The sequence below is a fragment of the Bactrocera dorsalis genome, chromosome 3 (genome assembly GCF_023373825.1).
Source record: "Bactrocera dorsalis isolate Fly_Bdor chromosome 3, ASM2337382v1, whole genome shotgun sequence".
In the NCBI taxonomy this organism is placed as follows: Eukaryota; Metazoa; Arthropoda; class Insecta; order Diptera; family Tephritidae; genus Bactrocera; species Bactrocera dorsalis.
In genome coordinates this window covers 82,917,569-82,978,516 of record NC_064305.1, presented here as the reverse complement: position 1 = coordinate 82,978,516, position 60,948 = coordinate 82,917,569, and the positions used below count along the sequence as shown (strand labels likewise).

The 60,948-nt window shown below is 38.6% G+C and overlaps 9 protein-coding genes across 9 annotated transcripts; all 9 read left to right on the top strand.

The window, feature by feature from the left end:
* The first annotated feature begins 1,014 nt into the window (after positions 1 to 1,014).
* LOC105226232 (putative inorganic phosphate cotransporter) lies at positions 1,015 to 3,024 on the top strand. The gene is made up of 4 exons (XM_011205059.4): positions 1,015 to 1,295; positions 1,484 to 1,620; positions 1,677 to 2,756; positions 2,826 to 3,024. Exons 1-4 carry the CDS (start codon positions 1,259 to 1,261, stop codon positions 3,006 to 3,008), a joined length of 1,437 nt encoding a protein of 478 aa, XP_011203361.2. The 5' UTR covers positions 1,015 to 1,258; the 3' UTR covers positions 3,009 to 3,024.
* A 5,474-nt stretch (positions 3,025 to 8,498) lies between these two features.
* LOC105226231 (putative inorganic phosphate cotransporter) lies at positions 8,499 to 11,363 on the top strand. Its single transcript, XM_049452243.1, has 4 exons — positions 8,499 to 8,661; positions 8,743 to 8,879; positions 9,754 to 10,836; positions 10,907 to 11,363. Exons 1-4 carry the CDS (start codon positions 8,628 to 8,630, stop codon positions 11,108 to 11,110), a joined length of 1,458 nt encoding a protein of 485 aa, XP_049308200.1. The 5' UTR covers positions 8,499 to 8,627; the 3' UTR covers positions 11,111 to 11,363.
* A 3,106-nt stretch (positions 11,364 to 14,469) lies between these two features.
* LOC125775245 (sialin-like) lies at positions 14,470 to 16,282 on the top strand. The gene is made up of 3 exons (XM_011205058.4): positions 14,470 to 14,778; positions 14,853 to 15,935; positions 16,006 to 16,282. The coding sequence occupies exons 1-3, from the start codon at positions 14,593 to 14,595 to the stop codon at positions 16,234 to 16,236; spliced, it is 1,500 nt and encodes a 499-aa protein (XP_011203360.2). The 5' UTR covers positions 14,470 to 14,592; the 3' UTR covers positions 16,237 to 16,282.
* A 3,018-nt stretch (positions 16,283 to 19,300) lies between these two features.
* Positions 19,301 to 21,202, top strand: LOC105232936 (putative inorganic phosphate cotransporter). The gene is made up of 3 exons (XM_011214848.3): positions 19,301 to 19,605; positions 19,707 to 20,786; positions 20,858 to 21,202. The coding sequence occupies exons 1-3, from the start codon at positions 19,420 to 19,422 to the stop codon at positions 21,053 to 21,055; spliced, it is 1,464 nt and encodes a 487-aa protein (XP_011213150.1). The 5' UTR covers positions 19,301 to 19,419; the 3' UTR covers positions 21,056 to 21,202.
* An 826-nt stretch (positions 21,203 to 22,028) lies between these two features.
* Positions 22,029 to 24,146, top strand: LOC105226230 (putative inorganic phosphate cotransporter). Its single transcript, XM_049452169.1, has 3 exons — positions 22,029 to 22,374; positions 22,441 to 23,523; positions 23,597 to 24,146. The coding sequence occupies exons 1-3, from the start codon at positions 22,189 to 22,191 to the stop codon at positions 23,843 to 23,845; spliced, it is 1,518 nt and encodes a 505-aa protein (XP_049308126.1). The 5' UTR covers positions 22,029 to 22,188; the 3' UTR covers positions 23,846 to 24,146.
* A 2,776-nt stretch (positions 24,147 to 26,922) lies between these two features.
* On the top strand, positions 26,923 to 28,952 carry LOC105226229 (putative inorganic phosphate cotransporter). Its single transcript, XM_011205056.4, has 3 exons — positions 26,923 to 27,224; positions 27,289 to 28,371; positions 28,446 to 28,952. Exons 1-3 carry the CDS (start codon positions 27,039 to 27,041, stop codon positions 28,692 to 28,694), a joined length of 1,518 nt encoding a protein of 505 aa, XP_011203358.2. The 5' UTR covers positions 26,923 to 27,038; the 3' UTR covers positions 28,695 to 28,952.
* A 4,530-nt stretch (positions 28,953 to 33,482) lies between these two features.
* LOC105226228 (putative inorganic phosphate cotransporter) lies at positions 33,483 to 36,742 on the top strand. Its single transcript, XM_011205055.3, has 4 exons — positions 33,483 to 33,748; positions 34,864 to 35,006; positions 35,063 to 36,145; positions 36,215 to 36,742. The coding sequence occupies exons 1-4, from the start codon at positions 33,712 to 33,714 to the stop codon at positions 36,446 to 36,448; spliced, it is 1,497 nt and encodes a 498-aa protein (XP_011203357.2). The 5' UTR covers positions 33,483 to 33,711; the 3' UTR covers positions 36,449 to 36,742.
* Positions 36,743 to 40,025: 3,283 nt separating this feature from the next.
* Positions 40,026 to 42,501, top strand: LOC125775244 (putative inorganic phosphate cotransporter). Its single transcript, XM_011205093.4, has 4 exons — positions 40,026 to 40,319; positions 40,423 to 40,565; positions 40,622 to 41,704; positions 41,773 to 42,501. The coding sequence occupies exons 1-4, from the start codon at positions 40,283 to 40,285 to the stop codon at positions 42,004 to 42,006; spliced, it is 1,497 nt and encodes a 498-aa protein (XP_011203395.2). The 5' UTR covers positions 40,026 to 40,282; the 3' UTR covers positions 42,007 to 42,501.
* Positions 42,502 to 44,293: 1,792 nt separating this feature from the next.
* Positions 44,294 to 48,134, top strand: LOC105226227 (putative inorganic phosphate cotransporter). The gene is made up of 4 exons (XM_049452358.1): positions 44,294 to 44,458; positions 46,495 to 46,637; positions 46,701 to 47,780; positions 47,843 to 48,134. The coding sequence occupies exons 1-4, from the start codon at positions 44,422 to 44,424 to the stop codon at positions 48,038 to 48,040; spliced, it is 1,458 nt and encodes a 485-aa protein (XP_049308315.1). The 5' UTR covers positions 44,294 to 44,421; the 3' UTR covers positions 48,041 to 48,134.
* Positions 48,135 to 60,948: the final 12,814 nt, after the last annotated feature.

The window sequence follows — 60,948 nt, the reverse complement described above, 5'->3', positions numbered from 1 at the left end:
TGTTACTATAATGTAACTGTACAGTGGTCGGAAGGCCCTTTGGCCTTCAATATACTTAACTATGTATATGAGTATGTACTTACGTAGTTCATTCACAAGGAGCATTCATCATATTGAATAAATTAACTGTTTGTTCAGCTTGTTTTCCTAACAGTTTTTATTTTTTTAGTTCTAGACAATGCATCACATTGGCCGTTTGCATTATCAGCTCCTACTACTTCGTCATAAGCTGGCTGATTACTGTGGTTGTTCATATTATTGAAGTGGTTATTAGGGTTTACGGAAACCCTGACTATTTTTTGTCTGGTTATTATTTAAATTATTAGAAACCGATTGTGCTCTCTGAAACAAGGAGAGCAAGTTATAGCGCTAATCTAGAAATTATTTGTAATCATGAACAAGACTGTGTCATGGGCTAAAAGCACGGGTGGAAAGTATGCGAAATTGCTGTCATTTGGTGGCATAGAAATCGGAAAACGGTTGATTTTAAATTTCATATGTGAATTTAATTTATTCGTGGTCTTTCTTCTTTTGATGATTTTTCAAAATTACATAAATCTAAATCAAGTATTTATATTTAAAGAAGAATCACAAGCAACAACCAAATCAATGAAAGGAGTATAATTGTTTAGTTTCATACGAAGTCGAAAAAATGTAGCCTGAGATCTTGCGAGTAGCTCAAGATGCAAATAAAAAGATAACTTTGTAAAATAGACTTATATTTATTATCTTAGACCAATGGGATTATCTTAATTCCATGGCATAGGGGGCATACTTACTTAACTATCTATGATAAATAATAACCGACCACGCCTCTCCAGCTTATCTTTGGTGTAAATTCCACTCATAAAAGCGCATGTATGTAGTTATGATATAAATTATTTAGCATATAATGATAAGCATTTGTGAAAGCTAAGAGCTCTTCTCGAGGCTACCTAAACAACAGTGCTCGTAGTTGCATATGTGTAAGTCAAGTCGGTGGTTCGAAAGCAACAAATTTGTGAGAAATTTATATATATTTATGTTGCTAATTTGGAGTCACCACTAAATGTTAAATTGATTTAGGACGCCTTTTGAGTCACCCTAACGCTAATGCCGCTGCTCACTCTACACTAACTATGAACACAGCGAAAACTGTTAGATGCTTTTCATTGCTCGATCAATCAACTTGTTTGTTTGCAGGTCCATTAAAAATTTGTGTGTTTCTGAACCTTAAGTTCTACTTTTTTCGAACAGTGTGACAAAGACTGAATATTAAATGGAAAACAAGCCGATAGATGATAACAAAATTAAAGGTTTGTAAAAAAATTCGACAGGCGCTAACTGCTTCGAGTGAATTTTTTTTGTTTTTTAAATTACGCAAAGTTCATGGCATCGAAAATCTGCATAAGAAATATATTTAATGTTTAACAACTAATAAGTAAAACAAATTACGTAATGTGAACCTTTTAAAAAATATTATGGAATTTTCTCTGTATTTCAGCACCACTCTTCGGTGCGCGTCATATACAGTGTATTCTAATATTTCTGGGACTCTCTGCAGCGGTCACGCAACGCGTAAATCTTTCGGTGGCGATAGTGGCAATGATGGATAAGAATTCCACAAACCCCAATTTTGAGGTTGGAAAACTTAAAAAATAATATTTTTTTCATAATCATAATTTTTTTTACCCAAGGAGTACCAATGGTCCGAGAAGACCAAATCCTACTTGCTCAGCGGTTTCTTTTGGGGCTATTTTGTGACACAAATACCGGGCAGTCAGTTGGCGCACAGATTTGGTGGTAAAATAACGCTACTCCTTAGTATAGTACTAAGTGGCTTCTTGGCTTTACTTACACCCCTGAGTGTACGTTTGGGTGATTGGCAAATGCTTTTCGCGCTGCGTTTGTGTCAAGGTCTCATACAGGGTAGCATTTTTTCTTCGATACACACACTGCTCTCCAAATGGATACCAGCCGAGGAGCGCAGCTCACTTGGCACCTTTTGTTATACTGGAATGGCCTTTGGTAGCGTGCTAATGATGTTGGTCAGCGGTTGGATTGCCTCCTCCAGCTTCGGTTGGCCGGGCATATTCTATTTCACTGGCTTATTCAGTTTAATTTGGGGTTTCGTTTGGTACTTTGTTGGTGCTAGCTCACCAAGCGCATGCAAATCGATGACTGCGGATGAGCGTTTGTATATTGAAACCGCAATGGTGACAACGTCTAAACCGGAGCATGAACATGCAGCCATGAAGACACCATGGTTGAAGATACTCACATCTGTGCCTTTTTGGGTGCTATTGTTGACACAGAGCAGCTACGCTTTTGGCTTTATGACAATGCTGACACAAATCCCTTCATATATGAAGAGCATACTGGGACAGGATATCAAGAGCAGTGCGCTCATGTCCTCAGCACCATATCTGGCTAATATGCTTTTGACATTTGTATTTTGTATTTTAGCCGACTTTTTGATGAAACGTGGCTACACCAGCGTCAATGCCAGTCGTAAGTTGTTTAACACTATCGGTTTTTGGGTGCCCGTTGTACCGATCATACTGCTCGGCTATATGAGCGCCGATCAGAGTGAGTTGGCGCTGGTTTTGCTGGTGATTGCTGTTGGTGTGAATACAGCCGGCTCTTTGGGTTTTCTCACCAATCATATTGATTTATCACCCAATTTTGCTGGTGTCCTTATGGGCATAGCGAATTGTGCGGCAAATGTTATGAGCTTATCGGCCCCACTGACGGTGGGCTTCATTGTCACAGATGCGGTTCGTATATTTTCTATTAATTATCTCCTTAGACTTACTTTTTTTATATTAAACGATCCTCAATTACAGAAAAATGTGCAGCAGTGGCGCATTGTCTTTTACATTGCCGGTGGCTTGTACTTCGTTGGCAATTTACTATTCATCTTCTTTGGCCAGACGAAAATCCAGCCCTGGAACTATCCTAAAACTGAGCGCGATGAGCGCGATCACATCCGATTTGAAACTATCAAAATGGAGACCGAGAAGATTTGAGAGGTCTGCGCATTTACATATGAAGTTGTAGATTATGGTATTTAAAAAATATTATATAGGGTGATTTTTTAAGAGCTTGATAACTTTTTAAAAAAAAAAACGCATAAAATTTGCAAAATCTCATCGGTTCTTTATTTGAAACGTTAGATTGGTTCATGACATTTACTTTTTGAAGATAATTTCATTTAAATGTTGACCGCGGCTGCGTCTTAGGTGGTCCATTCGGAAAGTCCAATTTTGGGCAACTTTTTCGAGCATTTCGGCCGGAATAGCCCGAATTTCTTCGGAAATGTTGTCTTCCAAAGCTGGAATAGTTGCTGGCTTATTTCTGTAGACTTTAGACTTGACGTAGCCCCACAAAAAATAGTCTAAAGGCGTTAAATCGCATGATCTTGGTGGCCAACTTACGGGTCCATTTCTTGAGATGAATTGTTGTCCGAAGTTTTCCCTCAAAATGGCCATAGAATCGCGAGCTGTGTGGCATGTAGCGCCATCTTGTTGAAACCACATGTCAACCAAGTTCAGTTCTTCCATTTTTGGCAACAAAAAGTTTGTTAGCATCGAACGATAGCGATCGCCATTCACCGTAACGTTGCGTCCAACAGCATCTTTGAAAAAATACGGTCCAATGATTCCACCAGCGTACAAACCACACCAAACAGTGCATTTTTCGGGATGCATGGGCAGTTCTTGAACGGCTTCTGGTTGCTCTTCACCCCAAATGCGGCAATTTTGCTTATTTACGTAGCCATTCAACCAGAAATGAGCCTCATCGCTGAACAAAATTAAAGCGCGAAACACATTTCGAACCGAACACTGATTTTGGTAATAAAATTCAATGATTTGCAAGCGTTGCTCGTTAGTAAGTCTATTCATGATGAAATGTCAAAGCATACTGAGCATCTTTCTCTTTGACACCATGTCTGAAATCCCACGTGATCTGTCAAATACTAATGCATGAAAATCCTAACCTCAAAAAAATCACCCGTTATAATAATTAAGTTAAATTGCTCTGGTGGCGCTGTTTGCGGTATACAGAAATCCAGTTTTAAAAATTAATTTAATTTAACAAACTAGAATTAATCATGTTTACATTTAGTGAAAAGAAAACTTCTATTATAACTGTTAATGCCCATATTGGCACATGCTTATTGAAGAAAAAAATAAAAGGCGAATGACGGCACCTTTCTAATTGTCATAATGCAGTTTTTGCACAACTGAAGTGAGCGCATTATCTCGATATAGGGACTTAGGGCTCTAGTCACTTAACAATAAGCCTCTTTTAACTAGTCAAGGTTTAATCATTTAAGTTGGTTTAGAGGAAGTAATAGAGGAGTAGTTTTTGAAGGGAAAAAAGTTTTATAATTCCAAAATAAAGAATGATATCAATAACCATAAAGAGCGTAACGAATTAATGAAAGCCTAGTGCTTACGTAGATAATTACCATTCAAGCGTCAATTTGAATTTTCAATTGTGTTGTTTGTTTCCGCTCAGTCTACTGAGTGAGAACAAATACACATATCTAGTTACTTTGACAGAAAAAAACACGGAAAAGTATTAACTATGACTTCGTAGAAACTCTAATACCCTTTACAGGTTCATTTCTTGTAGCAACTGTAAGTATAACTAAATCGAAAAACATTTTCCAAGTCCCTTCAAGGCGATTTAAGCGAAGGTTAGATTAGATTAGGAAGTCGATCCCCAAAAGCATGCCACTTGAACCGCTAGAAACGCCGGTCCATTGTGTTACCCAAAACTTCTATATAATAGATTATTAGGCCCTTAAAAGTCGACAAAGCGTTCTGAGTCCATTACAAAAATATATTTAGATGGGTAATGTACCCCTGGTTCGCCAAAGGTAAGACTGCCGAGATGTTTTATTCTCAGCCATGCAAAGCCTGAACAATGAAGCTGAAAGGGTTTAGATGTTTTCATAACACCATACTGCAAACTATAGTACAAGAAAGCTCCTGCGATCTACTTACTCTAGGTTAAAACGATCTTTCAGTCGCACAAGCGCGGGTTGTTGACTAGCGCTTTCGAAGCGCAAGTGAACTTTATTGAAATATTGCTAGAACACAAGCTAGAACACAACTTGGTCCCATTCTGATGTGTGCGAAGCAGCTAGCTCATCGATTTTGCAGTTACCAGAGATTCAGCAATAACTTGACGAATCTAATATTACTTTAGCTAGTTGCTATTTTTAGTGAGGACAGACATTACTTTTTCCTCCCAGCCTCGACCTATCCGTGAAAAACCTTGCTGTGCCTCTTCTCCAGCGACTCCTCCTCATAGACATACCCTTCGTTGGTATTTGGGCAGATAAAAAGCCACCAACAGTAGCTACTGCGACGCAGTGTTTTAAGGGATGCATTTGAAGGAGCATAGTTTCAGCGGATCTTTGGTCATTCTAATGCAACGGATCTCTTATAAAGATTTTTGTCTTGATTTTGTTTAACAGCTATATGTTATAGTGGGCCGATCTATCCTATTGGGATCCCATTAAGGCGGATCCGACGAATAAGCTGTTTCTTGCGGAAAAATTACCTATGAAAAATTTCAGATCGATATCTCAAAACCTGCAGAACCGGGTTTTAAATTAGAATATTAGAAATATGATATGATTTGTCTAACGGATTTAAAGAATCTTAACTGACAAAATTACTCATTTTCTTAACTATAACAGCAGGTGTTGCCTAGTTTTTGGCGCAGAATCTCTTGAATTGTTACTTATTTTGAGAAATTCCGAAAACTAAAACTTGTTTCCATCAGTAGATGGGTTCTTTTTATAATTAAAGATACATATCTTTTTCTCAAAGATATGGAAACGTTTAACGACGAACAGGGTGAACGTTTCCGCTATGACATTGCCAAGTATAAACACTGACAACTGAAAGTAGGCAATAATTGTTAGTACTCTACTTGAGCTATTTGTAGAGCAAGTAGTCTACTAAGCCTAAGATTAGTAAAGTAGATGTAAAAAAATTTGTTCCTGGTACTAAGTTTACTGATTGCACTTCCAAGTAACTGTTTCTATAAATAAATACAATGTAGATAAAGAGTTAAGAGGAATTATGCATTTTTAGCTATCAGCTATTTAAATAACGATTACCTTGAAAATATCGTTACCAGATCGTGCTAATACCTATTTTCATATAAATTATTATTTTACTAGCAAATGCTAATCTTGAACAATTTTTTCCACAATAAGGTAGTTCTTAATGTTTTCTAGTTTTCTGAAATATTTAGCGGACATTTATGCAATTATATTCAAAGTTTTGTGAATGATTTTGAACGAGATCCTGTACAAAAATAAAAACTAACTCAAAATATATTTTTGTTTTCAATGACAACCTCTTCTGATAAACGATAACCCAATCAATTCAAAAATGTTTAAAACAAAATTTAAAAAAAGGAAATTGCAATTTTTTTTAAATTATGTGGCAACCCTGCCAGTTGTAATTATTTTCTATCTTTGTGAAATACTTAAAATGCGGGTAAACAGTTAGATAAACAATTGCAATCAATTACTGCAGAATGCGCAACAACAGTAGTTAATATGCTATTTGCATAAGCAGCAAGCAGCAGATTTAGAAAATCATAAATCATACACATATGTATGTACATGTAGAACTCAACATGCTGAAAATAATTCATATGCTGTCTGTATGTATTTTTATGTTACATTAAGGTAATACGAATTCCAAGGCGTTAACGGAGCTACGACTAAACATGAAAAACACGTTAACTTCGGTTAACTTCACTGGCACATTCACTTCACAGGGTTTTTCAATAGGGCACTATAAAAGCAGACCGATAGGAACAGCAAACGACGCCATATTTTCCCGCTCTTTTGACATTTTTCTTCAGTAAGGTTTGCCATTTCTTTATGGAAAGATATACGATCCAAAAACAAATCGAAATTGTTAAAATTTACTACCGAAATTCGGAGTCAGTGGGCTCAACTTTAAGGGCGCTACGTCCAACTTATGATCGTCATAATCATCCTATCAGATCAACAATTTAGAGTCTAGTGCAGCTACAGGCGCAGTAAAAAATGTTACTGTGCAAGTGAGACGAAGAAGTTCCCGTAGTGTCAGGAATATTCCTGCCGCTGGCGCATCAATTGAGGAGGAAGACCCAAATCAGTCTCTTACACGTCGTTCTCAAGCGTTGGTCATCTGTGCGACAACGTTGTGGCAAATTTTGCAAAAAGATCTAGACCTACATCCTTACAAGATCAAATTAAGCATGGACTGAAGCCTCTTGAACCAACAGAATCGTCGTATGTTCATGAATTGGACTGAGCAACAACATAAAAATTAACCGGATTTTCATCGAAAAATCATTTTCACCGATGAGGCTCACTTATTGCTGATGGACTTGAACAATATGTGGTTGCAACAGGACGGCGCCAAAAGTCACTTAGGGAATGTCACAATTTATTGAAAACCAAGTTTGATGAACGTACATATTTTCTCACGAAATGGCCCAGCCAATTGGCCGCCTCGGTTGAGCGGTTTGACGCCGTTAGTCCATTTTCTGTGAGGTTATGTCAAGTCTATAGTCTATACCGACGAGCCAGCGACGACTATGATTTTCGCACGAATATCGAACGTGAAATTGCTGCAGTATCGGCCGATTTAGGCTTGCCCGTTATATACAACGTAAGCCGAAAACGTAATCGGCTAACGGTTTTCATCCTATGGAAAACGTTTTGCTAGTTCTCTCGTTGTGTCTCGTGATGTCTTCAAGTTGTAATAAGGTTAAAAAATATAATCGGTAAATATCTATCTCCATTTTGATTAGCTATACGCTAGAGTGATCCAACCTGAACAATTTGTACGGAGATTATGGCATTGCCTAGTGTAATAATTTGTGCCAAGTCTTGTGAAATAAAACCTTTTCCATACAAGACTTGATATTGTTCAGCCAGTTTATATGGGAATTATATGCTATAGGGATCTTATCAGAACAAATTCTTCGTTAACTATGCAGTTCCTTTAGAGGATAATCTGTGTGAAATTTTGTGAAGATATCTTGTCATATAAAAAAGTTTTCCACAAATGGTCTTGATTTGGAATTATGAGTTTGTTAGCAAATTATATGCTATAGTGATCCGTAATCGAAATTTTCGACACACGAGTACCTTGTTGCGAGAAAAATGATGTGTGCAATATTTCTTATCAGTATCTCAAAACATATAACTTTTAAGTGCGCAATATATTAAAAACCGGCTTGAGCATTTTGGAAATAAGGTTTTTATTCAAGCCATAGCACATTTATCTGTCGGGTAAAATGACTATGCAGTCTAACTAATCCCACCAAGAAAATTGTGAGAAACGTGCAAGCTATTTACGAAATTAGAATGATATTTCACTTACATTCTATGTATGTATATATTTATATGTGATTTCAAAAGATAACGACTTTGGTTGAAATAACGATAAGTGATTATATATTGTAACAATATAATTACGTGTCCCGTGGAATTTGCACTCACAGACTCGTTAATCGTTGTCATTGCACTCATGCAGTTGCATTGGAAAGCATTTCAGATTCCGTTATAAAAAAAATTTAAATTTTACTTTATTGAATCAGTGAGTTAGTCGTGAACCATGGTTTTGAACCAGAGCATCAAGGAAACAAAGCGTGAGTTTTTCTCACCAATTAGCTTAGTTTATAAAATTTTATTTTTTAAGTGATATTTTTATTTTTATTGCATTTTCGTAGTGCCGATCTTCGGTCGACGCCATGTGCAGTGTCTACTGCTCTTCTTTGGCGTCTCGCTCATCTATGCCATGCGCGTCAATCTGTCCATTGCCATTGTGGCGATGATGGATAAGAATGCGTCGAATCCAGATTTTCCTGTAAGTATAGTGATATGGAAATATGTAATACATCAAAATGAAAATGTATAGCGTGAAGTCCTTGGTTCACAGAAATCTTTGGAAATCGTCATAAAAAATTTAAAAGTGCGGTCTAATTGTGTGAAAGAGAGCCTACAAATATGACAGGTACTCTCATCTAATAAGTCAACACTTAAAACGCAAAATCAGTATCAAAGTAAAGAGATTGTGCCTAGCGCCGAGTCGAAAGGTCGCCTTGACTTTTAATGTCATTCAACCTGTTGTCAGCTCTTTGGAAAATTCCAGCAATGATAATAAAATTAGAATGCAAATACCCTTCGAAATTCTAAAAACACACAGAAAGCTTAATACGAAAGTTTAATCAACCCCCAGAGAGAGAGAGAAAGGAGAGTTAAGTGCTATCTCGCTCAGTTTCCTCCCATTTGTCTCTGTAAAGTAGATACTGGCATACATGATGATACGGAGCACAAGGTTTGTGTGTGAGCTCCTGCGAACAAAAGCAAAGGAAACTTGTGATAGCATCATATAGTACTTGAAGTCTTTCCATAAGGGTATCTGTTGTGGGAATTTAAAAGGTTCTCGAATAAGACACGTGTCTTTAACTGAAAGTGGAATTAAATGTGCCTTAGATAAAATAAATCCTTAATAACAAACGAGTTTTATCGGATCTTTTCCAAGATATATTGTTACGACTGAACAACTGATAAACGAAAGTTGTAAATGGTCTAAAGCTTTACGGATGTTCTTTCACATTTTGAACCAAAAACTAGCTGCCTTACTTCCACGTTCTTATATTTAATCACAATCCAAATAATAATGATCTAACTTTACCTTCTCTAATCTATATCCATTATATTATTTCATCTATTCACAGGAATACAAATGGTCGGAGCAAACAAAATCTCGAGTGATCAGTAGTTTCTTCTGTGGCTACATTTTCACACAAGTCCCTGGTGGCAATTTGGCGCGACGTTTCGGTGGCAAAGTAATGGTACTCTTTACGGTGACCAGCAGCAGTATATTGGCTATATTGACACCGTTGGCCGTCAGCATAGGCGACTGGTGGTTATTATGTGTGCTACGTTTCCTACAAGGCTTAGGACAGGGTTCGACCATGCCAGCGTCGGTAACAATATTGGCCAAATGGGCGCCAGTTGAGGAACGCAGCTCTCTGGCAACCTACCTTTTTTCGGGTGCACAATTCGGCACTGTTGTAATGTTGGGTAGCAGCGGCGCACTGGCCTCTTCCAGCTTAGGTTGGCCAAGTATTTTTTATATACCCGGTATGTGCGGTTTGTGTTGGGCATTAATTTGGCTATGGCTTGGCGCGAGCTCACCTCGAGATTGTAAAGCTATTACCCTTGCTGAACGCAATCACATCGAAACCTCATTGAATGCGCACAAGAAAGATGACCATGAACATGAAATGCCCACCAAAGTGCCATGGCGTAAGATAATCACTTCACCACCATTTTTGGCATTACTAGTGGCACAATCCGGCTACACATGGGCCTTTTGGACTCTGCTCACGCAAATACCATCGTATATGAATAGCGTACTTCACAAAGATATAAAGAGTAATGCGTTACTCTCTTCCCTACCATATCTGACGATGGTGATTTTGGGTTTCATTTGTTGTCCCTTCGTGCGTGCTTTCGAGGAGTCAAAAGTGGTTAGCACCACAACTTCGCGTAAAATTTTCAATACCATCGGTCAATGGGTACCCGTACCCACATTCATATGGTTGGCTTACGTGAGCGCAGATGAGAGTGATTTGGCTGTGGTGCTCTTAACGGTAACTGTTGCGATCAGTTCGATAACACATTTTGGCTGGCAGGTGAATCACATTGATCTTTCACCACACTTTTCGGGCACGTTGGTGGGTTTGACAAACACAGCCGCAAATATAATGAGCATCATTGCACCGCTGGTCGTCGGATATATCGTGACCGATCCGGTATGTTTTTATGAAATGCAAAAAAAAAAAATATCTGAATGATCAAAATTATTTTTTCAATATTTTGCAGACAAGTTCGCAACAATGGCGTATAATATTTTTCATTGCTGGCGGCTACAATTTCATTGCGAATTCGCTCTTCCTTGCTTTCGGCTCAGCAGAAATGCAACCTTGGCATAATGACGAAGTCAAGGTGCAGGAGCTGCATCCATTAAATGAGGTTTCGCTGGTGGCGAAACCGGCTGACGTTGAGAAGCGGAAGGCGCCTGTTTAATTTTTATTATACATATATTATTTGTTTTAATTTTTTGTTTAACAAAATATTTCGGTGTTTTTTGTCGTATGTCATTGGAAATGTATGGTTTGAAATTAGTTTGAATTTAGTGTGTGAAAGATGCATAGGTCTGCTTTAATAGTTAGAATAATTTTATTAAAATTATGTTTCCGTATATATTGTACAAAAATAAATATAAAAGTTCAGTGGAGAAATGTAAGGGAAAATTATAATAAATCAAAATTAAAACATAGGCCTAAAAAAAGACCTCTTGGGGTTCGGTATTTTATAACCTTTGAAATCTGAGAAATTCTGATCATTGGAGATGTTCAAGCGTCATAAACCCGAGTTTTTTTCATCGACATTGATTGAAACATGGATCCACCATTTCACTTCGAAGTCCAATCGACAGTCATCCGAGTCGTCTGTAGACGATGTACCCGCTCCCACGCGTGGAAAAAAGCAACAGTCGGCAGGCAAGGTTTTGATGCATGGGGTGTGCATTAAATATTTTTTTATTGACTACTATAAAGGAACGACCATTAAGAATGACCTAGTGTTATCGGACGAAATCGCCGAAAAACAGCCGCATTTGAACAAAATACTGTTCAACTACAGTCTGTCAAGTAAGAGCGTGGTCATGTTAATTTATAAAAAAAATTATTTTATGAAACTTTCATATTTATATAAACATTGTACACATTACAAACAATGATGCAATTTGGTCAATAATATGTCCAGTCACCACCGGCGTCGAGAATTGCCTGGCATCTCCGATGCATGCCTTCTACTAATTTGACGGCGTATTCTAGTGGCAAGGATCTCCAGATCCGACGAATTTCGTAAGACAATTGCTTCAAAGTGAATGTGCGTCTTTCACAAAGCTTCTGTTTAATACAAGTATATGCCCACACATTTTCAATAGAGTTTGCATTAAGCGGCTGCGACGGCCAATCCAATGTAACGATGCCAGATTGGGTTTTCCACTGAGTACAGAGCTTGCTGCGGTGTTTAGGATCGTTGTCCTCCTGCAGAATCCAATATTTATTTTTTCTGATGAACCACCGTTTGGCAGATAGCAGTAAAGCCTTTTTGTAGATTTTTATAATTTTCTCGGCATTTAAGTTGTTAGTAAAGAGGTACAAATTGCCGAATCCCTGCTTTGAGAACCAGTCTCAAAGATGGACCTTTGTTCCATGCTTTACGGTCCGCTGAACAAGCCTATTGGTGGAAGTTGACCAGGCTTGCGTGAGGACAGAACGTGGCACAAGTTTTTCAGTCAACAGAGGCTTTTTTATTGTGTTGCGCCATTTTAGATCGTGAGTATGAAGAAGGGTTCGGATAGTTTCATGGGATATATATATCTAAACCTTTCGCCATTAATTTTGCTTGTCCTTGCCGCAGTGTTAAAGCAGGATTCCGCGAAAACAGATTGAGTATTATTTTTTCATCTTTTTTGTTCACTTTTCCTATCGAACCACGTTCTGGTAAATCATCGACATTTTTAGCCACTATATATCGCTGTATCCACTTCTGTAAAAATGCCTACGACTTTCTCATATATTTAGCAGCCGCTCATTGCGACATTTTGGGACCTTTCGGGTGGATGCAAAGGAACACAGCTTCGTAGCGCGACGCGTACTTAGCACTCATGGCGTTTAACGTGATTCTCTTTCAAAAGATCAACGACAACTGAACCTTTGTTGACAATGCATCAAAGACAAAGCTTCCCTCTATCGGCTCGCGAAGGAATTAGAGCGAAATCTTTCACAGTTGCTGAGTAAAGTCCTTACACCATTACTTAATGGTATTTTTCGAAATTGTGGGCCATTAAACCGCAATTCTTTTAATAAAAAAATACTCCACCGTTGATAATAATTTGATCCCCGATCAGAAACCAGAAATGAAAAATGTCAGTAGCTAAATTGACCGCCGAAAAATAATAAAATACTTTTTGAGGTATCAAACTGCAAACTGCTTTCAAGGCTTGGTTACCATTGTATGATCTGGGCTTAAAGATATGAATTCCCATTTGTGCATATCAACTCCGCGGTATCCCTTACACATTCCTCTTTACCTTTCTTCAGAATGCAACCTTCTCCTAAACCTTGAACGATTTATGCAATGCACTCTTAATATCCATTTCTCGTTACCTTATCAAAAGTCACATCTCAGCAGCTTTGAGTACGCTTACTGCTCTTAAAAGTTTAATGAACTCTAAACCTCAAGTTCACTGCCAAAATTCTGTGACAAAAAAATTAGAAGATATACTTATTTAGAAAATAAACTGTTGTTTTGTGTATTTATATATAATATTAGCATTCAAACAGTCGTCGACAAAACTAATCGTAGCTGATACGCTATAAGCAGATTATTATTATAGCTCAGCGATTATCCTCCCACACAACCGATGTGAGGGGCGCTATATATAAATCAAATGAAGGGCAAAGCCAAGAATGATACTGCTTGGTCTCACGTTGCAAGACCGTGTCAAAACTATTTAGAAAACAGCGGCTGAGAATTAAAATCCTTGCGGAATACCTAAAGCGAAATTATTTTAATCTGGAAAAATTGAGTTAAAAAAAATAGGTGGTCTTATATGTAGGTAATTATTGAGTTTCAGTTAATTGACTCAGTAATATAATTTGTTTCTCTCACATAAAGTGTTTCGTCACCAAAAAGAAGGGAAGATAACTGTGAAATGTTTTTTCTCTTGCACTTTTCGAGAATCTTTTAGTTCGATTTCAACATGATCTGTCCAGTGCCATCTCGCTAAGAAATAAGGCTTCCACTCTAGATCTCAAAGTTTTCATTTTGTGTGAGTAGATTAAATCATAAGCTTTAATCACTTTTTTATCTATAGGTTTCCAAAAACATATATGAGAGACATATGGATTGTGAAGACTGTTTTCTCAGTACCGAAAGAGTAAAATTAAGATTAAAATAAGGTTAGGTTAGGTTAAACTGGTATGCCAATAAGCCATGCATAAACCAGTTTTGGTCATTTGCGATACGAGATGGAGTTCAGCTGAGAATTGAATAAATTTATACAAATTATTTAAAACAGTATCCTGTGAGATCCAATTGCACTCCCAATCTTGTAGTCTATGTCTACAAGTATTTTCCTCGAATACTTTTTTCGTGGTTACTGTACAATGTTCAAGTTTAATAATAAATGCAGCTGCAAAACGAAGCGAATGCAGAATTAACAATAAACAAGGCCAGCTCTCTGCAAAGCAATGTAGCAGAATATTTATGATTAGATTTAGAATTAGCTAGATATACAAAAAATATTATCATTAGAAAAAATATGTTACTGCGTATAAAGTTGAATTTGGCGTGCGGAGAATGTGTTCTTTCGGTAGTTAATTTATAAAGCGAAGTTGCCAGTGGCACCAGACACATTTGGGACTGATACAGGATCACGGAAGGTCGCTTACAAAAACGAATCACAATTTTAAAAGTCAAAACTGCGCTTAAACATGTTCGAAAAGCGGCGTTGCTCACGAGAAATGGATGAAAATTTAAGTAGTCCCTTTATAGGCATGCGGCATTTACTATGCCTGCTTATATTCTGCGGTCTTTGCTTGGTTTATGGCATGCGTGTCAATCTCTCCATGGCCATAGTAGCGATGATGGACAATGCAGCTGCGAATCCGAACTTTGCAGTAAGTCTTAGTAATATTAAATTTAATTTATTTTCGAAAAAATTTAAGCAAAACTTTGTGTACTTTTCGCACAGGAATATGCGTGGTCGGAGCAAACGAAGTCACATGTACTAAGCAGCTTCTTCTTCGGCTACATATTCGCGCAAGTGCCCGCCGGCAGCTGGGCGCGTCGCTACGGTGGCCGCCTACTTCTATTCATAAGTGTAAGCTTTAGCAGTGTATTGGCGTTGCTTACGCCGCTTAGCGTAAGCGTGGGCGATTGGCCACTGCTCTGTGCGTTGCGTTTCTGTCAAGGCTTAGTGCAGGGCGTCACCTATCCAACTATAGCCACAATTATGGCCGAGTGGGCGCCAATTGAGGAGCGCAGCGCTATGCTCACCTACTGCTGTTCAGGTTTGGAATTGGGTATAGTAATGATGTTGGCCAGCAGCGGCATGCTTTGCTCTTCAGATTGGGGTTGGCCGAGCACATTCTATATACCTGGTGCGCTCGGTTTAATATGGTCCGCCATTTGGTTTATATTCGGTGCGAGTACACCGAACAACTGTAAATATATTACGTTAGCCGAGCGCACACTAATCGCCACATCTTTGAAACGTAATATGGCACAGAGTGAGAGTAGTAAGGTGACACATCCGATACCGTGGTTGAAAATCTGCACTTCAAAACCATTTCTGGTGCTCATACTGAGTCAATGTGCGTACAGTTGGTGTTTCTGGACACTGCTGACGCAAATACCATCATACATTAAAAGCATACTCGGCAAAGACATACAAAGCAATGCATTCTATTCGGCACTGCCCTACCTCACAATGCTTGGCCTTTCGCTAGTGCTCTGTCCACTCGCCAGCTATTTGGAGAAGTCGAAACGTTTGAATGCGACAGTGAGTCGCAAAATATTCAATACCATCGGTCAGTGGACGCCTGCGGTCACGCTAGTCTATTTAGGGTTTCTACGCACCGATCAAGCTGATCTCGCCATTGTGCTGCTCACACTCACCGTTACTGTTAGCACTGTTACGCACTTCGGTTTTCAAGCTAATCACCTCGACTTATCGCCACACTTCGCCGGCACTTTAATGGGCATCGCGAATTCGGCGTCGAATATGATGAGCATTATTGCGCCGCTAGTGGTGGGCTACATCGTTACAGATACGGTAGGCGCGTCAAAACAAACTAGCAAAATTAAACAAATGGTTCGTTTTCTATTTTTATCTTTATTCACAGACAAATTTACATCAATGGCGCATAATTTTCTCTTTGGCGGGCGGTATAAGCTTTTTCGGTAATCTAATGTTTTTGTTTTTCGGCACTGCTAAGGTACAGTTATGGAATGAAATGCCGCAAATGGTCGTAGAAGTGAAGCGGCAGGACGGGCAGCATTTCACTGAGGTGAAAAACATGGAGAAGGACGATGGCAATGTTGGTGGTTCGAGAGAAACATTAAATTTAGTATGATTAAGTTGAATTTTATTTAAAATTTAGAAATATCTTATAGACCATAGTAGATAATTTTTGTTAACCAAAACAGCAGACTAGGATGAAGTTCATGTGAAACGAAAGATAAAAAAAAAAGTTAAGGGAAAAATAAAAGATTTGTGGTCGAGAAAAGGAAGGAGAGGGGCGTGATTGCAGTTTTTAGTGCTAAAAATGGTTTATCTAAATCCGAATAACACTTCGTCAAATACTCTCAGAGCTAGAGTGTTTTCATTAATTCGAACGACAAGACCTCGCCAGCGAAGCCGATTTCGAGGCTTACATTGTTTTTGGTGTAGATTCTGGTTCCAAGATAGACGAAATTATCTCCGACCTCGAAGTTATGACTGTATGAGCCAAGTCGCGAATGGGACAACTATTTTTTTGATGACAGGAGATACTTAGACTTGTCGTAATTAACTATCAATGAAGCAAAAAATTCCCTTCTGTGACCAACCTGGAGAAAGCTGAACTATCGGCGTAGTTATTGTGGCCAATGATATCGATGCCATCGGCGTTCCTCAGCAATTGTACATTCTTATAGAAGATTGCACTTGCTCGATTAAGTTCTGCAACTCGAATTATTTTCTCCAGCAGTAGATTGAAGAAGTTCTTGTCTGAAACCTCGTTTGGTATTAAACGGTTCGGAAAGATCCTTCCCAATTTTCACGGAGATTTTGGTATTGTTTAATATCAGTTTACTCAGCGGTAGTTTTACGGGGATACCAAATTCAGACATTGCTGCATAAAGGCAGATCCTTCAAAATCGACGATCCTCTTTTCACGGTTATTTTATCTTCTATTCGATGTTGAGAACGCTTCTTTCGCGGTAGTTGGAACAGATTGCGGGGTCTCCCTTAACAGTAATCCATCTGCCCCCGGCACATTTTTGTTCTTCAGATAGGTAATTGCATGTAATTGGTATTCTTCAAGGTCAGGCAATGGGACGCATTCCTCAACGTACCAGCTGCTCTTTTGCCTTTCCGAAAAACGTTAGCAAATGTATGTAAGGAGCTTGAAATGCCGTCCAATCTGCAACAAGGTATTGAGGCGAGTCAAAGTCTATCTCCCTTCACGAAACCCAACCCGAGTTTGCGCTCCTTTTTAGGTCACAAGGATCTCTCAATCATGGTCCCGTAAGTCACACTTCTTGCATGGTGGTGATGTTAGCCTTTACTCTTACCAGGACATTAAACAGCTGGGCTGCGGCAACCTTCCCAATTAAAGGACCGTACATTACAGGTGCTTGTCTTTAAATCATAATCTTTAATATGTTTGCAGTGATCGTTGTCAAAAGGAGGTTTCTTATTCGAGGCTGTTGTGTTCTTTTCATTCGGAGTGTTTTTTTATATGGCGAGACCCAAACGCAGCGCACAACCCTGGGGCGGGATGATTCGCCTTCTCACTTTAGCTTCAAGTGGATGTTTTTGGCTACCCATAGGTTACTTCGTTTAAGACCGGAAGTCGGGAGCTGCTTGAACCATATGTAAACTAATCGTTTTTGGCCACTCCCAAGTGAATGGAAATCAGAGTACTTTCCTCACTTGCGTGAACTTGTACACACGACTCCATCCTCCTACTTTGCGATTCAGGAAAATATATTTAATATTAACAATCACAAAATCGCGAAAACCTGCTATTTCGGAATGTGCATGAACCAAGAGCAATAAAGAAATCTCATTCAAATATTTTCATGACTTTTGCATTCCTCATTTATATCCAAAAATACGCAATTCAAAAGTTCATTGTCATGCTCATTTGATAAATAAAGTGTTTAGTACAAATATAAACTTTAAAATTTCCACTCGAAATTACGTCAAGAACATGCAATTATTATCTATTTTATTCAAAAATCATACACAGTAAAAAATATTAAATTAAATTAAAACACCAGTTTACAGGGTGTAAGTTAATGAACCCATATGTACCGTTTTGATCAACCACGTTTTGCCGTTTGCTAGAAGCATTATTCCATCAGTGTACGACTTTTTCGGCGAAAAACTGCGACAGGTAATTTTCAAAGGCTTCTCTTGAAGCCAACTTTACTCCATTAAGTGAGTTCTGCATTGACCGGAAGAAATGATAGTCCAATGGTGCAAGATCAGTGCTAAATGGTGGATGCATCAAAACTTCCCAGTCAAGCTCTCTCAGTTTTTGCCGAGTCATCAAAAATTTGTGTGGTCTGACGTTGGCCCGATGAAAGACGAAGCCCTTTCTGTTCATCAGTTGTGGCCGGTTTTTTTCGATTTCTTTGCTTCAATCTCATCAGTTGTTGACAGTAAAATGTAAAAACAATCGGTCGACCAAGCTGGAGCAGCTCATAGTGGTTGATTCCTTTCCAATCCCACTAAACACTCAGCATAACCTTTCGAAGCGTCAATCCTGTCTTTGCGTCCATTTGTTGAGCTTCACCACGCTTGGACCATGATCTTTTTCGCACTTTATTGTTGTATTCGATCCACTTTTCGTCTCCTGTTACCATTCTCTTCAGAAATGGTTCGATTTCATTTCGTTTCAGTAAAGAACAAAATACGAAAAGACTTTTTCGACTATCCAATAATAATATGTCTCTACTGCTTTTTTCTTTTTTAACACCAGCGGATTTTTTTACCGTGTTGCCATTCAGCGTTGGGAGTAAGTAAATAAATAAATACAGTAGCTATTCTACATATATTCCGTAGCTTTCTACGCAGATTTATGGCCATGGCGCAACATAAGTAAATACTGTATTTTAATGACAACGTTTGAATGCTTTCCAAATATAGCGGCTGCTCTTATTTTAACTCCTCTCAAACCATACCGTACATACAGCGAACAAAGTTGGTGATAACAGGATTGTGGGTGTTTGTAGGAATATGTATTTGAAATGCTATTGTTGTTGTTGCAACATTTATATACTTTTCAGCATTAATGTTCATTATCACAAAATTATTTATTTATATCAACATATACATTTGCATACTTATGTATACTATGACACAGGCATATCTTATCACTCTAGTGGATGGAGTCGTTGGATGCATTAATCATGTTTTCCTTTAAAATAGAGTCGCTTGATGTGTAGAGAAGATTTTGTGCGCGCAACCATTGCCGGTGAAAGTCGTTTAATGCTTATTACGCAGCAAGTTCAAAGACAAGAGCAGTGATATAGCCACGCGTGTAGATATGGTGACAACACGACGATTTTCGCTTGAGCCGAGTGGCAAGTTCAAGGGTAAGACGATAGGATTTAGACACTTGCAATGTCTGCTCATATCCTTGGGCTTCAGTTTGCTCTTCGCCATGCGTGTAAATCTCTCTGTGGCCATTGTGGCTATGATGGACAACAAGGGCTCGAATCCAGACTTTACGGTGTGTATTTTTTCACAATTCCGCTAAACTATTTTACTTTTACAAAAGCGGTAAACGCTTGAGATTGGTTAGCTAATGTGCGCTTTTTCTTCTCTCTCCAGGAATACCATTGGTCACAGCAGACGAAATCACATATACTGAGCAGTTTCTTCTGCGGTTACATTTTAGTGCAGATACCGGCCGGTGGTTGGGCGCGTCGCTTCGGTGGACGCTTACTTCTGTTACTCAGTGTCACGCTTAGCAGCATTTTCGCGCTAATCACACCGCTTAGTGTCAGTTTGGGCGGTTGGCAACTATTATGTATGCTGCGCTTCTGTCAGGGCCTGTGTCAAGGCGTTACGCTGCCGACCATAGCAACGCTGATGTCCAAATGGGCACCGATTGAAGAGCGTAGTGCCTTACAAACTTACTGCTATTCTGGCGCTCAATTGGGCATAGTTGTGATGTTGGCCACCAGCGGTGTGCTTTGCTCTTCGTCCTGGGGTTGGCCTAGCACTTTCTACCTACCCGGTTTATTGGGTTTAGCTTGGTCGTGCCTATGGTTGGTGTTCGGTGCAAGCACACCACGCCATTGCAAGCACATTTCGGCGGGTGAGCGTGCCATGATCGAGGAGTCGTTGGGTCACGACACGAAGAGCGCTGAATTCGCTAAAACACATGCTGTGCCGTGGAAGCAAATATTCACGTCGAAACCATTTTTGGTGTTGATCTTCAATCATTGTACAAATAATTGGTGTTTCTGGACGCTACTCACACAAATACCCTCGTACATTAACAGCGTACTCGGCAAGGACATCAAGAGTAATGCTCTGCTCTCGTCGCTCCCTTACATCGCTATGTTGGCGTTGTCTATGATCTGCTGTCCGCTAGCGAGTTGGTTGGAAAAATCGAAATTGCTGAATGCAACCGTGAGTCGTAAGATTTTCAATACAATTGGTCAATGGATACCGGTCGTCACGCTTGTATCGCTCGGCTATCTGCAGCCGGATCAAGGCGATTTGGCAATCATTTTGTTAACCGTAACTGTTGCCATCAATACAATTGGTCACTTCGGCTATGCGGTGAACCATCTGGACTTGGCGCCCAACTTCGCCGGCACCCTTATGGGCATAGTCAACTGTTCGGCTAATGTGATGAGTATCATAGCGCCGTTGGTGGTGGGTTACATCGTCACCGATACGGTAAGTCGCAGTATTTGTATTATATAATCCACAATCATTACTGAAATCATATTTTTTTTCTGAAAAATCAGACAAACGTCTACCAGTGGCGCATAATCTTCACAGTGGCTGGCGGCATGAGCTTTTCAGGCAATCTAATGTTCCTGATTTTCGGTACCGCCAAACAACAACCATGGAATAATCCACCACAAATCGTGCAGGAAGCGGAACCGCTCAAGAGTTTAAGCGTTGATGCAGAGAAGTTGGAAAAAGTGCAAGAGAAGGTTTAAGGGACGTGTTGGATAACGGTTCAGTATTGTAATTTTAGGTTATAATTAGTCGTAATTTTTTAGTATAACATATTGTTAAGTCTAGCTTAAGGACTGACTGACTCTGCAGAGTTCTAATTAAATCGATAAATATATGCCTAAACCAAACTACTAGTGTTTTAATATTTGATAATGGCTCTTCCATAGTGAATGACTGAGTATTATATAACCACCAAGCAGAGTTTAAATTCCAAATTCCAAAAACATATTGGTTAGTCGAAAAAGTCTTTTCGTATTTCTAATCAAACTTCAGCTTATTTTATATATTACTTATTTAATAAAAATTGTGCAACCGTCGCTATTTCTGCGCAATCAGGGACTAATATCAGATCTATATTTTTCTCCTAGAAAAAAGCTTCCTAAAAACCAAGAGCTATTCGAAGAAGCTGTAAGAAAAAATATGAAAAGCTTTGACAAAGATTTGCCAGAGTTGTAGATGCTGATTACAGCCACATAAAGAAACGATAAGATAACCTTGTAAGACACCTAAAATTGAGAAAGAATGCGAAAAAAAACCTTGATAGGTGTCGGTGAGGTGATACTATTTTTAGTATATATAACCACAAGTTATACTGTGTGATATGAAAAAAACCGCAATTTATTTTTGGGAAATCTCAAACGATTCCACAAAGAGTCATAAAAGTAGGAGATTATGTTTTAAAACAAATAACCAGAGACGCAAGATTACGAGTAATTTAAGAAACAGTTTGTTTTGACTTTAAACATTCTAAATCATCAAATATGCTAAATCTCAACTTTCTCTTGTCGCGTGAATACTTAAGACATAAGAAAGCTCTCCGCTAGCTACAGAGTTTGAGTATATGGCATAAAGCTCATGGCTTTGAAACCAAGTATACCAATATTTAGATTAGCCTAGACATTTCTATCTCACCGTTTTAATCACTTAATATCCATTTGTTATCACTAAAGCAGCTAATAATTTCCAGAGTGAAAGAAGAGGCTCGGAAACGAAAAGAAAATCAAAATAAACTTATATAAAACCTGTGTACCTTTGAAGAACCAAATCATTTGTGAGTGCAGTCGCCAAAACACAGTTTACATGCCAGTTGTCAACAAGTAACACAGTTATAGACATGGTGCTGGATCGACGTTATTCTATTGAGCCTAGCAGCCAATTTAAGGGAAAAATCTTTGGTTATCGGCATCTACAATGTCTGCTGCTTTTTACGGGATTCCTTTTGGTTTTCGCGACGCGCGTCAATCTCTCAATTGCGATCGTGGCGATGATGGATAATAAGGCGGCAAATCCGGATTTTCCCGTGAGTGAAATAGGTTTGCTTGATAGCCAAAAGACAAAATGTACTATCTTCTTGGAATACTTGTAGGAATACGCGTGGTCCGAGCAAACCAAATCGCATGTACTCAGCAGCTTCTTCTGCGGTTTCATTTTGCTGCAGATACCCGGCGGTGCTTGGGCGCGTCATCTCGGTGGCCACATTTTGATGCTGGTCAGCATTGGTGTGAGCAGTGTTTTAGCGCTGCTGACGCCGCTAAGTGTGAGCATCGGCGGTTGGCCTCTACTGTGTGCACTGCGTTTCACGCAGGGTCTGCTACAGGGTGTTATATTACCATCGGTTGCAACGATTTTGGCCAAATGGGCACCCGTCGAAGAACGCAGCGCCATGCAAACATTTATCTACTCTGGTGCACAGTTGGGCATTGTGGTTATGTTGGCTACAAGTGGCAATCTGTGCTTATCGCGTTGGGGTTGGCCGAGCACCTTCTATTTGCCTGGCGCTTTGGGCTTAAGTTGGTCTCTACTTTGGTACTTATTTGGTGCGAGTACGCCACGCGACTGTAAGCATATTTCGATGGAAGAGCGCGCTATGATTGAAAACTCGTTGGGACATGATAAAAAGGCAGGAAAGGAAATAGATGAGAAACATCCAGTGCCATGGAAACGTATTTTTACATCCAAACCATTCCTAGTGACACTCGTGAATAGCTGTGCTAACGATTGGTGCTTTTGGACTTTGCTCACACAAATACCATCGTACATAAAAAGTGTACTCGGAAAAGACATCAACAGTAATGCATTGATCTCAGCGCTACCATATATGTCTATGTTTACTTTGTCTATGATACTCTGTCCCATTGGCACTTGGTTAGAGAAGTCGAAACGTCTGAACCCCACTGTAAGTCGTAAGATATTCAATACAATCGGTCTGTGGGGTCCAGCAATAGCGCTGATTTGTTTGGGTTATTTGCGTCAAGATCAAGGTGATCTGGCAATTGGTTTGCTAACGGCGACCATCACCTTTAGCACGCATGTGAATTTTGGCTTTGCGGTGAATCATCTGGACTTGGCGCCGAATCTAGCTGGCACTCTGCTCGGCATTGCTAATTGTGGTTCCAATATGACGGGTATCATAGCACCACTCGTTGTCGGTTACATTGTCACTGAAGCGGTGAGTTGACGTTAATTAAAGGCTTGTCTTTCATTTTTATAATATTAAATCTTTTTCTATTTATTCCCACTAGACAAATATCCATCAATGGCGCATAATATTCTTTCTTTCCGCTGGCATTACCTTTGTCGGTAATCTCTTCTTTCTCATTTTCGGCACAGCTAAGGTGCAGCGCTGGAATGAGCCACCACGCGAAGTTACTCCAATTGAGCAACTAGAGCAACTGGTCGATGGTTCGGGCGAGCCTCAGTACGCAGCTGTAGAAACCGAAGATGGAGATGGAGATGTTAAAAAAATTGATGTGGAACGGAGCACCGTTTAAATTGCCTTTATGGATAAATTTTTTTAAAAAAATGAGAAGTTCGAAATCTTCATTAATCAAATATCTAAAAGTTTGAACGTTGAAACCGAAGCCTTTTGAGCAAGACAACTATTTGGTAGGCCTTCATTGTGTATCAGATAAACGAGATGATGGTTGATGACCTTGTACACATATACACTTACATATAAGAGATTTGCTGTTGATAAAACTTCAGTTGCACTGATACTTTTACTGTTGCATTTACGGAGAGATAAATAAAACATATGTGTATAAGTTAACGCTTGAGAATTAATTAAACAACGCTACAGACTTTTTTTATATTCGCATATACTAAATATAAGCAAATGAAAAAGAGGGAAGAGCTAGATACGGGTGAAGAAAAAATTTAATACCAGAATTAAACGAAATAACCCAACTTTTTTTGGAACCTTTAAACCAAAATAATAGTTTTCGTCTTTCTAATTAGTTTGATACCGTATATAAAGGATGATCCGCTTCAAGGTTCCCTACTTTCTTATTAGGAAAAAAGACCGAAACTTAAAATTTAATGCAAAATTGTTATTATCACTCAAAAGAACTTCCTTTGGCATTTATGTTTTGAAGATTATCTCTTTCAAATGTTGGCCGCGGCTACGTCTCAGATGCTCCACCTTTTGAGTCCAATTTTCGATGACTCGTTCGATCATTTCGACTAGTAACTGGGATGTGATGTTTTGCTCCAAGGCTTGAATTGAGGCGGAATTGCCTGCGTAGACTTTAGACTTTACACATCCCTGCAGGAAAAAATCTTACGTTAAGATATCCAACGACCATCGATCGGCCCAAAACGTGAAATTATCTGTTTACCGAAGTTTTCTCTCAATACATCCATTGATTGATGTGTTGTGTGGGAAGTGGCGTTGTCTTGTTCAAACCAAATGTCGCTGAGATCACGAGCTTCAATTATAGGCATCAAATAGTCGGTTATTATGGCGCGTTAACTGTCTCCATGGACGGTTACGTCTTCACCGGCATCATTTTTTAAGAAATATGAACCGATGATTCCAATGGCCAACAAACCACTCCAAACCGTTGTTTTTTTCTGGATGAAATGGCTCTTGAAACTCTTCACGTTGGTCCTTGTCACAAATACGGCAATTTCACTGTCTACCGATCCATTGAGCCAGAAATGGACGTCATCGCTGAACAAAATTTGGCTCCAAACGTCAGATCTTCTTCAGATTGCCCATAGAGTGAAACGATGTCGCTTGGGAAGGTCGAGCGGCTTTCGTTCTCGGACAAGCTGTATTTTGTACACTTCCAATTTAAGATCTCGACGCAAAATACACCAAGTCCTTTCACCCGTCAGTCCAAGTTGCTGCGAACGGCGCCGAATCGACTCTCCACGGTCTTCGTGTACACTCTCAGCTACAGCTGTTATATTTTCTTCACTGCGAACACAAGTGTTATCCAGTAGTGAATGCTGGATGTGTCGCGAATAATCCTTTCAGTAGGTGGATTATGTTGATCATAATTGATTTGAGTCTGTAAGACCCAAGGCATTTAACACAGGGTTAAAGGTATTTGTTATATACATATCTATTGTAATAATAATATGTTTACTATATCCCAACGAGTTTTATCGCGCCGTTTTAATCACTTAATATCTCTTTGTTATCTCTAAATGCGCTACTTGTTAACATATTTACTTAGGCTCTTTGTAAAGGGTGTATTTTTAAAGGTACAGAAATTTTATTAAAAGAAAAAATAAACTCAACACTTGTTTGTAGGCTCGTACTTGATCAGCCGTAGATATGTATGTAGTTCACCACTAAAGATTATCAAAAAACATTTTCCCTAGATTGGTACAACCCATTTTTAAGGTCGTTTGAAGTTTGAGCTGCATATGTCACTTGATTGTGTATTTGACAGCTGTTTGTTTACGACACGAAAGTTTTGTCTGTCCTTTTTCATCATGGAAAAATTTTAATAGCAAGTTTGTTTGAAATTTTGTGTTTTTCAGAGTATTTGGCACAAAGCTTTCAGCGAAGATCGTGAAGATCGTGAAGATATCGAAAACTTGGCTCGTTCATTCACCTCGATTAATGACGATATGTATAACATCGAAAATTTTAAGAACCAAAGCTTGAAGATCATGGTGTTGTCCTCAGAGTGATAGCAGAACGGCACAACATCTTTTATGGATCGATTCAATGAATTTAGGTTAACGTTTTTGGTATGCAGCGTGCCAATGCTAGACTCGTACGACCGGAATTATTTGCAAAAACTGCACCTCGAAGAGGTCGCAAATGGATGCCTTGCAACGGAAGTGAAGTTTCAAATACTTCATTACTGGTGACGAGATGTAGTTAAAAAAATTTTGTCATATTTTGTTAATATATATCGTTGCAGTCGTATATCTCAGTGTTGGAAAGGTAAGATTTTAAGCTTCTCTAAACCAGAAAAAATTAAAAGGAAGTTGAAAAAAAGTTACAACTTTGTGAAGTTTACGGGGACGATTCAGTATCAGTTCGTGTAGCACAACAATGGTTCGCTCGCTTCCGTTCTGGAAATTTCGATGTGAAAGATGCACTTCGCTCTGGTCGAACTATCGTTATGCTGAGTGTTTAGTGGGATTGAAAAGAAATCATCAACTATGAGCCGTTCCAGCTTGGTCCAGTTATTGATTCAACAATTCACAGTCAAAAACTGATGAGATTGAAGCAAGCAATCGGAAAAAACGGCCAGAACTGATGAACAGAAAGGGCTTCGTCTTCCATCAGGACAACGCCAGACCACACACATCTTTGATGACTCGGCAAAAACTGGGAGAGCTTGGCTGGTTTATTTTGATGCATCTACCATAAAGCCCTGACCTTGCACCATAGATTATGTGTACTTTTTGACATCAGGTCGCTCGTAAGATCTTTTTAGTGTTATTTACATATCAAATAATGAATTGTTGCACATCTCCTTATCCAATAACTAGGTTCTTATTCTTCTAGAAAATGTGTTTGCTCCAAAAACATCACATTATACTTGTATATGCGCATGTAAACCTGGCCAGGTAGAAAACATAGGACAAATAAAACGAAAACAGTGTTTTTCTCGGAATCTATTTACATTGCAGCATCAAATCATCTGTAAGTGCAGTCTTAAAAAATCACTTGCATCTCTTACTTGTCAGTTGTCATTAACTGGCGCGCCTAGAGCAATGGTTACGGAACGACGCTATTCTAGTGAGCCTAGCGGCAAATTTAAAGGCAAAGCCATTGGATATCGCCACCTGCAATGTCTGCTGATTTTTACAGGCTTCTGTCTCATTTTCGCAACGCGAGTTAATATTTCCATTGCGATCGTGGCGATGATGGATAATAAGGCAGCAAATCCCGATTTCCCCGTAAGTGAAAAAAGTTTGCTTGATAGAAACGAAAAGATGTACTATCTCCGTGGTATGCTTGCAGGATTACGCGTGGTCTGAGCAAACGAAATCGCATATACTCAGCAGCTTCTTCTGCGGTTACATTTTGCTGCAGATTCCCGCTGGTGCGTGGGCGCGTCGTCTCGGTGGTCGTTTGTTATTGTTGATCAGCATCAGTCTTACTAGTCTTTTAGCGCTGCTAACGCCACTCGCCGTCAGCATTGGAAATTGGCCACTATTGTGTGCCGTACGTTTCTTCCAAGGTCTACTACAGGGTGTCTTATTTCCAACGATTGCGACGATCATGTCCAAATGGGCGCCCGTCGAAGAACGCAGCGCCATGCAAACGTTTATCTACTCCGGTGCACAGTTGGGCATTGTGGTGATGTTGGCTACAAGTGGCAATCTTTGCTCATCGCGTTGGGGTTGGCCGAGCACCTTCTATTTGCCTGGCGCTTTGGGCTTAATTTGGTCGGTACTGTGGTATACATTTGGAGCGAGTACGCCACGTGATTGTAAGCATATCTCAGTGGAAGAGCGCGCTATGATTGAAAACTCGTTGGGACATGACAAACAGACAACGGAGGAAAATAATGTGAAGCAGATTGTACCATGGAAACATATTTTTACATCGAAACATTTTTTGGTAGTTCTCTTGAATCATTGCGCCAACGATTGGTGCTTCTGGACTTTGCTCACACAAATACCAACGTATATAAAAAGTGTGCTCGGAAAGGATATTAAGAGTAATGCATTGCTCTCAGCGCTGCCATATCTTTCTATGTTCACTCTGTCCCTGTTACTTTGTCCACTGGCGAGTTGGTTGGAAAAGTCGAAACGCTTGAAGGCAACTGTAAGTCGTAAGGTCTTCAACACGATCGGCCTGTGGATATCTGCCACGATGCTCATTTCTTTGGCTTTCTTACGTGAAGATCATGGCGATCTGGCGATTGCCTTGCTAACTGCAACCGTTGCCATTAGCACCACTTCGCATTTTGGTTATTCAGTGAATCATCTGGACTTGGCGCCAAATCTGGCTGGCACTCTACTGGGTATTGCTAATTGTGGCGCCAACATGATGGGTGTTATAGCGCCGCTCCTTGTTGGTTACGTTGTTACCGATACGGTTAGTATTTTAGAAAACTAGAAGAAGTATTATATCCCAATGTATTGTTGCTCTTCTTGTAATTTTCAAAACAGACAAACATCCACCAATGGCGCATAATATTCTTCATCGCCGGCGGTTTTGCTTTTATTGGCAATTTCTTCTTTCTCATTTTCGGCACCACTAAGGTGCAGTGGTGGAATGAGCGACCACGTATTGTTTCGGAGGCTGAACAACTAGAGCAGCTTGTCGTTAGTTTGGATAAGGCTGACACTACTAACAACACATTTAAAGAACCTGAAGGAGTTGTTGAAAAATCGGAAGTGGAACAGAGTACAGTTTAATTTGTATTTCGGAGCAGTTTTTGCCAAAGTGTTATTGATAGTATGTTGTTAATTAAAATTATTTTTTTCTTATGTAATGAAGTTCACAAAGCCACTTTTGTAAATAATTTATGAATTTTTCAGACAGCGCTACTACAATTATACATATATTTTGTTTAAGAAAATAATAATTTTTATAATTTCTATTAAATTTAAATATAAAAGGAAAATATTTATCAATTTTATGTATGAAGTCATGAAAATAAACCCTAAATTTTAAAGAGAAAGCTTGTGTTTTCAGTAGTAAGAACCTTGACAGACTGGTAATAACTTACCTTACCTTATTCTGATATCATCGTATACTAACCTTCCTCAATCTAACCTGAGCAAATTAAACTACCGTGCTTTTTCCGCTTGTTCTATTTCGCTCTTAAGTTAAGAGACTTCTTGTTTCTCTAAAATGTTTGTAAGAATTACATAAGGCGCTCTTGAGCCCATATTCCACAAGCAAAAGTGCTTTGCTAAAGACAAGTGTGTCAGAGATCATGCTCTGCCATTTCGACAGTTCATATCTTTGTGTAATATGTAAGAAGTTCAAGGGCCATATTTCATGAGCGATTAAGTCTCTAGGTGGTATTTAATCAACGGTTTGTCAAGCTTACATGTACATGAAAAATTAAAAAATTATCTCCTTCAACCATACATATACGAATATATATATATATATGCATATTTATAAAAAGGGTGATTCATTTCGAGGTTTCCTACTTTTTTAGAGAAAAAACACAGAAACTTCGAATTAATTACTCAAAAGAACTGTCCAAGACATTTATCTTTTGAAGATTGCAAATCTCTTTCAAATGCAATTTCATATGGTCCATTCACTGAGTCTAACTATCGATGACTTGCTCGAGCATTTCAAGTGGTAACTGGCGAATGACACGCGTGATGTTTCGGTCCGAGACCTAAATTGAAGCGGGATGGTCCGCATATACTTTCGACTTTACATATCAACACAGGAAAAAGTCTAACGGGTTGATATCATACGATCCTGGTGGCCAATCGACCTGTCCAAAACGGGAAATTATCTGCTCATCGAAGTGTTCTCTCAATAAAGCCATTGATTGATACCATGCACGGGAGATGGCGCCGTTTTGTTGAAACCAAACTCCGCTGAGATCACGAGGTATAAATAGTGGGTTATCATGTCGCGATAACGGTCGCCAATGACGGTTATACATATATGGACTGATGACATGTAGCAATTTTATATATTTACATACCCATTGATCCATAAATGGGATTCATCGCTGAACGAAATTTGGCTCGAAAACGTCGGAACTTCCTGGAACTTTTTAATAGCCCATAGAGCAAAGCGATGTCGCTTGGGAAGGTCGAGCGGCTTCAGTTCTTGCACAAGATGTATTTTGTACACTCTTAATTTAAGATCACGGCGTAAAATGCGCCAAGTCGTAGCATATATCAGTCCGAGCTGGTGCGAACGGCACCGAATCGACTCTCCACGGTCCTCGTGTACACTCGCAGCTACGGCTGCTATATTTTCTTCACCGAACGTGATCTTTTTGGTCGAATATTATCCAATAACGAAGGTTTGGTATCAAGATGGGTGATGGTGTTGCGAATAGTATACTCAGAAGGCTGATTATGTTGACCATAAGTAGAGCGAATTGAGCGAAACACATGCTTTACAGAACGATTCCTAATAAAGTTGAACGACTTGTAAACGTTGTTCAGATTTTAATTCTTCCATAATGCCAAACAATACTGAACAAAAACATGGCATGGAACATGGCAGCTTGATACAACTCACGCATGATCTGTCAAGAGAACAAAGGCTATTGAAAACGGTACCTCTACTTGAATCACCTGCTATATTGAATATTACTCACTTCATGTAACGGGACTACCGGTTATTACCAGTTTATTACGTAAGCATCTGCTGGTAATCTAAGCAGAGATTTGAAATAGTTATCAAAAAGCCAACACACGGCGCTGTACAAAACTGTCAACTATGTTTACTCCTAGTGTGAATCGGCTGACAGATGCCGTGCAAATAATTGTGTTAATGGTTGTTGACACTTCGTGGAAATAAATTTTAACTTTTTTTAACGTGAGTGGTTTTTTTTATTTAATGCAGAGAGATAAATATAATATATGTTTATATAATTATTATAGCATAACCATTTGACTATATGTTTTATCTTTATTTGGTGGCGTCACGGAATTTCTTGCTATATACTACTCTATTTAGATTTTTTGTACAATATTTGCATATGAAGTATGAAGAAACCAAGTAAGGAAAAAGTCTAGTTAGGTTTACTGGCTGATCTTCGAGAAGGTGGATCTCATAGGTCCTCTGAGAAGTCAAAAATGTATTTGGGTAATTAGATCTCATTAGACGACAATAAGTCCATCTGCTCAAGAATTTTATTTCTATTTCCACCAGCTCGGCAGGATGTCTGAAATTTTGAAATCTCTCAAAGGAGCAAAGAGCTTAGTAAATTTCTTGCAATCTACTTTTGGGTTCCAATTAAGGAATAAGATCGGATAGAATTCCAAAACTAATGGTAGTTTATAATGACATTCGTGCATTTTTTCACAATTTCAACGTTCCTGAAGCGTCAGCTTCGCGACCAAAAATGAATTAAATCAATTTTTGCTACCCTGCTCTGATGTGAACCCTATTTCAGTGAGGAAGCTCGTCTTTCAAGCCAGAATCACCACTTTTAAACCAAGCAAAACCGCTTTCTGTTAGAACATTTCCACCACAGACTTTCATCAAAATAAGTTGAATTTCGGCTGCGAGTTTCTTTATATTAAAGCAGTGAAGAGAAACACCCTGCACAAAGTTCACAATTTGGGTCCGAGTAGGCGTTTTAGAAATGAAGTGAAAATCTGGCACACAAACATAACATTGTAAAGGTTGTTGTCATTACTGTAGTAATGAATATAAAACAGATGTGTGGATTATAATTTTATCTACTAAGATGATTTTTGGATTATGCCATAAAAAATTCAAAACAATCGTTCATCTTTACGCCTTAACAATGATGAGTATGATATCTTATAAGATGAAAACATCCGACTTCAACAACAACGTTTTTTGTAAAAAAATTCGAGATATCAAGTGCAGCTAGGTACTTCTCCACCTGATCTTTCCAACGGATCGGGTACTGCGTAGAATAATTTCAGAGCTGGAACGTTTGCATCCAATCGGAAGACATAACTTAACCAGTGTACCCGCTGTCTCTAATTCCCTGAACCATGTCAATGTCATTGTATAAAAGTTCGTCGTTCCGGTTGCCAATGCCCACAAAAAAAAATAAATATTTCGCAGAACTCGAAAACTCGTAACGTTGACTCATCAGATGTTGTCATCGTCCATGCCTCTGCACCATATAGCAGGACGCGAATAATGAGTGACCTATAGAGTTTGGTCTTTGTTCGTTGAGAGAGAAAGAAGCACCCATTGGCAAGAGTTATTCTGCGTTGGATTTAAATGCTGACATTGTTACTGCTGTTAATGCTGTTTCCAAGATAGATGAAATTATCTACAACTTCGAAGTTATAAGTTATATCAACAGTCACGTGAGAGCCAAATCGGCGACTGTTTGTTTGATGACAAGAGATATTTTGTCTTACTCTTGTTCACTCCCAGACCCATTTGCTTTGCTTCCTTATCCAGTCTGGAGCAAGCAGAACTAACGGCGCGGCTGTTGAATTCAATGATATCAATATCATCGGCATACGCCATCAGCTGTACACTCTTGTAGAAGATGTTATCTTCTCTATTTAGTTCTAGAGCTCGAATTATTTTCCCCAAGAGTAGATTGATGAAGTCGCACGAAAGGAAGTCGCCTTGTCTGAGACCTCGTTTAGTATCGAACAGCTCATAAAGGTCCTTCCCAATCATGACGGAGCTTTTGGTATTGCTCAACGTCAATTTACACAGCCGTAATAGTTTTTCGGGGATACCAAATTCAGACATCGCGGCATAAAGACAGCTCCTTTTCGTGCTGTCGAAAGCAGCTTTTAAATCGACGAATAGGTGGTGAGTGTCGATTCTCCTTTCATGGGTCTTTTCCAAGATTTGGCGCATGGTGAATATCTGGTCGGTTGTTGATTTACCAGGTCTGAAGCCACACTGATAAGATCCAATCAGTTTTTTGACGGTGGGCTTTAATCTTTCACACAATGCGCTCGATATAACCTTAGACCGTGAAGAGGCTTATCCCACGCTAGTAGGCACATTTCTTTGATGGACACCATATTTTCAACCATTAAAAACTGTCAATTCTCCAAATATTTCCCAAAATTACTTGGAAAATATTTTTAGTACCCACAACAACATAAATCATATTTTTCTTTTGAATAAACTGGCTAGCATCCAAATTATTTTTTCTAATTTATTTTAGCTACGGAAATACCAAGTTCCTTACTTTTATACTTTTATAAAAAAAATAATTTTATCTACGATTAAACTTTATTTTATCTAATACATATCACTTTTTATCAAATAGGTAAACATTATGTAAAAAATTGCCTGTTTGAAGAGAACAGTAGCATCCGTTCTCTAACGTACACCTATGTATATACTGGCCGCTGGTTTATAGTAATGTCTCTATATCTATCTCTACCTCACTCCTATCTATGCATTTGTATTTATCTAATTAAAACTTTTTTGCTTATGGGCTTATCTAAGGATTTAATGCGATTAACACACTTGCTATGCCTCCCCGATTCGGTGCTATGTCTATATAATGGACATAACTGATTTGGTTGTTATCATTTGATATTAGAAGTTCAAATTGAACGCTAAAATTAAGCGCTGGCGCATAAGCTTAACGAGTGTAGTGCCCTTAGGTAGAGCCATTTAACGCGCGAGTCACATTCGGTAGTGAACAGCCGAGTGCAAGGATTCATACATACATACATACATACATACATACAGTGTATCGTTCGATTTGTGATCGCCTTAGTGCTTAAGTGATTATTGAGTGGAGCAACAAGGACTAATATGGGTACCAGTAGGCGCTCCTCCAGCTTGGCAAAGTGTATGTTTTCTTAAACTAAGTCTGGTGAAAAGAAAGTTCATTATTTTTCCAATAAATGGTTTAATAATTTGTGTCTCGTGTTATATAAGTACATGTGTTATGCTATATAGCATTAGAAAGATAAAGTTGCTTATCAGAACACCTTTCTTGATTGCTTGCCATATTTGAAAGCTTTTCTTCGACAAAAGCGCAAATTAAGTGGCTGAAAATGTGAATTGTGTTTGTGGTTCAGATTATGTAACAGCCATCATACCTAATTTTGATTTCGTCTAGTCCGGTCCCGTAGTTTTGATGAAAAAAACGCCTCACACTATGAAAAACTAATTAGCGAAAATATCAATCAAATAATAGAAATCGTCGAATACAATAGCCACGTGAGCCTGTTTGGATTTGGATGGACGAACCTAAATATCCGAATCACAGCCAAATCGCAACAAAATCGATCCCTTGCTGAAGTGAATGGTAACTAGTGATGTGAAGTGGATTACTTACGACAACGTCAAGCGAAAATAGTCGGAGACGAATCGCGATTCGCCGGTGCAAATGTTGACTAAGCCAGAAGCAAAGGTCAGGAAGGATTTTTATATGTTTGGTGGAAGCAGCAGTCAATCATCTAGTATGAACTGCCCTCCAAACACCAAACTCTGAATTCAGATCTACAGTACCAGTAATTTGGCTTTCTGAAGTATGCTACCCCGCAGAAGTAGCCAATTTGGGCAATAGCAGAGGAATTGTATTCAAGTACATGGCAACGCCAGAACATACAAATCAATAGGGACTCACCAAAAGCTCCGAGAGCCATAAACTTATAAAATCACTTGAAGGTCTGGACTTGGCGTTCAGTGCTTACTACCTGTTCCTGTCTATGACGAATAATAAAAACCGCCTCAAGCGACTGTGTTAGTTTTTTGAGAATAGAAAGGCGGGTTTCTGTCTGTGACGTTCATTATACGATGACAGAACTTTGTTAATTAAAACCATTAATTTATTACAAAAGTAATGAATTCATTTATAAAAACTTACTACTAAGTCATTATAGAAAAGATAAATAAGTGATTTTGTGACAATATGCCAATAAAATATATGACCACGTGTCTTTTGTGATATACTTGCAGTGTTGCCCCCAACTTTTGGTAGACGACATTTACAATGCTTATTGATGTTTATCGGTTTCGCCGCTGCATTTTCGATGCGCGTTAATCTCTCCGTCGCAATTGTCGCGATGATGGACCGCAAATCAGCAAACCCAGATTTTCCAGTGAGTAGAAAAAGCGAATCTATTTATTTCACATTTTATACACTACATCCTTGCAGGAATACCACTGGTCGGAAGAGACTAAGTCGCGCATACTCAGCAGCTTCTTTTGGGGTTATATTTGCACGCAAATTCCCGGCGGCATGCTGGCGCGGCGTTTCGGCGGCAAAGTGATGTTGTTGAGTAGTTTATCTATAAGCAGCATAATGGCGCTGTTGACTCCACTCGGCGTCGCCTATGGCGACTGGAAGTTGCTTTGTTTTATGCGTTTCCTACAGGGTTTCGGCCAAGGTGTTACGGTGCCGTCCATGCACACTCTACTCGCCAAATGGGCACCGGTAACGGAACGTGGCTCGTTGGCTACCTATGCTTATTCAGGTGCACAATTCGGTACTGTTATAATGTTAGCTTCAAGCGGTGTACTCGCTTCTTCATCCATGGGTTGGCCCAGTTGTTTCTACATACCCGGCGGTTTGGGTCTTACCTGGACGGTTTTGTGGATAATTTGGGGTGCCAGTTCGCCCAGTGTATGCAAAAAGATTAGTGTAGCCGAACGTGCACTCATTGAGGGTTCACTGCAGCAGAACACTAAATCGCATGATGATGACAAACCCAATTTGCCCATACCCTGGAAACGCATATTCACATCCGTGCCATTCTTAGTGTTGATGGCGACACATTGTGCTTCAACTTGGTGTTTTTGGACGTTGCTTACACAAATACCAACCTATATGAAGAGCGTACTCGGTAAGGATATCAAAAGCAATGCGCTGCTCTCGGCACTACCCTACTTCACGATGTTGATTTTGGGTTTGGCGTGTGGACCGTTGAGTAATTTCTTGGAGAAGGGCAGCCATTTGAGCGCGACCACAAGTCGGAAGATTTTCAACTCCATTGGTCAATGGGTGCCGGTGCTCACCTTGATTTGGTTGGGCTACATAACACGTGAACAAGCGGACCTAGCGGTTTTCTTGTTAACCTTCACCGTGAGTATCAGCACCACTATGCATTTGGGCTGGCAGGTGAATCACATCGATTTGGCACCAAACTTCGCCGGCACGCTCGTTAGCCTGACCAACTGTGCGGCTAATGTTTGCAGCATTATTGCACCTCTAGTGGTGGGTTTTATCGTCACCGATACGGTAAGTCTCTGTTTTTACAACAAGTGCTATTCTTACCAATGAAATATGTTGCTTTTTGGACACTTTCAGAGTAACCCCAACCAATGGCGCATAATCTTTTTCATGGTGGGCGGCATCAACTTTTTCGGTAATCTCATGTTCGTTCTATTCGGCACTGCCAAAGTGCAGCCCTGGAATAATGAGCGCGAACCGAAAGTTACTGATAGTAGAGTCGACGCAGAGAAAGCGCAAGAAATGGAACCACTTAATGAGGAAACAGCTGATGTTCCAATAACTAAAGCAGAATCGCAAATGGTGGTTTGATTTTTAGTCAGTATTTTGTTAAAGTTGTTGACTTAGCTTACTTACTTACTTAAGAAAAACTTTTCCTTGTGATTATACTCCGTAGTTGTATTTTTAAATAGTTTTAGTACATTGTTATAAATTTAAGCATTAGTTAACAATATTTATGTGGTGTTAGGTATTTTGTATGTGGGCAGTAACTGCACCGTGACTTTTGATCCGTAGTGATCTTGTATATTTTAATTATCGATAACATACAAACCTGTAATATCGTAAGAATTAAATAACAGAAATATATGAGCTGATTGACCATTCTTTGTTCTGTAGAAAGATGTTAATATATTTGGCATAAAATTTTAATTTACAAGTACAGTTATTGGAAAAAACGAAATATGCATAGAACATAATAAGAGTTTGGATTATTATATTCAATTAGTTATCTTCAGTTTTCAGACACCGGGTAGACTGGATAGAAACGTTTAGAATGTTAGAAAAGGCCGTCAATGATAACTGTATGTCAAGAGCAGTTGTTTTTGATTGGTATAAATTATTCAAAAGGGTCTAGAACGCGTTGACGTCGAACCACGTCCATACATGTATATCAACTGATGATCAACACGTCAATAAAATAAAGGTATAGGTGCTTGAGAATTAACAGTCAAAGATTTTACTTTATCGTTGGAATATCGGAAGGATCTGTGAAAACCAATTTGAAAGCGCATTTGTAATATTAATACCCAACGATTACCCTTCTTGCCCAACCGACGCGAAGCGCGCAATCTGTAAACGAGCAGAATTAGTCGAGTAATAAAAGACAAGAGAGTTTTAAGCGTGGTGATCTTAAGCTGCTCAACTCCAGAAATAAAAATTTCAACAGCCAAAATTAAGAATTAAATTTATTTTTATTATTTACTAGTAAAAACCTCGAGGTTACCGTCTGTGAAACAGTACTTTCTGACCATGAGTCTGCGATCTATGCTTACGACCCGGAAACAGACGATCAATCTGCTTAATATTATGGCAAAAGTGAGCCGAAAACGAAAAAACCACGTCAAATCATGTCAAAAAACGAGGTTATGTTGACAGTTTTCTTCGTTTATCGAGGTGTGGTGCACTCCGAACTCCTTACGTGCGGCCAAACCGACAACTATTGGCTTTTGCACGAGAATAATGCACCGTCGCATACTGCATGGTTCTTCGTAAGTTTTTCGCCTAATTTTCAAACAATATCGTACCGTAACGACCGTATTCGCCTAATTTAGCTGCATTCGACGTGTGGCTATTTAGCAAACTAAAATGACCACTCCGGGGAAGCCATTTTGAGTCAATTAAAGACATTAAAGACGAATTCCTATGTGCATTGAAGTCTGTTCCGAAAATTTACTTTAACAACTGTTTCGAGGATTGGGAAAACGTTGGTACATGTGTATTGGGTCCAAGAGGGATTTCTTTGTGGAGGCATTTAAAAGGATATCGCACAGACAGATTTTCACCAGAAGACCAACGTCGTCAGCGTAAAGCTCGAGCTCTTTTTGCAGATCATTTACAATCAGCCAGAGCCGTGGAAAAAGTATCCCACCCTAGAAAATACTTCTGTTAACTTTTCAAGATGCCTTTACACTACCACTGTCCGCAGCAACCATTCAGTCGAAAACAAGAAATATATCAGGTGCTTGAGGCTCGGAACCCCAACGGCCACCGGTTGTTGGAGGCCCCCTTGATGTCGAGAAAGGTACCTACACTAAATTCCTTGTGTATAACGACACGAGCCACTATGACACTATGTTACAGCGTGCAGAGCAGTGTTAATCGACCTGCCTTTAATGTGGGCATTCTGAGCTCTTAACAGTTTACCCTTTGATGTTGCTGTTCTATTCCTAAATACAAGTTTGCAAAAGTTCATGAGCCTCTCCAAAATTTTCAACAGAAATGAGGAGAAGGTAATACGAGGGCTGCTATATATATTTCTGGCCTAATAATGAAAATAGGAATATTTATCAACGAAAATGGTTTTATTGTTTTTCAAAATATTCTCCATCAAGATTTATACACTTTTGCATGCGCTCAAACCAATTTTCGAAGCACTTTTTCCACTCCGATTGAGACACCTGCAAAACATGGTTTTTGAATGCTTCAACAGCATCTTCTGACGGCGAAAATCGTTGACCATGCATTATTTTCTTGATGTGTGGGAATAAAAAGAAGTCATTGGGTGCCAAGTCAGGGCTGTACGGCGGATGACCCATCAATTCGACGTTTTGGCCGGTCAAAAAGGCGCTGGTTTGAGCCGATGTGTGAGAGCTCGCATTGTCATGGTGCACAATGATTCGTCTTCTCTTGTTCGTTTTTCGAATTTCTCCGAAGACTTCAGGCAAACAAATGGTGGTGTACCACTCAGAATTGACCGTCCTACGTTGCTCAAGCGAAACAGTCGCCACATGACCAGTTTTGCCGAAGAAACAGGCGACCATTTGCTTCGAAGTGCTTCTTCCACGAACAACTTTCGTTGGATTTGGCTCGTCTTGGAAGACCCACACGGTCGATTGCTGTTTTGTTTCGGGCTCATACGCATAGATCCATGATTCGTCACCTGTGACGATCTTATAAACGTCTGTTGAAGCACCGCGATCGTATTTTTTCAGCATTTCTTTACACCAATCCACACGAGCCTTTTTTTGAGCGATTGTCAAATTGTGCGGGATCCAACGAGAACAAACCTTTTATACGGCCAGGTGTTCATGCAATATCGAATGTATGCTGGTGGGAGAAATGCATAGGCATGCCTCTATCTGAAGGTATGTTACATGACGGTCTTGCATTATCAGTTCATGTACGGCATCGATGTTTTCTGGCACAACGGCTGTTTTTGGACGACCTTCACGGAATTCGTCTTTGAGCGAGCGTCGGCCACGATTGAATTCGTTGTACCAGTTTTTCACAGTGCTATAGGATGGTGCTTCATAGCCATACAAAGATTTTAGTTCATCGATGCACTCTTATCGTGATAATCCACGTCGAAAGTTGTGAAAAATGATCGCACGAAAATGTTCACGAGTTAATTCCATTTTTTTGCCGAGATGAATTTTTAATTAAAACAATTCACGATTAAATGACAAAACGTTCTGAGTGATGTTATGCTAAAAAATGTCAAACTTTCCAATTCCAGAAATATATATAGCAGCCTACGTATAATTGAAATACTAAGACACGACGTTTGAGCTCTGTCCATCTTGCGGTATAAACGCCGCTCTAACCGGTCTGACTTGTTTCCAATTTATTTTAGCTAATCAATTGCATAATCTTAAAATTCTCAGCTTTTATCAAAACGATAAGCAATATACATATATCAATTTGCATTTTTAGCTAGCTCACCAGCATCGTGTCCCTGACTTTCGTTTATGTACTGACCATGGAACATACCAGTAATGTGGAGGTATGCGTATTCGCTACCTATATCGAACTCTTACCGCACATATATGGCTATTTATGTTTTTATTTTTATCTAATTAAAAAATGTGGTGGTTTCTTTGTCGTAAACGAGAATGTATTTGCATAATATATACACTTGAATTCCGTCCCAATCTATCTATGGACTTAATGCGATTAAATAAGTTATGCCCTCCGAATTCGGAGATATGTGTATATAACGGGCATAACTGATTTGGCTTTTGCCAATTGCTGTTAGAATTTCAATTCCAACGGTAGCGCTAAGCGCCAACGCCAGCAGCACAGAAGCTTTAGGAGAGTAGTGCCGTTAAGAAGTGTCATTACCGGCGCGAGCCCCATTCGGTAGTGAAAATACGAGTGAAACCTTTCGTACGCACAGCGTACCATTCGTAGAGGACAAGGATCAATATGGGCACAAGTAGGCGGTCTTCCAGCGTTGCTAAATGTAAGTTTGTGTATACTTAAGAAGGATAAAAAAATTGTGGTTAAGTGAGATTATGGCAATATTATATATAATTATGTGGTTTCTTATATATATGTACTTGTAGTATTGCCGCCCACATTTGGTAGACGACATATGCAATGCCTATTGATATTTGTCGGTTTCGCCGCTGCATTTTCGATGCGCGTTAATCTCTCCGTCGCAATTGTCGCGATGATGGACCGCAAAGCAGCAAATCCAGATTTTCCAGTGAGTAAAAAAAGCGAATCTATTTATTTCACATTTTATAAACCACATTCTTGCAGGAATATCACTGGTCGGAAGAGACGAAGTCGCATATACTTAGCAGCTTCTTTTGGGGTTATATTTGCACGCAAATTCCCGGCGGCTTATTGGCACATCGCTTCGGCGGCAAAGTGATGTTGTTGAGTAGTATCTCCATAAGCAGCATAATGGCGCTGTTGACTCCACTCGGTGTCGCCTATGGTGACTGGAAGTTGCTTTGTTTCATACGTTTCCTACAGGGGTTCGGTCAGGGCGTAACAATACCGTCCATGCATACTTTACTCGCCAAATGGGCACCGGTAACGGAACGCGGCTCTCTCACCACCTATGTTTATTCAGGTTCACAATTCGGTACTGTTATAATGTTAGCTTCAAGCGGTTTGCTTGCTTCCTCATCCATAGGCTGGCCTAGTTGTTTCTACTTTCCAGGCGGTTTGGGTCTTATGTGGACAATATTGTGGATAACTTTGGGTGCTAGTTCACCCAGTGAATGCAAAAAGATTAGCGCTGCCGAACGCGCACTCATTGAAGATTCCCTACAGCAGCATGTTAAGCCGCAAGATGATGGCAAACCCAATTTGCCCATACCTTGGAAACGCATATTCACATCCGTGCCATTCTTAGTGTTAATGGCAACACATTGCGCATTTTCTTGGTGCTTTTGGACGTTGATCACACAAATACCAACCTATATGAAGAGCGTACTCGGTAAGGATATCAAAAGCAATGCGCTGCTCTCGTCACTACCCTACTTCGCTATGTTGATTTTGGGTTTGGCATGTGGACCGTTGAGTAATTTCTTGGAGAAGGGCAGCCATTTGAGCGCAACCACAAGTCGGAAGATTTTCAACTCCATTGGTCAATGGGTGCCGGTGCTCACCTTGATTTGGTTGGGTTACATAACACGTGAACAAGCGGACCTAGCGGTTTTCTTGTTAACCTTCACCGTGAGTATCAGCACCACTATGAATTTGGGCTGGCAGGTGAATCACATCGATTTGGCACCAAACTTCGCTGGCACGCTCGCTAGCCTGACCAACTGTGCGGCGAATGTTTGCAATATTATGGCACCTCTAGTGGTCGGCTTTATCGTCACCGATACGGTAAGTCTCTCGTTTTCAGGCAAATCTTATAATTTTACTAAAAAGTTTAATTTTTTTTCCACATTCAGAGTAACCCCAACCAGTGGCGCATAATCTTTTTCATTGCGGGTGGCATCAACTTTCTCGGTAATCTGATGTTCGTTCTATTCGGCACCGCCAAAGTGCAGCCCTGGAATAATGAACGCGAACAAAAAATGAATGATAGTAAAGTCGATGCAGAGAAGGCGCAAGAAATGGAACCTCTTAATGAGGAAACAGCTGATGTTCCAATAACTAAAGCAGAATCGCAAATGTCGCTTTAAATTTTGGACAGTAGTTTTTTTTTTGTTAAATTAGTGGAATTCAACATTAGCTTGTGTACAATATTGTTAAGTCAAACTTTTCCTTGAGATTACGCTTCATAGTTGCTAAGTTCTGTAGATTCTCAAAGATCAAGACTTTAATTTACAGAATGTATACATACATAGATTTGGAAGTTATATTAAGGTAGCCTATAGCCAGTGAGAAAAACGTGAGTAAAAGCCTGTTCAAAAGCTGTCAATGATAATATAATATATAATATACAATATAACATAATATATAATATATAATATAAGTATATAATATATTATATCATATATGCGTTAGTGAAACTATTATTAATATGCTCAGAGATATAGGTATTCTTGCTGTATTTATTAAAAAAATTATATACTCGTATATAAATAAATATGTAAAAATTTGCAAATATTTCAGAAAATTTGTATTTACACTCGTTAGACATACGTACATTTAGTTACATTTACGGGCGCTTTTTTTCACAATGTATCTAAGAAAAAATTACTAAAACGTTGCGCTCTGTAACCGACAGTATTGACTTTCGTAAGCTCATCAAAAACACAAAATTTAATTCTCTATTTCAAGACTTTAAAGTCAAGGTTTCTATATATATGTATATACATATTTGGTTTATTCGTGTTCTTTTATTTAACATTAAACAGTCTATTAGTCACAATTCTCACTGTATTTTCTGCAGTGCAGTTTTGTCCCCAATAGTTATTTTTACGTTGCTGAACAAAACACGGCGGAGCGCTGCACGTCTGGTCGCTTAGGAGGTCGAGGTAAAAAGGAACGAGTCATCTTTGCGTGGTTGTAGTGTTTGCTTTCTTCGATTTCGTAATGGCCGACTCGTTGAACTGTCATTTTGCTTATTGGCTGGTGAGCGAGACTCGTTGTTTGACAGGGATGGCAAATGAGTGCTGTCGGCCGCCACACATATATATGTATATAGTATAACATGACAAAGATTTAAACCATAATTCGGCTTTGAGCAATGAAAATTAGGATTGAACATTGTTCTGTAAGCCATAGTCTTGGGAAAGCAAAAGATATAGCAGTACTTATTTATGGCTAATCTTCCGATCGAGAAACAAAATCAGGAACTAACTTAACCTAACCTAACTTTTTAGCGCGTTACAGCAATCTGAAAAAAGAATAAATGAAATAATAGTTCCATCATATTTCACATTTGGAATTCCAAAACTTTATGACTCATCTTTTTAACCAAATTTCAATTAATTTTTGCGCACAAATGTAGGCAACGTTTCATTGAGAAATTCTAAAATATATATAACGGTGACAGTACAGCATCTATTTAGTATTTGTTGTTGTTCTGCTGATAGGATACTGTAAAAATAACTGTTTATAAAATTGTAGTCCCAGCAATTTTCACGTTAGGAGACTCAAAATTGCATGACTTATCATTACGATTATTTTTAATAAAATTTCTGTTAATTCTTGCGCACAAATGGAGGCAACATTTTATTCAAAAGTTCTAGAAGGCGTGTATGAGTGAAAATACAGTATATATTTAGGATATATTCAAAAAAAAACTTCAAAATTAGACATACTTTACTGAAGATTTGCACCAAATTTAAATGAAATAAAATATGCTCTTCGTTATGAGTAATTAAGATATAGTTGATTAGCAAAAAACTAAAGTAAAGTCACTTTTGAATAGATTAAAACAACTCTGCTGCATTCAGTAAATACATGGAACGCATAACAATCTGGCAACACTATTTGCTTTGCAAATTCAACGTTTCAAAGTCAAAATGAAAAAAACCCACTTTGTCTTTGACGTATTTTACGAATTTGAGATTTCACAATTAAGAATTGGATTGCTTTTGCTAGAATAAAATATATGTTAAAAATAAAGATGAGCGTATTTAGTCTACTGTTCTAGCATTTTTATGGCACCACCAAAGAAAAAACTTTCCACACACGGATTGCGTCAAAACTGAGTTGATATATCAGTCAGTATTTGCTAAAGACTTATACACAGCGAAGCCAATAAAACTGCACAGAAGCGAAAATACGTTACGGAAATACATATATTTTCGGTGAAACCCGACACACGCCTCGCAGACACAAATAATACAGATACAATTTTATTTACTTATATACTGTGTTTCCTCTATAGTTAAGAGACTGTATTTATCTGATTAAATAATCTTTTTATGCGATTTTTTTATTCACGCGTGATAAGCGCTCGACTAATTAGCTGGATAATGAGTCTTTTTAAGGGGGAAAAATCTGCAAAATTATTATCACTTCTCATAAAATTTCAATTCAGTAGCTTAACAGCCGCAGCGCTGTTCAGTAGTGTTAATATTGTTCAACTTCCTGCAATTGTTCAGCGTGTTATTTGTAAATAAGCTAATCGCAGTTTACTTAAAATGGTGTTGAATGGCGAAACTACAGGCGTGCCCAAATGTAAGTATACAGGCGATTGCGCTCTGAAGCAAATATTTTTGTATGGAAGCGCTTGTAGAGAAAATAACAAATGTTGCTCATACGCCATGGCACGCGACTAAATATGGTGTTTAATGAATAAAGAAGCAGTAGTTGCCAGATAAGAGCAGGTGATTGACATTGATAGTAGAATTGTGATAATAGTTGATATTTAAGAGACAAAAAAAAGTAGTTCATAGATAAGAAAGTGTTGGAGTACTCAACGTGTCAAGCCTTAAAATCACTTAAATACTGTTACGTAATTATCGCGATAATATCGATAGATCTTTACCTTTTTAATCTGAATGTATTTTAAATAAACACCTACTAGCGATTTTTTGATCATTTTAGAAGGAAAAGGCAGTTAAATCTTAAAAAAAAAATTAAAATAAAAAAAAAAAAATTTTATTAAAAAAAAATTTTTATTAAAAAAAATGTAGTTAAAAATTTCAATCATTATCAGCCTGTAGAGTGACCGTGAAGTATCGTTTTCATGCAATCTATGAAATTCTTGCCAAAGACCGACTGCTTACGAGGAATTAATTTACGTAACATACCCGTATTTTTTACCGACTTTCACGTGGTTGTTACCGACTGGTACCTCTTCATTCTTGAGGTACCATTTGCTCATATTTTCAGTAGTAAAAATGTGGTTGGGTTTTGTGAGGTCCGGAACTTGCTTTGCAAAGCATATATGTATCTTTCTTCAATCTTATACTGGAAGATCGATTTGTTAATAAGTTAGGTTCATTCAAGAAATTATTTTCGATTATAAGGTCCCTGTTTTGGGTTTAACTTTGTCAACTAAGACGGAGACTGACTTTACAGCTTTGAGAGATCTTGTATTAATGTTTGCAGTCCCATCCATCGATTCATAATATAATATTTTTAAAAATCGGTAAAAACCAAAGATATGAAATGATGGAGGAATTTCACATTTTGATAAACGTTTTGTGGATGGCGTGAAAATTTCACTAGATAATGAAGTTTCTTCTGAGGTATGGAAAGTTAGAAAGAGTTAGTTCTAATAACAGTTATGAAATATAGAAAATTATAACCTTCAAATAATCTCTGAAAGCTTAAAACTTTTGGCAAGCTTTGAAGAGCTTTTGTGATAAAAAAATCAACAGAGAAATCCAGATAAAAACTAATCTTAATAAAGTTTACAAAAATAGAATAAAAATCGTCAAATATTCACTGAAAGCTTAAAGCTTTTAATAAGCTTTTAAGAGCTTTTTGGATGAAAAAATCAAAAGACAAAGCCAGAGAAAAACCAATCTGTAGACTTTTTACAATGACAGAATAAAAATCGTCATATGTTCACTGAAAGCTTAAGCTTTGAAGAGCTTTTGTGATAAAAAAAATCAACAGAGAAAGCCTGATAAAAACTAATCTTAAGAATTTTTACAAAAATAGAATAAAAATCGTTAAAAATCACTGAAAGCTTAAAGCTTATGGCAAGCTTTGAAGAGCTTTTGGGATGAAAAAATTAACAGAGAAAGCCAGTTAAAAACTTATCTTAAGACTTTAACAATGACAGAATAAAAATCGCCATATGTTCACTGAAAGCGTAAAGCTTTTGGCAAGCTTTGAAGAGCTTTTGTGATAAAAAAATCAACAGAGAAAGTCAGATAAAAACCAGTCTTAAGAATTTTTACAATGATAGAATAAAAATCGTAAAATATTCACTGAAAGCTTAAAGCTTTTGGTAAGCTTTGAAGAACTTTTTGGATGAAAACATCAAAAGAGAAAGCCAGATAAAAACCAACTTTAGACTTTTTACAATGACATAATAAATAACATCAAATACTCACCGAAAGTTTGAAGCTTTTGGCAAGCTTTGAAGAACTTTTATGATGACAAAATCAACAGAGACATGTTTTCATACGAAAGTCATATACATACAATATTAACCAAACCAATGACATAATAGATACATTTGACCTCTTCAACAGTTTTTAGTTTTTAATCTGTAAAGAACTTTTTCTATATCGTTTTTTTTTTTTTATTATCAATAGTAATCGCACCGACATTTGGGATACGCCATTTGCAATGTTTCATGATGTGCATCGGCTTCTCGGCCGCTTTTGCGATGCGCGTCAATCTCTCTGTAGCCGTTGTGGCAATGATGGACAACAAAGGCGCCAATCCAGACTTTCCCGTAAGCATGATTAAGCCAGTTTTATTGTGTGATTTTTTCTAAGTTCCCAATTATTTATTCTAGGAATATCACTGGTCTGAGAAGACCAAATCGCGTATACTCAGCAGCTTCTTTATGGGCTACATGATTACACAGGTGCCAGGTGGCATGCTGTCGCGGCGCTTAGGCGGTAAAATAATGTTGCTGCTGAGTTTCTTCATAAGCAGCGTGCTAGCATTGCTCACACCATGGGGTATAAGTTTGGGCGGCTGGAAACTTTTGTGCGCTATACGCTTTCTACAAGGTTTGGGACAAGGCACTACGATGCCCGCTATACACACACTCGTCGCTAAGTGGTCGCCAGTGGAGGAGCGTAGTTCGCTCTCAGGTTACTGCTATTTGGGCGCACAATTGGGTACGGTCGCTATATTGGCCTCAAGTGGTGTGCTGGCTTCCTCCAGTCTCGGTTGGCCAAGTCTTTTTTATATACCCGGCGCTGTGGGTCTCGTATGGTCTGCCTCGTGGATTATTTGGGGTGCCAACTCACCGGATGAATGTCGCCTCGTGGGAGCAGCTGAACGTGCGCTCATTGCAGAATCACTGAATATGAAGGCGAAACAAGATGAGGGTAAACGCCCGCTACCTGTGCCTTGGCGCAAAATCTGTACATCGCTACCTTTCTTGGTCACATTACTGTCGCATTGCGCTAATTCGTGGGTATTTTGGACGCTGCTCACACAAATTCCGTCGTATTTGAAGAGCGTGCTCGGTATGGATATCAAAAGTAATGCACTGCTCTCGGCTCTACCTTATTTGACAATGTTACTTTTGGGTCTGGCCTTCTGTCCACTGGCCAATTACCTGGAGAAGAGCAATCGCATCAGTGCCACAACTAGTCGTAAGCTCTTCAACTCTATTGGTCTATGGGTGCCAGTCATAACGCTGATTTGGTTGGGTTACATGACACGCGAGCAGACCGATTTGGCCGTCATTTTGCTGACTTTCACAGTGGGCATCAGTGCGGCAACACACTTGGGCTTCCAAGTCAATCATATTGATTTGACGCCAAACTTTGCTGGCACCCTCGTGGGCATGACAAATTCGGCATCACAAGTGGCAAGCAGCATAGCGCCACTGGTGGTGGGCTACGTCGTCACAGATACGGTTAGTTGTTTACATTTTCCTTTTCCTTCTTTTTTTTAATTAATTTTCTTTTTATTTTGCAGAAAAATCCGGAACAGTGGCGCGTTATATTTTTCATAGCCGCCTTCATCAGCTTTTTCGGCAATCTGCTCTTCGTCTTCTTTGGCACTGCCAAAGTGCAATCATGGAATGATGAGCAACCGGGAAAGGTCTATGAATTGAAGCCACTTAATCAAGTAGTCATTGAAGACTCCAATGTGAAAGAAGAAATTACTAAATAAGCTTTTGTCTGTGAATTTATTTAAATTAAATTTATAACACGACATATTGTCAATATTTGATTTATGAAACAAGTAAGAAAAATTGCATTGTCAAATCCCAAACTAAATTTTTAACTTTTAGTGTTTACGGGTTAGGTTAATAAAGAGTAGCAAAGTAACCATCGAGAATGTGGGTTGTGAACCCAACTTCGTAACCAATACTCGTAGGGAGATCCTTGACATAACTCTATGCAATGAACACATGGCCGGTCTCACCCCGTAGTGACTAGTGTTGCAAGAACCCTGAATGTAAGATCACACGATCATACGATTTACACTGAAGATGAAGGTCAGAGACAGATCGCTAATTCGTATTCCTAGAAATACGAACTAGGATATGTTTAGGGAAACTCAAGTGTTAAATGTAAGTACTGTGAGACAGGTAGACAGTGTGAACACGATGGCTGAAGTTGAAAGCAGGCTGGCTGCGACAAACTAGCTCATAATGAACACTTATCACTGATCATCAGGAAACAAACCTTTTCATGGTGGTCTAGTAAGCTCACAGTGCTTAGGCAATCAGTTCGCAGGCTTTTCAACAAAGTCAAATGCACAGGCAACTGGGAGGAATACAGCAGCACCAAACAACCTATACGAGTAAGCAAGAAATTAGCCCCACGGAGACGAACTGTTTCAAGAAATTCTATGACAGCGTCTCCTCGGCCCCAGAGGCAGCCAGACTGCAAAAGGCTTTTTCTAGAGGCAAGACGGGCACAGTATTATCCATTAAAATGCATGATAAGTCCTATCCGGCCAGCACTGAGGACAGATCATTGACACTCTTGCTCGCGCATTTCCCGGAGACAGTTCGAGATGACCAAATACCACCAATAATCGTACATAGACCATATTGCTCGGATTGGACAGCTGCAAGGAAATTATTCACTGTAGATTCAACAAGGAGAGCACTACCTTCCTTCTCAAACTATAAGTCGCCAGGGGCGGATGGCATCTTTCCAGCGCTTTTGCATCAAGGTGTACAAGATCTCTCGCCACATCTTCTGGCGTGTACAAGAAAGCTGAACCGCCTGTCGGTTTGCAACTGTATACTCCTGATCTGGGTGCCGGGGCATAAAGGAGTAGCCGGCAATGGGCTGGCCAACGAACTAGCCCGCTCTGCAGCAGCTTCTACGATAATGGGACCAGAACCATGAATTGCGGTGGGGTCTCACATCATAAAGGAGTTGCTCCGCATGGAGAAAAGTGGGGAGAGAACGTCAATAGCTGCAGACGATAGGAAAGCGCCACGCCAACTTACTATTAGCAGGTTACAACCTAGCAAGTTTTAGAGATATAATGAACCTCCCCCGAAACAAATTCCGAATCCTTGTCGCGCCCTCTGATTGAAACAACTAATATCAATTCCAGCTAATTCTCTTATGTTTTGTACAGGATATGGCAAAAAATATGATTTAGCCTGACGAAAGCGGGGAAGAAAAGTATCAGAGGGGAACGTTGGAGAAAAGCATATATAAGAGATAAGGGTAACGAGCTTCAAACTGGCCGATCAACACAAGTCTTTGTATAGAACACCTTTTAGTTGACGAGTTACCTCATGTTTTTTGACACGAATTACTTTCCAATGCAACAATATAATCTCCGAATAAAGTGTACAAATCGGAACCCTATTACATATACATAGCTGCCACAAAAAATTAAATTAAAACTAAATCCTTGTAAGAAAAATTTTGTTATGTGAAGGTTTTTTATAGCTTCGGCTTTGGTGCAAAGGCTCGTAGAATAAGAACATATCGTCACCTGAAATGCAAAATAACGTATCATCAAAAAATTCGAAATTGAGTGTCTTATTGATTACGCTTCACTACTTCAAATTGTATACATAATATTAAATATGTTCAACATTTTCTGGTTCTGCGGTCATATATAAACCAGTTTTAACCAATATTAATATTTTGTTTCACTCATGTTCCATTTTATTCCGTGTTTCATTCATGCCACTGTAAATTTCTGAAAATGTTGTTACGTTAATTTGCATTTCAGGTGACGATATATACATATGTCGACAAGATTACATTGTTTTGTAATCCTCTGGATAGTGAGATTTTATCAATTCTCTACTTAAACTTCGTTAAAGGATCGCATAGCGAGAATCATAAAAGGGTAGAGAAAAAGGAACTAAAGTAATATTTGAGAAGACTTATTGGTTTTAATGGAATTAAAAAAGTTATTACATTTTCAACACCACGACTGTGTGACATTGGCGCCAATAAGTATGCAACATTTTAGTTTCAGTGTTACCGTCAGCTAATGATCGTACCGTGGCGCAAAACAAAAATCTTTTTTTTACAATCACATAAAATATTTTCATTTGTTGATACCAATAAAATAGAGATATGCTGCTAAAAACGATAACTTTTTATGATTGCGCTAAATTTTGAAAAATAAACCTATGTCGCACCAATAAGGAAAATGTTGAGGTACAATAAAGCAGCTAGACTTATGAGTTCGATCATTCTATTCACTTACCTTTGTTCCTATCTTACTTGTTGAGCAATTCAATGATTGTTATCACGGTATATTGCAGAAGTGATGTAGGTTGATCAAAATTTTTATGATGCTGATTATATCACGCTATCGATATTTCTTATAACAAAATAGTTATTGCCCTTATCTTATAACCTTAATTGCCAAGAAAGTCAAAATTTTAAAAATGTTTAGGTGAAAGAGAAGAGTAAAAGCAACTATAGGGGTTTCTAATTGGAGTGGTATGATTTTATTTTTACATTCCTTTTAAAAAATGTTAAGGTGCTAAAGAACCGCTCAAATTAATGAAAATAATAGTTTTTTTAGAAAATCATTTTTTTCGATGAGGCTCCCTTTCATCTGAGTGATCCTCGTAAATAAACAAAACTGTCGATTCTGTTGTGAAGAAAATCCACATATTATTCATGAACAACCATTATATTCACCTAAATTGACAGTTCGGTGTAGTTTTTGGTCTGGGAGAATCATCGGTCCGTACAACTTCCGAAATGAAGCTGGTGACGCCGTTACTGTCAATGTAGAGCGGTATATAACGTTGATGGCCGCAATTGGAAAAAGTTGATCTTGACAACATATGGTTGAAACAAGACGGAGATAGGTATGCTCCACATAGCACGTGCAAAAACCGAATTATTTCGAGAAAAGTTTGGTGAGTCAATTATTTTAAGAAATTGTGACATTGAGCGGCCTCCAAGAAGTTGTGATTTAACACCATTCGAATACTTCTAGTGGTATTATTTCTAGTCATTGGTCTCAGGCAATGAACCAGACTCTCACTAAACTTTAGAAGTCAATATTGAACGTGCTATTCATGACATACGACTTGATTTAGTAAAAGAAAGTGCTCGGAAATTGGGTTCATCGAATTAGTTACTGCAAAAGAAGTCGTGGAGGTCATTTAACTGCGACTGTGCTTCACAGTAGATAAAAAAAATATTTGATTTTATTTAACAATTTCTTTTTTCTGTAAAGAAATCATATCACTCTTATTGGAAAACCCTGTAGAAACATTATGCGGCAAGCAAATAATCAATAAATAATCATATAGACCGTCATGTGCTCATGATAGTATATTGTACCTAGTTCATAAAAGAAATAATTAGTGAGAAAAAAGTCTCGAAAATTAAGTGCTATAAATACTTAATTAGTCTCGAAACTCAACAGCATTTCATTTGCGTATATGTACTTTATATATACTTTCTGGCATTATGCAACCTAAAACTCATTAGAAATTAATAAAATTGTAAATATTTAATACAATTAATTAATTTTTTACGTTTGGTGACTAGCGAATAAAACAAACAACTTTCGTAAGTCCGATAGGCTGCCATAATCAAATAAAGTTGTAATAGAAACCACTTGAATGAGGCAACAATTACACGCTCTTGTATTTCATAACTAACGACAATATAGAAATTCTTTGGTACTTTCACTGCTACTGTGGAAGTAGAGCCACTTCATTAAAAAAAATAAAAATTATATAAAAGTGTAGAAAAGTGATGATTACTGCACTTAGCAAGCGCTTCTTTGAAATATGTTTTTAATTATAATTATTATTAATATTTGAACACTCTACAAAATCTAACTAGCTGCCTACCTCAAAAGCTAATTACTCGCTTACCTAGTATATAGTTTTATAACACCAAATCAATTAATTGTCAATCTGATTTCAATCAAATCAAATATTAATGAATATTTGTTGCGTCATATGTTATACTGACACCCCATCAAAAGAGTGACTTGTTTAAAAAATTAATCAGCTACTTCGATACTCCTCAAAACGGTAGTGACCCACTCTTTTGTACTTTAAATTAAGACCCACACTAGAGATTTGAAGTGAACAGTTGACAAGTAGTAGACCGGTATAAGCAGACACATATATGCCAAAATATATTTGTATGTAAATATGTGTTATATGCTTGGTTAGCAAACAACTCAATTCAATAACTAATAGTCTGCGCGACTCACGTGATATTCAAAGCCCCAAATTGTTATTTTTAACTGAACTTTGCTTTCAATCTTCAATAAAGCGCGTATATAAAAATATGCGAAAACACATGCTTAGCAACAGCTAGCAATTTGCTGATATTCATATTCAACTAATTTGCAATTTTATAGTAATTTATATATGAACATATATAACTATACCTACCCTGTAGTGAAAATTGAAAGAAGCAAGTCAGTTTTCAACTACAATGCCTTCACTTAATTCGAACTAGTCTGAAAACCCTTCAGACATACACTAAATAGCCTAAAAGTGTCGCATTGTTTCAATGAGAATTTGGCAATAGTAAAGCACTGATTTGCTTCGTAGTTAGACATAATCGTCAAGGGCAGATGTAGAATCTGTAAAAACATTTGGGTTGACATAAAAATGAAGTTAATCAAGAAAGCTGATCGGCATCTGCTAACACATCGTTCATGAAAAATTTTAGGCTTGAAAACGTGCTCTTCAAAATGGCTGCTTGCAACCAATCAAAGTCTAAAAAATCAATGAAAACGATATCGAAAATGCTTTTGGCTGCCAATAGGTTCCGAATTTGGCTACAAGAAAGTTTTTTTATTTTCATAGATCGCAAATGAATGTTTACCGGGAAGAAATTTAGATACAATTAAGAGATAATCGCCGAAACTGGTAATTATTTTGGAGGAAAAGAATGGCATAAAACTATGATGAACAATAATATCGAATAAACTGGTTTTTCTTATAGGTTAGATTAGGTTATACTGGCCGGCTAACACGCCATACATAGACCTACACTGATCCTTAGTAGTGCCAGATGGAAGTTGCTTTAAATTTGACCTGAAATAGTCATTATACAGGCCAACAACGCTTATGACGAACTTAAAGAGTTCTTATCTAATTTTTATGCTTAATCTAGCCCACTGCGAAGCTCCTGGATATTTAAGTCGAGTTCTAGATAATTCTGGATAGAGTTTTAATTGGTGTTCTACCGATTCGTATGTGATGCCAGTGGCTTATGACCTGTCATTTCAAGATCGTGTGAGGAAATGGCATGTGAGTATTTCTACTGGATCTTTGCACATGATTTTGGCGTTTCTAACGGGTGATTTTTTTGAGGTTAGGATTTTCATGCATTAGTATTTGACAGATCACGTGGGATTTCAGACATGGTGTCAAAGAGAAAGATGCTCAGTATGCTTTGACATTTCATCATGAATAGACTTACTAACGAGCAACGCTTGCAAATCATTGAATTTTATTACCAAAATCAGTGTTCGGTTCGAAATGTGTTTCGCGCTTTTTTATCGACAAATTTTGTTCAGCGATGAGGCTCATTTCTGGTTGAATGGCTACGTAAATAAGCAAAATTGCCGCATTTGGGGTGAAGAGCAACCAGAAGCCGTTCAAGAACTGCCCATGCATCCCGAAAAATGCACTGTTTGATGTGGTTTGTACGCTGGTGGAATCATTGGACCGTATTTTTTCAAAGATGCTGTTGGACGCAACGTTACGGTGAATGGCGATCGCTATCGTTCGATGCTAACAAACTTTTTGTTGCCAAAAATGGAAGAACTGAACTTGGTTGACATGTGGTTTCAACAAGATGGCGCTACATGCCACACAGCTCGCGATTCTATGGCCATTTTGAGGGAAAACTTCGGACAACAATTCATCTCAAGAAATGGACCCGTAAGTTGGCCACCAAGATCATGCGATTTAACGCCTTTAGACTATTTTTTGTGGGGCTACGTCAAGTCTAAAGTCTACAGAAATAAGCCAGCAACTATTCCAGCTTTGGAAGACAACATTTCCGAAGAAATTCGGGCTATTCCGGCCGAAATGCTCGAAAAAGTTGCCCAAAATTGGACTTTCCGAATGGACCACCTAAGACGCAGCCGCGGTCAACATTTAAATGAAATTATCTTCAAAAAGTAAATGTCATGAACCAATCTAACGTTTCAAATAAAGAACCGATGAGATTTTGCAAATTTTATGCGTTTTTTTTTAAAAAAAAGTTATCAAGCTCTTAAAAAATCACCCTATACAAGTCCTTAAGACATTCCTTCTCGTCCTGATTCGACTGTTAGCCATTTGGAAAATTTCATTGTGGATCGTTTTCAGTGACTTCCGTATTTCTTGTATTAGTTTGGTAGCCAAGTGGATGGCACCTTCACAATCTCATCGGCTTCTTGGCTTCTCGGAATTTTTTTGTGGCCTTAAACCCAGTATACAAGCAGGAGCTTTTCGGCAGCCGCTCCATTTACTGCTTTCCTGCTTCTATAGATATTCTTTACCTTCAATGCTTGGAACTGAAAAAAGCTAGCATTTTCTAGGGAGGAAGGAAATAGTCTGACTTATTAGAATGCGCTTCATACTAGTCGCACGGTAATGTCGTTTGTAACCAGTTGATTTCTCAACAGGGTATACAAAAGTACCAAAATACAAACACAAATGCAGATATTTTCGTAGTAAACTCGGTTGATAAGTAAGCTCGGTTTGTGGTGTAGGCACAATTTGATTAAAAACTAATAAGCAAAACAAAGCCACAATTGATACGAGCGGGTTGTGCGTCAAATGCTCAATATTTAAATATAATTACTATATACATACATATATATTATGTAAACAAATGTAAATAGTTTCCTATAAAAATTCTTTATTAATTAATTTAAATAGCAAAACAACTAAACGAGTGATCTGAAATTAGTGGCCGCGCCAGCCAGCGCTTATCACACAATGTATCAGGCATAAGCGTTTCAACACCAAATTTGCAATTCGGTTGTCTTCGTCGCGTGCAGCCCACGCTTATGGCCTAACTGCTTCGACGAACTGCTGGCGTTCATTTGATTGGTAAATGCCGTCCGAATCAGCCGATATCAGAGGAAGGCGTTGTCTGTCGTTGACACTGCCATATTGTCTATTCCGAAAAGTTCCATGAATTTGTCGATTGTGTAAAATCGTGCAAAATCGTGTCAGTTGCCTAATGCTCGAAAACACAACTTAAAATTCATTACGAGTATGGTCGCGTTAATGCGCGCTTAGTGATCGGTTTTCGTTGATTTTACGGCGTTGATGAGTTAGCGTTTTCAATCTAAAAAGTAGATTCATTGAATATTCGCTGAAAGTCATTCAAAAACCAGTCTTGGCAATCGTTTGAATGTGAGCTTTTGTTTCAATTTAATTTCGTCTTCATTTCTGCCTGTATTTTATTGCTGTATTATAACCCATGACAAATTAAAGCAAAACCACAAATTTAAGAATTAATAAAATTTATTTATTTTCATATTTTTTACTGTTTTGGGTGCTCCTGCCAACTCGTGACGGTATTATGAGGAAGGCATATGCGAATACTATATATTAATATGAGAGGGGTATTCCATTAAAATGCTTTGAATAATATTGTATGTAAAAATACAAAAATATCAGGGACGTTGAAAGTCGTAATCCTTAGTTATGGATGGAGATTGGAAGATTTATTCCTACTACTTGCGACATAAAATGTTTGGGTATATACAAGTATAAATAATCATTTACTTGCTAATGGTTTATCACCCTGGAATGACCCATATTCAGAAGAGAAACTATGTGAGTAAGTACAAATTGGCGAGACGCGGCGACGAAATATTTTTATGTGAGTGCGGTTCATAAATAAAAATGCTAGACATATTCATATTTGTGGAATATAAATAACATTTTCAGTTATACTTTTTTCATTACTCTATCAATCGGAATTTGCAGATCTTATCGGATCGGATTGGATCGGATTTAATATTAATATATGGACTAAAATCAAATGAAAGTTATTTATTCGATTACTGATGATATATAGTATATTCTACGATGCGATTGATAAAATTCTTATTGTTATTGAAATCACCTCTTCGTCTTGATGTATGAAATATTGCCATACGACGGAACGTCTACGAATCAACGTAGCCGGAACAAAATTTACAATTTCAACTATTTTGCAAATGTACCATAGGGTACTTACTTTGCTAGGATCGCCATATATTATAGCTTGTAAAATCGTCGATTTTATCGAAAAATTTCTTACTCATGAATTAATTTTCCTTTCTTTATTTGTTCTTGTTATTTTCGAATGTTTCCTTTAGTTCCCACAGCTTTTTCGCTTCGTATGCCAGAAGGTCATTTGGGACCTTTCCGCTTATAACTGCAGGGTTTGTCCGGAAAGTAGTAAAACTGAGTCGATTTAAAAAAAAAATATTGAACCAATCGTTACAATTATTTTAAAACTTTCAAAATTGGCTCCTTCTGCGTCGATGTAGCGCTGTCATCCCGATTTCCAAGCATTGGCGTCGTGGAAAGCACTCTCCGGAATATCCTTGAGAGCCGAGGAGCATGCCCTCTGTCGTTTCAAAATGCTTGGCTTTCATCGGCCTTTTCAGGCAAGGAAACAAAAAAATTCCGGAGGGCCACATCTGGGCTGTAGGGCGGCTACAGAAGCGATGAGATGCCGGCCTTGAGTAGGTAGCTGTTCACAAGACCGGCGGTGTGAGTCGCAATTTCTGGTCGTCAGTTCGCACTATTGGAACCGTCTTCGCGTAGACCTTGCGCATGTTCAAGTGCCCCGTCACAATGCCAAGAACCACAGATTTTGATAAATTTAACATCTGGGCAATTAAACGAATACTTAGTCGACGGTCTGAGATCAAAACTTTGGGCACACGAGTCACATTGTCGCTGTTTGTGGGATCTCAGGTCTCCCAGCACGTTCTTTATCAGCGAACTCTTCCCGGTCCTCCAAAACACACCATTTCTTACTAAAACAACAACTGGGTAAACCTGCTTGATCATATCAAACGTCTCTGTTGCAGATTTACGGAGTTTCAAACATAATTTAATCACGTACCTCTGCTCTAACCAACGCTGAATTTTCGACCACCACTCACAGAAACACGTCGAGCGAAAATGTTTGTCCTGCCTCTCCAGGTGCTCGGAAACCGAATCCAGTCGGTGCGCGCACGCTCCAAAGTGCAGTTGCGGTCCTATTACTCAGTCCTATTACTTTCCGGACAAACCCTGCAAGGTGCCGTGTGGCTACCACCTTACACTGGTTTTCCTTCTTAAGCACATCTGTCCAGATCTCCCGTATAATAGGACGATGATTGCCGTTGATATTGGAGGCGTTCTCTTTCCTTGACTTAGCCCCCTTGACCGTTCGTTTAGTTGGGATGTGATTTTCACTGCCTTTCCTGCGGCATGCTGAGTTTGTACCCAGAAGGTTAGTCTGACGTCCAATCTTATGCCTAGGTAGTTTACTGCTTTTTGTGTCCTAAGAATATCCATAGGCATTTGTATACTTATTTCGAGGGATATTTAGCACAAGTATGTATATATATGTTGGTCTGTTTTTCTCACTTAGCACAATAGAATTTCGATGGAATTAAAATTATTTGAATAATTATTTCAAAGAAAAGAGTGGAAACTGAAAAGTGTCGTCATCGTTAGAAAACTAAAACTCATTTATTGCTACAGAGAGTAACAAACCTTATACGTAGGGATCTGAAATTTATAAAGGGTGATTTTTTAAGAGCTTTGATAACTTTTTTTTTAAAAAAAAAACGCATAAAATTTGCAAAATCTCATCGGTTCTTTATTTGAAAACGTTAGATTGGGTTTCATGACATTTACTTTTTGAAGATAATTTCATGTTAAATGTTGACCGCGGCTGCGTCTTAGGTGGTTCCATTCGGAAAAGTCCAATTTTGGGCAACTTTTTCGAGCATTTTCGGCCGGAATAGCCCGAATTTCTTCGGAAATGTTTGTTCTTCCAAAGCTGGAATAGTTGCTGGCTTATTTCTGTAGACTTTAGACTTGACGTAGCCCCACAAAAATAGTCTAAAGGCGTTAAATCGCATGATCTTGGTGGCCAACTTACGGGTCCATTTCTTTGAGATGAATTGTTGTCCGAAGTTTTTCCCTCAAAATGGCCATAGAATCGCGAGCTGTGTGGCATGTAGCGCCATCTGTTGAAACCACATTCCACCAAGTTCAGTTCTTCCATTTTGGCAACAAAAGTTTGTTAGCATCGAACGATAGCGATCGCCATTCACCGTAACGTTGCGTCCAACAGCATCTTTGAAAAAATACGGTCCAATGATTCCACCAGCGTACAAACCACACCAAACAGTGCATTTTTTCGGGATGCATGGCAGTTCTTGAACGGCTTCTGGTTGCTCTTCACCCCAAATGCGGCAAATTTTTGCTTATTTACGTAGCCATTCAACCAGAAATGAGTCCCCTCATACGCTGAACAAAACACGCGCGCGAAACACATTATCGAACCGAACACTGATTTTGGTAATAAAATTCAATGATTTGCAAGCGTTGCTCGTTAGTAAGTCTATTCATGATGAAATGTCAAAGCATACTGAGCATCTTTTTCTCTCTTTGACACCATGTCTGAAATCCCACGTGATCTGTCAAATACTAATGCATGAAATCCTAACCTTCAAAAAAAATCACCCGTTATAATACATACAAGTATGTGCATAGTTGAAAGCATGTTCGACTGTCACCGGGAATCGCCTTTATGAATTTGCCTAACTCGAAACCGCATATGGAATTTATAAGCGCCAACTAGTTTTATTTGCACAATTGCAAATCGAATAAGGTCAACGAAAATAACAACAAATCGAAATAACATTTCGCGCAATTTGTTTACATTAGCAACAACAATACAAAAGCAAATTTCGTTTGGAATTTCGCTAGGTGAGTAATTCGTGCGGCTCCATTTCTAATTAAAACCATTCTATGCTCATTTACAATTCATAGAATTGTTGTTGGTGTAGACGTTTAAAAATGCTGCAATCAACCCACTCATGCTGAGAGCAGGCGAGTGCGAAATACACACATGAGTGCGAGTATAAACGCGAAGAAATTCGCAAAAAAAAATACTTTTAGGGGGCCAACTGGAGGCTCGCAAACACACACTTAAATAAATAAAAAGTTATACAACAAAGCGCATACACACATACACATGCGTAAGTGTGAAGTCTTTGTAGGCAGCCCGGCTGAGAGCTGGCCGAGAGAGGGCATGGCGGCGAGTGTGTGCGTGTGCCTGTAAACAATTCAACGCCAATCATTTGGTCATCACGTGAAGTGTGCAGCTGGAACGTGTAGCAAACGTGATCAAAGTTTAAGTATTGCAGAAGCGAGAGCGCGACCGCGAGCGTTTAGTGAGCGTAAGCGGTAGAGTTGTTAAGCGTCGGCGATGACTACTTGAGCTTTAGCTTTGGCGACGGCGGCGTCAATGTCAATAAATGACTTTCGCGCGTTTGCAGGTTCTCATATGCAAATGTGTGTTTGTATGTTTGTTCTCATGTATAAATATGTGTGTGTATATTTGTATAAAATTAAGTATGTATATATGTGTGTATATGTATATGTGTGCGCGCTCATAATTTGTGCTCTAATGGCACGAAACGTTGATAAGCGCTGAGGGGAGCGTCGTTTGACTTCAATTTGCTGACTGTTGAATCGATGTATTGGTTACACACACACACACGATAACAAACGTGACAAGTTGCTCGTTGTTTTCGGATGTGCAAGGCGCTGCAAGGGGTACTTTCTTACTTCGCAAATATTTCAACTAAAACAACAATAATCACACAACACCTTTTGCACCTTTCACCCCCGCGCTGCTTGCGGGTTATCGCACCACTCGGGAATAACAGTGTGTATATGTGCGTGTGTGCGTTTTATTAATTTATACATTTGTGTTTTATTCATTTGTTGCTTGTTTTGTTTCCACTTATTTGTTCCGCTAATTTTTTTCGCCCAATAATAAACTGATTAAAAATAAATAATTTGAAATAAAAGAAAATATTATATTGTGTGCTTGTTTTTATTGTCATTCCGTATACATATTATATTATATCTGCGTCAAGCGCGATTTTTTTTCGGTTCCTGCTTTACTTTAAGCAGATTTGATGTATGGCGCACGAAAGTGATTGAGAATTGTAATTATGCAAAAGTTTCAAGAAATTCATAATATTCAAATGATGGAAAGCTCACGTGGTCGTGCTTCAGTACAATTATCAGGTAAGTTAGTCACAGCGCGGGTATATTTCCAGGCGCAAACTAAGGACCATTAATCGAAAGCATTTCGCAAAATATTCCACAGTGTCCACTTCGCATGGTGATTCCATGCATTCCAAAGTAGCACTCATTAAAAAGTTCTTTACACACCCGTTAATCCAATTCTGAATGCATGCTTAAGCACATTTCCAAATTTAGTTTGCGGGCCTTCCCAGCACCTTAAAGGTCAAGCATTTTTTTCTTTTAAAGAAAGTTACGCTGACTCACCGTGTGAAATTATCACCGCGAACGGTTAGCAGCAATACCTTCTCATTTTATTCGTTTACGCAGTTCAAGT

Coding starts and splice junctions, on each gene's coding strand:
- LOC105232936 (XM_011214848.3), top strand. CDS start 19,420: ATGGTGACAACACGACGATTTTCGCTTGAGCCGAGTGGCAAGTTCAAG. Junction 19,606..19,706: donor GCTCGAATCCAGACTTTACG/GTGTGTATTTTT, acceptor TTCTCTCTCCAG/GAATACCATTGGTCACAGCA. Junction 20,787..20,857: donor GTTACATCGTCACCGATACG/GTAAGTCGCAGT, acceptor CTGAAAAATCAG/ACAAACGTCTACCAGTGGCG.
- LOC105226228 (XM_011205055.3), top strand. CDS start 33,712: ATGGGTACCAGTAGGCGCTCCTCCAGCTTGGCAAAGT. Junction 33,749..34,863: donor CTCCTCCAGCTTGGCAAAGT/GTATGTTTTCTT, acceptor ATATACTTGCAG/TGTTGCCCCCAACTTTTGGT. Junction 36,146..36,214: donor GTTTTATCGTCACCGATACG/GTAAGTCTCTGT, acceptor GGACACTTTCAG/AGTAACCCCAACCAATGGCG.
- LOC105226227 (XM_049452358.1), top strand. CDS start 44,422: ATGGTGTTGAATGGCGAAACTACAGGCGTGCCCAAAT. Junction 46,638..46,700: donor GCGCCAATCCAGACTTTCCC/GTAAGCATGATT, acceptor TATTTATTCTAG/GAATATCACTGGTCTGAGAA. Junction 47,781..47,842: donor GCTACGTCGTCACAGATACG/GTTAGTTGTTTA, acceptor TTTATTTTGCAG/AAAAATCCGGAACAGTGGCG.
- LOC125775245 (XM_011205058.4), top strand. CDS start 14,593: ATGTTCGAAAAGCGGCGTTGCTCACGAGAAATGGATGAAAATTTAAGT. Junction 14,779..14,852: donor CTGCGAATCCGAACTTTGCA/GTAAGTCTTAGT, acceptor CTTTTCGCACAG/GAATATGCGTGGTCGGAGCA. Junction 15,936..16,005: donor GCTACATCGTTACAGATACG/GTAGGCGCGTCA, acceptor CTTTATTCACAG/ACAAATTTACATCAATGGCG.
- LOC105226231 (XM_049452243.1), top strand. CDS start 8,628: ATGGTTTTGAACCAGAGCATCAAGGAAACAAAGC. Junction 8,662..8,742: donor GAGCATCAAGGAAACAAAGC/GTGAGTTTTTCT, acceptor GCATTTTCGTAG/TGCCGATCTTCGGTCGACGC. Junction 10,837..10,906: donor GATATATCGTGACCGATCCG/GTATGTTTTTAT, acceptor AATATTTTGCAG/ACAAGTTCGCAACAATGGCG.
- LOC125775244 (XM_011205093.4), top strand. CDS start 40,283: ATGGGCACAAGTAGGCGGTCTTCCAGCGTTGCTAAAT. Junction 40,320..40,422: donor GTCTTCCAGCGTTGCTAAAT/GTAAGTTTGTGT, acceptor ATGTACTTGTAG/TATTGCCGCCCACATTTGGT. Junction 41,705..41,772: donor GCTTTATCGTCACCGATACG/GTAAGTCTCTCG, acceptor TTCCACATTCAG/AGTAACCCCAACCAGTGGCG.
- LOC105226229 (XM_011205056.4), top strand. CDS start 27,039: ATGGTTACGGAACGACGCTATTCTAGTGAGCCTAGCGGCAAATTTAAA. Junction 27,225..27,288: donor CAGCAAATCCCGATTTCCCC/GTAAGTGAAAAA, acceptor GTATGCTTGCAG/GATTACGCGTGGTCTGAGCA. Junction 28,372..28,445: donor GTTACGTTGTTACCGATACG/GTTAGTATTTTA, acceptor TTTTCAAAACAG/ACAAACATCCACCAATGGCG.
- LOC105226230 (XM_049452169.1), top strand. CDS start 22,189: ATGGTGCTGGATCGACGTTATTCTATTGAGCCTAGCAGCCAATTTAAG. Junction 22,375..22,440: donor CGGCAAATCCGGATTTTCCC/GTGAGTGAAATA, acceptor GAATACTTGTAG/GAATACGCGTGGTCCGAGCA. Junction 23,524..23,596: donor GTTACATTGTCACTGAAGCG/GTGAGTTGACGT, acceptor TATTCCCACTAG/ACAAATATCCATCAATGGCG.
- LOC105226232 (XM_011205059.4), top strand. CDS start 1,259: ATGGAAAACAAGCCGATAGATGATAACAAAATTAAAG. Junction 1,296..1,483: donor AGATGATAACAAAATTAAAG/GTTTGTAAAAAA, acceptor TCTGTATTTCAG/CACCACTCTTCGGTGCGCGT. Junction 1,621..1,676: donor CCACAAACCCCAATTTTGAG/GTTGGAAAACTT, acceptor TTTTTACCCAAG/GAGTACCAATGGTCCGAGAA.